The 72089-nt window shown below is 43.3% G+C and overlaps 1 long non-coding RNA gene across 3 annotated transcripts; it reads right to left on the bottom strand.

Moving 5' to 3' along the window:
- Positions 1-42572: 42572 nt before the first annotated feature.
- LOC135058491 (uncharacterized) lies at positions 42573-71834 on the bottom strand. Of its 3 annotated transcripts, none has more exons than XR_010245020.1 (4): positions 71677-71834; positions 61758-61908; positions 57463-57613; positions 42573-42974 (listed from the first exon to the last, which is right to left on the bottom strand). It is a non-coding gene; the product is annotated as an uncharacterized LOC135058491 (long non-coding RNA). The 3 variants fall into 3 exon arrangements; XR_010244969.1 differs by lacking the exon at positions 71677-71834 and adding an exon at positions 71340-71530; XR_010245071.1 differs by lacking the exon at positions 71677-71834 and adding an exon at positions 71008-71028.
- Positions 71835-72089: the final 255 nt, after the last annotated feature.

Below are 72089 nucleotides of genomic sequence, written 5' to 3'. Positions count from 1 at the left end.
GTCCCAAAACCAAGGTGAAGAAAAAAATATTGCGTGGCTCTATGCCATCGATGACAGAGAACCACTGGGTCTTTGCCATCAATGGCAAATCCATAAGTCATCCGTAGTTAACCATTGATGGTTATTAAAAAATTATAGCAGATGACCATCTCTACAGTGAGCAAGTATATGTGTGATTTGCCCAGCCAAATTTACTATTCTAGAAAACTCAGCAATGATACAGGATGTTTTCCTGCACACTATTATACTGTATACTCTTGGCAGCATTCACAGAGTAAAGTAGTACTTGTGTGCCTGACATTTTGCATCCTGTATAATTGCTGAGTTTTGCATTTACTGTATGCTTGCTGCTATGTGCAGCAAACAGCAAAGGCTTTCAAGACCCACTTCATCAAAGCCCTCCACTTCTCATCCTAATCCACCCTAACCCACAGCAACATGCTCCTTGCTCGCTGTCTACTGCATCTGTGACACTCCTGTATGTCTGCTTGTCCCCTTTACAGTATAAGCTCTCACAAGAAGTGCCCTCTTCCCTCGTGCTATTCCTTCCCTTACTTATACCATCATCTACACTCTCCCTACTGCCTACAATGGCTCCTAACCCTTGGTTCTGCATCTCTGCTGCTTAGTTGAGCATTATGACTAGTGAGCGCTGATGCAGAAATGTTTACAAACAATGTTCTGTACAGTAAGTCACTTTAGTACTTACAATACAGAACATTCAAGGAAGATAAAAATAATAATAATAATAATAATAGTCCTGTGATCCTTACAGTTAAATATATATATATATATATATATATATATACAGTATATATATATATATATATATATATATATACTGTATATACAGTATACACACTGTAACCCTAGATTACGTATATGTATCTATATTGCTATGCACTCTATGATCCAGTTTTATTTGTGCCTCCACCCAAGCTTTTCCAGTTAATAATGGCCGGCTTGGCATAGCAAGCTTATATTAACACTTATTCTGTATGCTACATATACTTAGTATTATGTGCTAATAAAATATTATCACTCTAACACTTTGCTTTGCTGTGTTGAAATAAGTGAAATAGTGTTTAATTATAATAAAGCTAAGTATAATATGGAAAAGCTTATGACATAACATAAGTCACAATTGGTAGATCATACATTCCCCTCTAAATTCCCTTATTGCATATACACTAAACCTGCATGCATTACAAAAATTACCTTTCAGGTAGCTACCAGAATAGTTCACCTTAGATATGGAAAAAATAATCTCAGGTGAACACCTGGGTCATTAAATTAGATATCATGCATGACACACCTTCTATTATGCATACATTAGTTTAAATAATGACTTTAGTAAAATACATACAGTACATACATTAATGTATATAAATTTGTGTTTAACTGTATTCCTTGACCAATATTTTTCTATGCACTTTAAATGTTAAGTTGATGTCCACTTTAAAACACTTGTTTACATTTGGAACGCTGATTTATCCTGAATATGTCCTAGTAAACGTATGATGACGCAATATCCAGGTGCCTTTTGTCATTGCTTATAGTAAGGTTTTGCATATACTGTCTGGGAGGTTTCCACTGGGTAAAGTACTCTTCTTTCCCTATCCTCCCTGTTTGACTCACTTCTCTCTCCTCTTCTCTCTCTCACATGCCCTGAACAAGCCACATCCCTATACTTCTGCTCTTAACTCTGTTTCTCCACCAACCACTATTCACCCTCGCAGATCAACATCTTAACCCTGGCACACCAAATGCACCAGAAATCTTCAAAAATGCTCATGTACTGCCGAGCGACAGTGGAGGAAATCACGCTCTAATGCAAACTTCCTCCATTTCAAACTTGTGCTCTCATCCTTCAGTGCTGCCCTTTCCCTCGCTAAACAATCATACTTCAAAATTCTCATCTCTACCCAGTCTTCCAACCCCTGGTACCTCTTTGCCACTGTGAACCCCCTCCTCTGCTCATCACCACCTCCTCTCCCTTCCTCATTGTCTGCTCTTGACTTTGCCACTTATTTTACATCCAAGATTTACTCCATATGTCAGGACATGACATCCCACCAGGCCAGCAACCAGCCACCACCCATCCCTTGCCAACCCTCTCCTTCCTGCTCACCAACTCTGACATATTTCTCCCTTGTATCTGGTGAGGAATTCATGGCCCTCATCTATTCCTTCCCCCCCACCACCTCCCCACTTGACCCTATCCCCTCCCACCTCCTCCATGGCCTCTCTCCTTCTGCCTGTTCCCATCTTGCCCACCTTCTCAATCTCTCCCTCTCATCATTCACTGTTCCCTCTGCCTTCAAGCATGCTCTTGTCTCCCCTGCTCTTAAAAGACCTACCCTTTATCCAAGCACCCTCTCCAACTATCGACCCATCTCTCTCCTCCCTTTTTCCTCCAAACTCCTTAAGCATATTGTCTATAATCGTCTCACTGCCTTTCTTTTCTCTCACTCACTGCTTGACCCAATCCAGTCTGGTTTCCGTTCTCTCCACTCCACTGAAACTGCCCTCACAAAAGTCTTCAATGACCTCCATGCAGCCAAATCTAAGGGCCACTACTCTCTGCTTATTCTTCTTGACCTCTCTGATGCTTTTGACACTGTGGACCACCCTCTCCTTCTGCAAATCCTTCACTCTCTTGGTCTGTGTGATAATGCCCCCTCCTGGCTGTCCTCCTACCTTTCTCTCATCTAATGATGCTACTCCCCACTTCACTAACTGTTGGTGTCCCCCAAGGCTCTGTTCTTTGTCCTCTCCATTTCTCTCTCTATACGTCCTCTTTAGGTGAACTCATTAGTTCTTTTAACTTCCAATATCACCTCTATGCTGATGACACTCAAATCTACCTTTCCTCTCCTGATCTCTCCCCGGCTCTCCTCACTCGTACCTCCAACTGTCTCTCTGCTATCTCTTCCTGGATGTCCCAGCGCTTTCTTAAACTCAACATGTCTAAGACTGAGCTGATCATCTTCCCACCCTCCCGCACAACCTCACCTTCCACAATCTCATTATCCATTGATGGCACGACTATCTCCTCTAGCCCCCAAGTATGCTGTCTTGGCATAATCCTTGACTCCTCCCTCTCCTTCAAATCACACATTCAAACCTGTCATTTTCATCTCAAAAACATTTGCAGGATCAGACCCTTTCTCACCAAGGATGCCACCAAGACTATTATTTACCCTCTGATTATTTCCAAACTGGATTACTGTAATCTCCTCCTAACTGGCATCCCTGACAATTACCTCTCTCCACTCCAATCTATCCTCAATGCTGCTGCCCGGCTCATCTTCCTCACCAAACGCTCTACATCCACCTCCCTTCTCCTACAAGCCCTTCACTGGCTTCCCTTCCCTTTCAGAATCCAATTCAAACTTCTTACATTCACTTACAAAGCACTCACCCACTCCTCTCCCATTTACATCTATGACCTTATCACCCTTTACTCTCCCACCTGTCCTCTTCGCTTTGCTAATGCATGCCGACTCTCCTGTCTTCTGATTATTTACTCCCACTCCTATCTCCAAGATTTTTCACGTGCTGCTCCCTTTCTCTGGAATTCTTTACCTCTCCACCTCAGACTCTCCACCTCCCTACAGAACTTCAAATGGGCTCCTAAGACCCACTTCTTTACCAAACCCAGCCAAATCTCTTCCTAACCCTTTATCACATGCTCGGTCTACCCCATCTGTGTCACCCCTGTCTGTCTGCCCCTCCCCTTTAGAATGTAAGCTCTCACGAGAAGGGCCCTTTTCCCTCATGTGCTTATCCTTTTCTTACTTTAAAATCCTCAACTGCCCAAATCCTGCAGTTTTTAGGCCACCTTGAAACTTATATCTATGTCATCTACTGGTGTAGGTATGCTTAGTTACCATGTACTTGTCCTATATTGTCTTCAACTGTAAGTCACTGTTTTCCTGTTTTGATTATGTGTATATGTACTCTGTAATTGGGCGCTGTGGAACCCTTGTGGCACCATATGAATAAAGGATAATAATAATAATAATAATAATAATAATAATAGTAGTAGTAGTAGTAATAATAATAATAATAATAATAATAATAATAAATACTTTGCCAGACAATATTTGTTTGGGATCCGGATTGAAAGTCGACAGTAACTAGGTCGACAATGTCTAGGTTGACCACTATTGGTCGACAGTAACTAGGTCAACAGGGTGTCTAGGTCGACAGGGTGTTTAGGTCGACAGGGTCTAGGTCGACAGGTCAAAAGGTCGACATGAGTTTTTCACAATTTTTTTCTTTTTTTGAACCTTTTCATACTTAACGATCCACGTGGACTACGATTGGAATGGTAATCTGTGCCGAGCGAAGCGAAGGCACCATGCCGAAGCATGGCGAGCGAAGCGGTGCACTAATTGGGGTTCCCGGTCACTCTACGAAGAAGACGACACCAAAATAACATTAAAAACTCATGTCGACCTTTTGACCTGTCGACCTAAAACATGTCGACCTAAAGACACTGTCGACCAAAAGTGGTCGACCTAGACATTGTCGACCTAGTTACTGTTGACTTTCAATACCACACCCGTCCTACTGACAGGCAAAGTGAAGAAAGTTGAGGGAGAGGCAGAGGCATCGTGAGGCTGATCCAGACAGAGAGAGCGTAAAGAGTACTGCCAGTCGCGGATCGGTGAGAACTGAAACTTGCACTCACAGCCATAGACATTTGAACACTAGTACTCAGCTAGCCCATAAAGGACTTAATAGCTGCTAAGAGCTACTGCAGGAGAGACTGATATCTATAACAAAAGCAGGATTAATTGATATTAATTAAAACATCAAGACATTGTGCTATAGGGTGCAGACAAGACAGCCATTATAAGTGCTGTCAGACAAGTTAAACAAGACTTTGGTAACATTAATTGAGATAGTTTCAGTCTTGCTAAACAAAGTAACTTCTATACTCTGGGAACACTGCCAGACAGTTTAGTCAAATTGGGAACAGTAGGAAGAGACACAATATTAAAACAAATGGGTGTGGTATTGAAAGTCGACAGTAACTAGGTCGACTGGTTACTCTTGGCTTTCATGCAGCAGATAAGGATGCTCAAAGCTTGGTTTCTGCGGCTGCACCTTCCGTCTCCATTGTTTAGTTTTGCTATAATACCTGTGCACTATAGGCAGCGCTATCAGCTTCTCTGCTGCCCTCTCTATGTTTACAGCTGCTACAAGAGGTGGCAGGTGAAGCATATACAGCGCTCTCTCTTAGGCATGCATATAAGTGGCTGCAGTTTTAGTCCTCTCCCTGCTCACCTAATGTTTACAGCGGAGGTGAGGTGTCAACAGGAGATGCTTCAACAGTGCTGCCAAACTATGCGCCACAGCACTAGCTGTTGCTCGGCGCCGGCCCCAGCCCTGGAGCTCACTATTACAGCTCTTAAGTGGCGGAGAAAGCATCCAGGTACTGCGCTCTCACCGAGGGAACTCCTGCATGCTGATTAGCACAGAGGAGCCCCTTTTATATCACTAAACAGACAGGCTCGCGCTGATCAGTAGGCTCTAATTGGTCTCAAACGTACTCTGCTGTAGAAGCGGCTCGTAATCAGCGCGAGGTACCTGCTTTGCCGCCCTGCAGCATATTACTACAGCGGCTCGCAGCAGCGCGAGGGACCCACTTTGCCGCCAAGCAGACAATCTATCTATGTACCATTAAATTATTTACATTTTACACTTTTAGCGTATTTATTATATTTTAACCTCTATTTATCATAAGTGTGGCTCTAGTATTATGAATTTAACTAGAAATGTTACCTTATTTATATTAATATTTATTATACACAAATATTGTTATTATTTTATCAATACATGGCTACAACACACACATACAATGCATGTTAGACTTAGGGGAGAAATTCAATTAGCTGTGGTAATTTACTGCAGCTGATTGATTCAGCGGGTGCAATTCAATTAGCCCCAATAACCGGCACTTATTGGGGATTATACAACGGGTACATCATGCACCCAACATATAATCCCTGATAAACAGCCCCCTGAGCCCGGATACTTGTGCTGGGTCCCATATCGTATTGCACAAAAGGAGGCTTTAACTGAATAGCCTGTTAATGACCATCGGTCAAAATTGCGTTATCAGCCTGTTTTATTAACTATAGGGGCTAATTGAATACCAGCCATAGTGGTCTGAACCTTTTTTATATGGCCCATAGCAGGTGAATGGACCTGCAGTGGCTTTTCATATTCTCCTATTTATTTCCTTTTCACAAACTTGTGTGTTGTGGTCTTTTATGTCACCTCAGGTTAGCTGCCTTATACCTTTTTCTCTAACGTCCTAGTGGATGCTGGGGACTCCGTAAGGACCATGGGGAATAGACGGGCTCCGCAGGAGACTGGGCACTCTAAGAAAGAATTAGGACTACTGGTGTGCACTGGCTCCTCCCTCTATGCCCCTCCTCCAGACCTCAGTTAGAATCTGTGCCCGGACGGAGCTGGGTGCATTTTAGTGAGCTCTCCAGAGCTTGCTAATAAGAAAGTATTTTAGTTAGGTTTTTTATTTTCAGAGAGCTTCTGCTGGCAACAGACTCTCTGCTACGTGGGACTGAGGGGAGAGAAGCAAACCTACTAACTGCGGCTAGGTTGCGCATCTTAGGCTACTGGACACCATTAACTCCAGAGGGATCGAACACAGGAACTTAACCTTGGTCGTCCGTTCCCGGAGCCGCGCTGCCGTCCCCCTCGCAGAGCCAGAAGACAGAAGCCGGTGGGTGAAGCAAGAAGACGTCAAAATCGGCGGCAGAAGACTCCTGTCTTCATATGAGGTAGCGCACAGCACTGCAGCTGTGCGCCATTGCTCCCACACTAACCCACACACTCCGGTCACTGTAGGGTGCAGGGCGCAGGGGGGGGGGGGGGGCGTCCTGGGCAGCAATTGAGTTCCTCCTGGCAAAATAGGGCATATATACAGCTGGGCACTGTAATATGCATGAGCCCCCACCATTATTTTTACACAAGATCGCGGGACAGAAGCCAAGCCACTGAGGGGGCGGGGCTTCTTCCTCAGCACTCACCAGCGCCATTTTCTCTCCACAGCTCAGCTGAGAGGAAGCTCCCCAGGCTCTCCCCTGCAGAAGCACGATAGAAGGGGGTGAAAAGAGAGGGGGGCACATAAATTTGGCGTAAAAACAATATATACAGCAGCTACTGGGTTAACACTACGTTACTGTGTGATGCCTGGGTCATATAGCGCTGGGGTGTGTGCTGGCATACTCTCTCTCTGTCTCTCCAAAGGGCCTTGTGGGGGAACTGTCTTCAAATAGAGCATCCCCTGTGTGTGTGGTGTGTCGGTACGTGTGTGTCGACATGTCTGAGGTAAAAGGCTCCCCTAAGGAGGAGATGGAGCTAATATGTGTGTGAGAGGGTATCTCTGTCGACAACGCAGACACCGGTTTGGATATGTGTAAGTGCTAAGGTGAATTTATGGCACAAAAGATTAGAGAACAGACAGGAAATCTAGCCATGTCTGTCCCTCTGTCGCAGAGACCTTCAGAGTCTCTCAATGCTCACTATCCAAAATAATAAACACTGATATCGACACGGAGGTTGACTCCAGTGTCGACTACGATAATGCAAAGTTACAGCCAAAATGGCAGGAAAGTATTCAATATATGATTATTGTAATAAAAGATGATTTGCATATCACTGATGACTCATCTGTCCCTGACACAGGGGTACACATGTTTAAGGGGAAGAAAGCTGAGGTAAATTTCCCTCCTCTCATGATAAAAAAGAGCGGGAATCTCCAGACAAGAGACTGCAGTTTCCCACAAAGAATTCTCAGGCAGTATCCTTTCCCCACTAGGGCCACGATGGGAATCTTTCCCTAGGGTGTCACAAAAGGTAGCCCTGTTGTAACAGCTATTCTCAGGGATCCTGCAGATAGCGTGCACATTCTGGTACACTACGCAGACCGGCGATGGCGTCGGCATGGGTTTATAGCGCTGTGGCAGCGTGGACAGTTACCTTATCAACAGAGATTGAGACCCTAGTATGTAGATATATATATATATATGTGTATATATAGAGATATATATATATTAAAGATGCTGTCTTAAGATATATATATATATATATATATATATAAAACATGCCCAAAGAGACATGAGTATACTGGGTCCTAGAGACAAAGCTATGTCGATTTCTGCTTGACGTGTCCTGTAGAATATGCAATGGACAGATGATGCCGACTTAAAGAAGCATATGTAAGGCTGAGGATTGTGTGGAGAAGGGTTCTCGGACCTGGTCTCCACAGCTATAGCTGGTAATTTTGATATTTTGCCGTATATTTCTGCACAGCCTAGGAAAGCACGACATTATCGAATGCAGCCTTTCGAACAAAGAAACAAGAAAGTCTGAGGTGCGTCCTTTCTTGCCAGAGGCGGGGGCAGAGGAAGGAAGCTGAACAACACAGCTAGGTCCCAGGAACAGAAGTCCTCCCCGGCCTCTACAAAAATCCATCGCATGTCGCTGGGGCTCCACAGGCGGAGCTAGGCCTGGTGGGGGCACGCCTGCGTAAATTCAGCCACAAGTGGGTTCACTCCCTGTTAGATCCCTGGGCAATAGATATTGTTTCTCAGGGATGCAAGCTGGACTTTGAGGAGATGCCCCCTCACCGACGGCCCTGCCAGCTTCCCCCTTAGAGAGGGGATTAGTGTTACAGGCAATTCACAAATTATATCTCCAGGAGGTGGTGGTGCAGGTTACCCGCCTTCAACAGGGAAGTGGTTACTGTTTCACAATGTTTGTGGTACCGAAACCGGACGGTTCGGTCAGACCCATTTTGAATTTAAAATCCCTGAACATTTACCTGAAAAGGTTCAAGTTCAAGATGGAATTGCTCAGAGCGGTCATTGCAAGCCTGGAAGAGGGGGATTTTATGGTGTCTCTGGACATAAAGGATGCTTACCTGCATGTCCCCATTTATCCACCTCATCAGGAGTACCTCAGATTTGTGGTACAGGATTGTCATTACCAATTCCAGACGTTACCATTTGGTCTCTCCACGGCACCGAGAATATTTACCAAGGTAATGGCGGAAATGATGGAGCTCCTGCGAAAGCAGGGAGTCACAATTATCCCATACTTGGACGATCTCCTCATAAAGGTGAGGTCCAGAGAGCAGTTGCTGATCACCGTAGCACGCTCTCGGGAAGTGTTACAACAGCACGGCTGGATTCTGAATATTCCAAAGTCGCAGCTGATTCCTACGACGCGTCTTCCCTTTCGGGACATGATTCTGGACACAGACCAGAAGAAGGTTTTTCTCCCGACAGAGAAGGCTCAGGAACTCATGACACTGGTCAGAGACCTCTCACACCAAAACGGGTGTCGGTGCATCACTGCACGCGAGTCCTGAGAAAAGATGGTGGCATCTTACGAGGCCATTCTCTTCGGCAGGTTCCATGCGAGAACCTTTCAATGGGATCTGTTGGACAAGTGGTCCGGATCACATCTACAGATGCATCGGCTGATCACCCTATCCCCCAGGGCCAGGGTGTCTCTTCTGTGGTGGCTGCAGAGTGCTCACCTTCTCGAGGGCCGAAGATTCGGCATTCAGGACTGGATCCTGGTGACCACGGATGCAAGCCTCCGAGGGTGGGGGGCAGTCACACAGGGAAGAAATTTCCAGGGTCTGTGGTCAAGTCAGGAGACTTGCCTTCTCATCAATATCCTAGAACTAAGGGCCATATACAACGCCCTAAGTCAAGCGGAGACCCTGCTTCGCGACAAATCGGTGCTGATTCAATCAGACAACATCACCGCAGTGGCTCATGTAAACCGCCAAGGTGGCACAGGGAGCAGGGTGGCGATGGCGGTAGCCACCAGAATTCTTCGCTGGGCGAAAAATCACGTGAGAGCACGGTCAGCAGTGTTCATTCCGGGAGTGGACAACTGGGAAGCAGACTTCCTCAGCAGGCACGACCTCCACCCGGGAGAGTGGGGACTTCATCAAGAAGTCTTCACACAGATTACAAATTGATGGTAACTGCCACAGGCGGACATGATGGCATCCCGCCTAAACAAAAAGCTACAAATATTGCGCCAGGTCAAGAGACCCTCAGGCGATAGCTGTGGACGCTCTAGTGATACCGTGGGTGTTCCAGTCGGTTTATGTGTTTCCTCCTCTTCCTCTCATACCCAGGGTGCTGAGAATCGTAAGAAAAAGAGGAGTGGGAACAATACTCATTGTTCCAGATTGGCCAAGAAGGACTTGGTATCCGGAACTGCAAGAAATGCTCACAGAGGACCCATGGCCTCTGCCTCTCAGACAGGATCTGTTGCAACAGGGGACCTGTCTGTTCCAAGACTTACCGCGGCTGCGTTTGACGGCATGGCGGTTGAACGCCGGATCCTAGCGGAGAAAGGCATTCCGGATGAAGTTATTCCTACGCTGATACAGGCTAGAAAAGACGTGACAGCAAAACATTATCACCGTATATGGCGAAAATATGTTGCTTGGTGTGAGGCCAGGAAGGTCCCTACAGAGGAATTCCAGCTGGGCCATTTCCTTCACTTCCTACAGTTGGGAGTGACTATGGGCTTAAAATTAGTGTCCATCAAGGTCCAGATTTCGGCCCTATCCATTTTCTTTCAAAGGGAACTGGCTTCTCTTCCTGAAATTCAGACCTTTGTAAAGGGAGTGCTGCATATTCAGCCCCTCTTTTGTGCCACCAGTGGCACCTTGGGATCTTAACATGGTGTTGAGTTTCCTGAAATCTCACTGGTTTAAACCACTTAAGGCCGTGAAGTTAAAATATCTCACGTGGAAAGTGGTCTTGCTATTGGCCTCAGCTTCGGCTAGGCGTGTGTCAGAATTGGCGGCTTTGTCATGTAAAAGCCCCTATCTGGTTTTCCATATAAACAGGGCAGAATTACTGACTCGTCCGCAATTTCTGCCAAAGGTGGTGTCATCTTTTCATTTGAACCAACCTATTGTGGTGCCTGCGGCTACTCGTGACTTGGAGGATTCCAAGTTACTAGATGTAGTCAGGGCTTTAAAGATTTATGTAGCCAGAATGGCTGGAGTCAGGGAAACTGACTCGCTGTTTATTCTGTATGCATCCAACAAGCTGGGTGCTCCTGCTTCAAAGCAAACTATTGCTCGCTGGATCTGTAACACGATTCAGCAGGCTCATTCTGCGGCTGGATTGCCGCATCCAAAATCAGTAAAAGCCCATTCCGCAAGGAAGGTGGGTTCTTCTTGGGCGGCTGCCCGAGGGGTCTCGGCATTACAGCTTTGCCGAGCAGCTACTTGGTCGGGTTCAAAAACTTTTGCAAAATTCTACAAGTTTGATACCCTAGCTGGGGAGGACCTTGTGTTTGCTCATTCGGTGCTGCAGAGTCATCCGCACTCTCCCGCCCGTTTGGGAGCTTTGGTATAATCCCCATGGTCCTTACGGAGTCCCCAGCATCCACTAGGACGTTAGAGAAAATAAGATTTTACTCACCGGTAAATCTATTTCTCGTAGTCCGTAGTGGATGCTGGGCGCCCCGTCCCAAGTGCGGACTTCTTCTGCAATACTTGTATATGGTTATTGCTTAATAAAGGGTTATGTTATGTTGGCATCAGGTTGGCTGATGCTCTGTTGTTGTTCATACTGTTAACTGGGTATGTTATCACAAGTTATACGGTGTGATTGGTGCGGCTGGTATGAGTCTTACCCTGGATTCCAAAATCCTTTCCTTGTAATGTCAGCTCTTCCGGGCACAGTTTCCTTAACTGAGGTCTGGAGGAGGGGCATAGAGGGAGGAGCCAGTGCACACCAGTAGTCCTAATTCTTTCTTAGAGTGCCCAGTCTCCTGCGGAGCCCGTCTATTCCCCATGGTCCTTACGGAGTCCCCAGCATCCACTACGGACTACGAGAAATAGATTTACTGGTGAGTAAAATCTTATTTTCAGACAGAAACATCTGAAACTCTTGGCTTTTTCCAGGCATTTCAATGCTGGGTCACTTAGCCAGACCCCCCCCCCCCTTCCCCCACCCACCCCCTCCCCCCTTTCACACAGGGAAGCAAATGACTTGGTGAAGCAGTTCGACATGGGTATTTCTTCTGGGTGAAAGGGTCAACCTGGCTCGAAATTCCTGGGTCAAAGTCCTGGGAATTTCAAACCGGGTTGACCCTTACACACATAAAAAGGACCTGTGTTTATTGGCAAATTACCGGGTAGAACTTCTTAACCCGGTAATTTGACTTTCTGTGTGAAAGGGGTATTACTTGCTATCATTTGGCTTGTGAAGGTATATGCAGTTACCTATGTGAGAGAGAACTGTATTGGGTACAGTTGTGACCTTTTACAACTTTGCTGCATTGCATACGCCACATAGCAAGCGAATTGTGGCATGCTCCCACTGCCATTAGCTTTGCATTGCAGACCCGTGGTTGTGAATAGTTGCAGCCTAGTGGGACATAGCGGGAGGGAATGCTACAAAGATGTGAAAGGACACATCTGTATTTCTTTCTTTCTGATGTCTTTACAATGGCAGTATATTTAGGGGCCTATTTATTAAAGAATATTAAAGAATAGTTAGAACAATAAAAAATGAAAGAATATTTGAAGGATATTCTCTGAAAACACTCAGGGGTACCTTCAAATATTAAGCATCCCCTGGATGTAATAAGTGGGACTGCAGCATGTATGCATAGTTTCTATGGAAGCTGCTTAACTGTATGATTTACCGAGCTTGGCCTCAGAGGCTATTGTCAATTGAGGATGCGCTGTCCCATAGTAGCCTCCCGATCACTTACCAATGGCTGCGCATGTGCTTCAGGCCTGCCGCATCTGAACATAAGTATAGTAATAGTCAGAGCCGGCAATAGGCATAGGCAAACTAGGCAATTGCCTAGGGCATTTGATATGCATAGGGGCATCATCAGCTTCTGCTGATTAAAATGATATGCGGCATGCCTATATTCTGTGTGTAGCATTTCATATGCAGATACAGCCACAGTCTCACACAGTATATAGGCATGCTGCATATCATTTTAATCAGCAGAAGCTGCTTGTGCATCCTAGCCACATAGCCATGCAAATAAGATGCATTTTCATTAAAACAAAATGTGCCCGACGTTAGCATTGAGGCAAGATTTATGAGGACACATCTGTATCCAAGCAGAGGCAGAGGTCACAGTGTTAGTGGCAGTGTGAGTGCTGTGTGCATGTGAGTGGGTTGGTTGTGCAGTAGTGTTCGGAATATGTGTAAGGAGCTTTATGTGTGTCATGTAAAAATGCATTAATAATGTGCAACATATGTGTAAGGGGCACTACGTGTGTCATCATGTGTATAAGGGCATTAATAATGTGCGGCATATGTGTAACAGGGTACTACTGTATGTGTCATTATGTGTATAGGGGCACTAACAATGTGCAGCAAATGTGTAGGGGGCACTATGTGTGTCATTATGTGTATAAGGGCATTAATAATGTGCGGCATATGTGTAAGGGACATTGGGGGTAATTCTGAGTTGATTGCAGCTTCAAGTTTGTTAGCAATTGGGCAAAACCATGTGCACTGCAGGGGAGGCAGATATAACATGTGCAGAGAGAGTTAGATTTGGGTGTGGTGTGTTCAATCTGCATTCTAAATCGCAGTGTAAAAATAAAGCAGAAAATATTTACCCTGCACAGAAACAAAATAACCCACCCAAATCTAACTCTCTGCAAATGTTATATCTGCCCCCCCTGCAGTGCACATGGTTTTGCCCAACTGCAAAAAAATTTCCTGCTGCGATCAACTTGGAATTACCCCCATTATGTGTAAAAGGGCATTAATAAAGGTTGTCATAATGTGTAAGGCACATTATGTTTATAAGGACATTAATAATGTGTCTCATATGTTTTAGGGCAGTGATTTTCAACCTTTTTTTACTTGCGGCACACCGAAGAATATTTTAAAATTGCCAAGGCACACCATCAGTTCCCCACAGAAAAAAACAAAAAACACACATTGGCCCTCATAGTAAAAAAAAAAATCCACGCATACATTGGCCTACACAGAAAAAACAATTACATTGCTCCCCACATAAATCATATTGCTCCCTACATAAATCCTATTGCTCCCCACAGGAGAGAAAAAAATAACAACAAATATTAGCCCTCCTCCAGGTCCCTCAGTGGTGGGGATTGTTCATAGTGGAGTGCTGCGAATACTGAGCAGTGGGTGGTCGGGCAGGTGTGGATGTGGGTGCGCAAGGAAAGCTGTGTGTGCAGTCAGGAACTGGAAAGATGTGTGTGCAGGTGGGCTGGCTGGGTGGTGAGAAGCGACGGCCGTGACCTATGATATCACACCACCGCGTCTTCAAGGCATACGTCACGGCCGGAGCACGACTGATCCTCTAAGAAGAGCCTGGGCCAACAGTTCACTCTGAAGGTGCAGGAAGCTGCTCTGGCTCCGCGGCACACCCTGCAACTGGTCGCGGCACACTATTGTGCCACGGCACACTGGTTGAAAAAGACTGTTTTAGGGGCATTACTGTGTGGCATTATGTGTTTAAGGTGCTCTACTATGTGGTGTTGTGTATAGAAAGGGCACTACTGTGTCATCTAATGTGAATAAAAAGCAATAAGGTGTGGTGTAATGTGAATAAGGAACAATTCAGTGTAATGTAATGTGAATAAGGGGCTCTACTGTGAGGAGTAACGTTTATAAGGTAAAGTGATACTACTGTGGGATTTAATATGAATTATGGAAACTATCGCATGATCAAATGTGAATAAAGTGCAGTACTGTGTGACGTAATTGAAATTGGGGTTACTATGGTGTGGCCATTCCCCTTGCCAGCAAAAACACACCCCTTTTCGGGCTGTGCGCCAAATGTGCGAACTGTTCCTATTTAAAATATAGGTGGAACAAACACCAAAATAAGGACTGCTATGGATGAGGGGTGATGGTGCTGGGAAAAAAGTGCAAGGTCAGAGGCGGAACTAGCGGTGGTGCTAGGGGACACCAGCCAAAATCTTGCCTAGGGCATCATATTGGTTAGGGCCGGCTCTGGTAATAGTGGTGCTCTGTCCCGACACCCAAATCATGATAATTGCAAGCGGAAATTGACATTACTGCATTGTGATTATGGGTGATATTTTTACATGTAGGTGTGATAAATATGCCCCTTAGACACAGTGTAACATCTGTCAGATGGCGACAGGTTGGAGAAAGTTCACATCTACTACCAGCATTGGCAATGGATGATGTACTTACAGTATGTTTCATTTTGAACTATGGGGGTAATTCCAAGTTGATCGCAGCAGGAAATTTTTTAGCAGTTGGACAAAACCATGTGCAGTGCAGGGGGGGCAGATATAACATGTGCAGAAAGAGTTATATTTGGGTGGGTTATTTTATTTCTGTGTAGGGTAAATACTGGCTGCTTTATTTTTACACTGCAAATTAGATTGCAGATTGAACTCACCACACCCAAATCTAACTCTCTCTGCACATGTTATATCTGCCTCCCCTGCAGTGCACATGGTTTTGCCCAACTGCTAAAAAATTTCCTGCTGCGATCAACTTGGAATTACCCCCTATATAATTACGTAGGTTATGCAAACATCCCAACTTATCATGTGTTGGATTAGGACACCAGCAGGCCTCAAAAAGGAGCGTGACGTTGGCAGAATAGGGATGTGGCCCTGATTGGGTGAGTGTAACCTCACAACACATTCCCCGTTTTCCTAATTTTGGGAGGGTGCCCAGTGCTCCCTGAACAGATGAGCAGCCTCTTATATCCCTGTACTGTTTAGATGCCATGTCCATGCACACAGCATTTATTCAGGGATCACCCGCGACTTTTGGTTATGTATTGTACATTTATGGAACTTTACCTTGACAGTTGTAGTGATGTGGTGTATAGTAATCTGGACCAAAATGATCCCCCAATTAAATTAAAGACTGGCTATTAAATCCACGTTAATTGCAGCCTATGGGCTGCCTTTGGGGCTTATTGGATAGTTCTGGGGGATCAATTAGCCCATGGTAAATTTCTGCATCTAATTTCATTCCCCCCCAAGAAGATGGGGCACACTGCAGCTGCTTAATTAACAACCTTATAGTGGACCGAGATTACTCACAAACATTTCCCAGCAGCTAGTTAAATTTCAGAAGCTGCTTTGAGGAGCAAGATTTTTAATAAGCTATGAAACAGGATGCTGGATTGGAGAACCTTACAGCTCATAGAGTGTGAGATGATTATTAAAAAATAAAAAAATAAAACATGACAGTGGTTCCCAAACTTTTTTTAATCTGGCGCCATAGAGTATCAGAATTTTTTCATGCCACCCCTAGGCCAAAAGTTTCTTTGAGAATTTTAGGAAACAATAAGTAAATGATGTTTATGTGTCATCCTTAGTTTCTTTAGTGTGTTGCGGGACAATATTTGCTTCTGTTTGTCCTCATATTTTATAATTGGCAGCCACAAGCACTGGTTTTCTCTATTACTTTGACCAAAAATAGTTTGAATTGGTCCTGGACCACCAAATTAAAGTCACTCCTGCAATTGTCCTGAGGCACTCCAGGGTGCCTAGGCACACAGTTTGGGAACCACTGCCCTATGTTGTCAATTACCATGTTTTCTTGCATACCTCTATGGTGTGTGACTGCCCTATGATGTCAATTACCATGTTTTCTTGCATACCTCTATGGTGTGTGACTGCCCTATGATGTCAATTACCATGTTTTCTTGCATACCTCTATGGTGTGTGACTGCCCTATGATGTCAATTACCATGTTTTCTTGCATACCTCTATGGTGTGTGACTGCCCTATGATGTCAATTACCATGTTTTCTTGCATACCTCTATGGTGTGTGACTGCCCTATGATGTCAATTACCATGTTTGCTTGCATACCTCTATGGTGTGTGACTGCCCTATGATGTCAATTACCATGTTTGCTTGCATGCCTCTATGGTGTGTGAGAGAAACTTGTGATGTTGGTGGCCGAGATCTGCTGCTCCGAAATGGCTCATTCCTTTCATCACTGAGTATTGAATCATTCTAATTTAAAATACAAAGGACAGTCCTGTCAAGGATTGGAGTTATGGGAACCTTCTGTATACTGTACTCTATTTATTATTCATATATTGTCCTGCTGATACCAACAATATTTAAATTAGCTCAGTTTGTATTAATATTCTCTATATTATGCTGCCTTCAATTGCTTATGTATCTATTGCGCATCCTTACAATAAAGTAAAAGACGGCTTAGTAAATAAAAGCCACTGCACAGACAGGGTGGATAATGTGCATATTCACGAACGTACACATGTGGAAGTCTTTAGCTTTTCTTGTAGCTCTTAAGGGAATGGACCATATGCTTAAATGCTGTGTCCATCTGTCACATTTGCAGCACAGAAGACATTCCTCTGATTATGTGTTTTGCACACTGGAAATTTCTACTACCTGCTGAACTCTGCATTACAGACAGGGATTATAGCAGTGCAATTTATGTGTGCATGTGTTAACTGATTTGCATATCATCAAATTAAGGTCTATTTTCCACTTCAGTGGTTCATATTGTCTATAGTAATCAGCTAAATACTATTATATGTCAGTATCACCAATGCTAACTAGTTTATGGCTTCACTATACCCATGATTAGTGTGAAAAAATATTCTGAATACTATTTATAATATATATATATATATATATATATATATATATATTTATGATTAGCATTCAAGGGAGCTGAACATCACCAAGGTTTCTTTTCTTTTTTTTTTTCTTTTCTTTTTGACCCCATAGGAAATCTTTTTGGGATTATTTGATAAATAGATGCCTTGCCATATCATTCAACACAATGGGCCTAATTCAGACCTGGTTGCACGCAGGCTAGTTTTTGCACTGCTGCAACCAGGTAATCGCCGCCTACAGGGGAGGGGGGAAAACGCTGTGCAGAGGTGTGATTGGCTGTGCAGAGAGCTGCACAAACAAACATTTGTGCAGTTTCTGCACAGCCTAGGACTTACTCAGCCGATGCGAGGATCCGTGATGTTGATGATGTCAGGAACCCTCCCTGGAATCGTCCGGGCTGGTCTGCATTTTTCCGGACACTCCCATAAAACGGTGAGTTGCCACCAACGAATGCATTCTGTCTGTCAATCTTCTTATGATCGCTGGTGTGATCACTTTCTTCATAGGATCCATCACTGCCCGGTGCCAGCGGCCGATGCGCCTGTGCATTGCGGGTCACACGGATGCGCAGTTCAGACCCGATCGCACGGCTGCGAAAAATGCAGCATGCGATCGGGTCTGAATGACCCCCAATCACAAGCAATCCCAACACCAAAATTTTGAAGCAGGGCCATAGCTAGGTGGCAGCAGGAGCAAATGCTCCACCCAAGGCACTGGGGTTAATTCAGATCTGACCGCAGCAGCAAATTTGTTAGCTAATGGACAAAACCATGGGGGTAATTCAGAGTTGATTGCAGCAGCAAATTTGTTAGCAGTTGGGCAAAACCATGGGGGTCATTCCGACCCGTTCGCATGCAGCGTTTCTTCTCATTCGCGGCATACGCATTGCGCACGTGTGTCAAATTGTCACCGGGCAACAATGCCGCCAGCGACAAATGTGATCGCAGCGATGGTCGCAAGAAGATGGACAGGCGGGAGGCATTCCGGGGCGGATACTCACCGTTTCCAGATGTTTTTGGGGAGTGGTAAGAAAAATGCAGGCGTGTCTAGGCGAACGGAGGGCGGATGTCTGACATCAGGACCAGGACCTTCATCGCTGGAGCCGTTGAACAGGGTAAGTAATGCTTACCCTGGTCTTGTTTTGCAGGAAACTTTTTTAGCATAGCAGGGCTGCACAAGCGTTCGCAGCCCTGCTATGCTAAAATACACTCCCCCATAGGCGGAGATTAGTTGATCGCACCAGCAGCAAAAAGTTGCTTGGTGCGATCAACTCGGAATGAGGACCTATGTGCACTGCAGGTGTGGCAGATATAACATTTGCAGAGCGTTAGATTTGGGTGGGTTATTTTGTTTCTGTGCATGGTAAATACTGGCTGCTTTATTTTTACACTGCAATTTAGATTTCAAATTGAACACACCCCACCCAAATCTTACTCTCTCTGCACATGTTATATCTTAACTACTGGGCCCAAGCTCCAGAAAGTTACACATTTCGGAGATTGGTGCATATGTGATATGCAGCTAAACCCTGAAAACTACATTTTTGGTGGTTTAACCATAAAATGAGCCTTGATGCATCCTGTCCTCTGTCTCCAACCTGCATGTATACATGTCTCTATGTACCTGTATATGTACTGATCTCTCCCGTTGTCCTCCAATCCCATTTTTCCCCCTTTTTCACTCCCAGCTGCCACCACAACCCACTGTCCACTTCTGCCTCATCTTCCATTTTTCCCTTCTTTGCACCATTCTTTCCTCCTTTTTTGATTGATGTGGTAAACAAAACCAATGCTGGTGGCTGCCAATAAGAAGCAATGGAGACAAACAGAAGCACAACCATATCCACCACCACCATGTAACCGAACCTAAGAAGGGCTGGTTAGCATCATTTTACTATTATAATAATTTTTTGATGAGTATGGTAGAAGAGTCAGGAGGAGAAGTAGACTGCTGGTGTCCAGACGGTTTGCAGAGTGGTTGGGAGGTATTTTTCTGCTGCAGGGAGCAGAGCAATGTGCCTTCACTGTGTGCTGCAATGAAATGGTGTTTTTTCCTAGGTTCAGAGGGCAGTGCCACACACTGGTGTGATGTAGCCATGCCCCCTGTGAAGGCCCTTATTTTTATCTTTTGCTCCCATCACTTTAAAAAATGGTTATGCCACTGTTTTGAAGGTTCTATAAACCCCCATATACTACATCACAGTGGAACTGAAAGAATAAAAAGAGCTCCATTGCAGCTATGCAGACCCATATACAAGCTCAGAAGGGCATAGCAGTGCCTACAGTGTGGACACCACTGTGGATATGGTTTGAGGGACCACCATTAGTGCCAGGTCCCATGTTGGTTTTTAAGCTCCTGAATAATGTTTAAGTTTTATCTGCCAAAGCTGAAGAGAAAGTCTTGATCATAAGTTTTCAAGATAGTGTCATCTCTGCTACGATGAGGCTATCATAAATGCATGTGCACCATTTCCATCAAATAATAATAACCACAAGGATGAAGGAAAAGGGGATAGGTGCGCTTTTCACCAGCAGCAAATCAATCAGTATTCTGTCTAGGAGGGTACTCCCAGCCTCCACCACATAGAAAGTAAGCACAAAAGAATGACAGAAATAGACAATAAGCGCTTAGAGGGTGTAATGAGATAACATAAACTGTATACATTCACCACTTCTTTCTCTTCCACGTGTACAGATGTGGATGTATTCCTCATATGCATGTAAGGAAATTATAAAGCGAAAGCATCCATATAGTGAAGCAGAGTTAAATTATTTAAAAAAAGAATTCACAATTCCAACTTTAACACATTTAGATACAAAAGTGCAAGTGCATAAAATGACATGCTGTTAACAAACAGTCCTAAAAGCGCATGAGTCACTTTGGTTGGGCATTCTAACCAAAGTGACTCATGCGCTTTTAGGACTGTTTGTTAACAGTCCTGCACCTAGCCGGTAATCACTCATTTTGCAGCCCCCTAAGGAACCCTCACTCATTTGTCGTTTTATACACTTGCACTTTTGTATCTAAATGTGTTAAAGTTGGAATTGTGAATTCTTTTTTTAAATAATTAAACTGTGCTTCACTATATGGATGCTTTCTCTTTATAATTTCCTTACATGCATTTGAGGAATACATCCACATCTGTAAACGTGGAAGAGAAAGAAGTGGTGAATGTATACAGTTTATTTTATCTCATTACACCCTCTAAGCGCTTACTGTCCATTTCCATCAAATGTCTTTCATTAGCAGCTCCTGTACAAGTCTTATTGTGGTATGGCCAACAGGTCCTGTTATGTCAGTGGCTATCAAGGGCCTGCCAACAAACATGTTGCTGGTGGCTTCAGGTACTGTATCCTTATTGCTGACCTGATAACCAGGCCAGCACCTATAGGACAGCAGGGCCAGCCACCCATGCTGGGCTTGTCTCTAGTGATTCACTGAGCTCTGACTGGAGGTACTCATCACATGCTCCTCTAACCTATAGTGTTCAGCCTCATATCAGTGAGGGGGAGATTTATCAAATATTGGAGGCAGATAAAGTTGAGAGAGATAAAGTACCAACCAACCATCTTAGAACTTTATTTTTTTGTTAGCACAGTCTGTAAAAAGACAGAAGATGATTGGTTGGCACTTTATCTCTCGCCACTTTATCTCTCTGCAAGAACTGAAAAATCTACCACTATATATAAGTGAGAGCAAATAGAATGTAGTCAGGGATTAGGTTTAATTGGAATAATCCCAAATAATCAAAGACTATTTGAAAAGCATGTGAAATGCCGGAATTACACTATTTCTTCATCGTATCTCCCAAGCAAGGTTTCTTAATCCATTCATCCCAGGCTGCATGTTTGACCTTTGTACCATTGTTTTCTTTGGCGCAAGAAACCACCAAACCAATTACTTAAGGGTGGCAATATCCAACAGCTAAACAATTTCATGGTTGCTAGATTGCAGCATATTCCCCTCCTTTTTCACTAACCGCAAGAGATATCTCTGTCTCCAGAGTTACACTGTTCTTAAATAGTGGCTGTATTGATTATTTCAGTGTCACTTAGGGATTTACGTACACATAGTAGGACATACAGTATGTACATAAATATTAGTTTTCTATTTAATGTCATATCACATATATTTTGTCATAAACTACATCTGTCTGTGCTGATTCTGCACAGCATAGATCCACATTGATTAGTAATTAAACTTTTATGGCCTCTGCTTCACACTCATAACTTTGCAGATTGCCTTGAAGACAATGTTGAGTCTGCTAGGGTGACCTTCATCTGTTCTCCAAGTCACTTGGTTTATCCTGAACGCTTGGTCCTAGAATCAGTCATAAACACCTTTCTCATGTATACCCACTGTCCTTTGTTGTTTCAAATATTTCACTCTATATAAGTGATTTAACTGCTTCACAATAAAATTTATTTCTGTAAAGGTGTATATACTTAATGTTTTAAGCTGAAACATGATTCTGTTAGAAATGAAAAAGGAATAATGGCTTTTCTATCCACAACCTACGGTAGGGTCAATATGTCCAAAAGGTAAACTGAGACTTACTGCTGCATTTACCTGCAAATTGAATAAAAACACTTAAGAATATAAAGATGGGCTCCCTTAAGATGGGTAGAATGTTGAAAAACTGTTCCTGATGGTCTAGCATTCAGCTGACGGCGATTTATGGATAATCCTGTGGTGGTTCCAGTGGTGAGTATCGATAGCTACTAATCCGTGTTCCTCAAGGTTCCCCAGCAGTCCAGGTTTTAGGGATATCCCTGCTTGTGCATGGGTGGTACTGTATAATCAACTGAGTGAGGTACTTATGAAGTCACTTGTGCCTAAGCATGGATAGCCTTAAAATATGGATTGTTGGAGTGCTTTGAGGACCACATTTACATTTGGGAATCACTGCATTAACCTGACCCTCCCCTAAGTGCCTAACCAAAACCTACAATTTACACAGATTAACCCCAGTCCTCCCCATAGTTCCTAAACCTAACCCTCCCCTCCCGTAGCCTAACCCTAACCCTCTGCTGCAGAAACCTAACCCTCTGGTGTATGCAGAATATTGATATTTCACATGTCAAAATTCTGGAGATATCATTATGTTCAATATCGACATTTCAACAATGTCAGCATTTTAACAATATCAAACTTAAATAACTGTCGACATTGTGTTGTCAATGGGGGTCATTCCGAGTTGTTCGCTCGCTAGCTGCTTTTAGCAGCATTGCACACGCTAGGCCGCCGTCTTCTGGGAGTGTATCTTAGCTTAGCAGAAGTGCGAACGAAAGAGTAGCAGAATTGCGATTAAATAATTCTCAGCAGTTTCTGAGTAGCTCGAGACTCACTCCTACACTGCGATCAGCTCAGCCCGTTTCGTTCCTGGTTTGACGTCACAAACACGCCCTGCATTCGGCCAGCCACTCCCCCATTTATCCAGACACTCCCGCGTTTTATCGTGGCACGCCTGCGTTTTTCCGCACACTCCCAGAAAACGATCAGTTTCCGCCCGGAAACACCCACTTCCTGTCAATCACACTCCGATCACTTCAACGATGAAAATTATTAGTTCGGACGTGAGTAAATCTACTAAATTTTGTGCTAAAATACTTAGCGCATGTGCGCTGCGTACCATGCGCATGCGCATTTTAGCCTTAATCGCTCCGTTGCGAAAATCGGCAATGAGCGACCAACTCGGAATGACCCCCAATATTGTAAATATTAACATAATGACAGCATCCTGCTCAAAAGTGCTTTATACAAGACTATTTCAGTTACAGAGTAGAGTTGCTTTTTATATATACATGTAATAAGTGTAGTCCCATAACACTTACAATTAATTTATACCTCGAATAAGTCTTAACAGAGCAGTGTTTTTAGGGAAAAATAGAAAAGGTGTATTTTGACACATAATTCTAACATAGGGGTATATTTACTAAGGTCTCGATTTTGACCGAGTTTTTTTTTTTTTTCAAAGAGTCATCTCGGGAATTTACTAAACCCAAATTTCAGCAGTGATGAGGGCATTCGTATTTGTTTTAATGGCAGAGTTCACAAATACGAATGAATACACCATTGGTCAAACACGCCCGTTATACAACTCGGTAATTTACTAAGAATTCGTATTCACAATTACTGCCGGCAATAGCCAAATACTGCCGGTACATCATAGAATTCGTTAAAAAAAAAAGCAGTTTTAAAATAGACCTGCTTTTTTTATCTGTATTCTTATAGGCATGCATGGATCAGTGAGATCCGTGCATGCTTATCTGTTGGTAGGGGTGTGAAAGTGTGAAAAATTAAAGAAAAAAATTGTGTGGGGTCCCCCCTCCTAAGCATAACCAGCTTCGGGCTCTTTGATCTGGTCCTGGTTGTAAAAATGCAGGGGGAAAATAGCGTAGGGTCCCCCCATATCAAAACAACCAGCACCGGGCTCTGCGCCCGGTCCTGGTTCAAAAAATATGGGGGACAAAAGACGTAGGGGTCAACAACCAGCACCGGGCTCCACTAGCCAGAGAGTTAATGCCACAGCCGGGGGACACTTTTATACAGGTTTCTGCGGCCGTGGCATTAACCCCCAACTAGTAACCCCTGGCCGGTGTACCCTGGAGGAGTGGGGACCCCTTAAATCAAGGGGTTCCCCCCTCGAGCCACCGAAGGACCAGAGGTGAAGCCCGAGGCTGTCCCCCCCATCCGTGGGAGGCTGATAGCCTTTGTGTAAAAAATAGAATATTGTTTCTTGTAGGAGAACTACAAATTCCAGCAAGCCTCCCCCGCAAGCTGGTACTTGGAGAACCACAAGTACCAGCATGTGGGGAAATAAGGGGTCCGCTGTTACCTGTAGTTCTACTACAAAAAAATACCCCCCAAAAAACAGTAGACACACACGTGAAAGTAAAATTTGAATTACACACACTTACACACTCACATACTTGCTCATCACTCCCGTAAAACACTGCCCGACAATACGAATCACATCGACATCGGAAAAAACGAAAATAGAAAACTTGGCAGCTTCGTAAATTATGGATTAAAACATTTGCAGTAATATACACCCGATAAAATTTGAGATCAAACTCCCTAAAAATCGGCACAAACATGAATATTAGTAAATATACCCCATAATCGGAGGTTGGACTTTGATGTGAGGTGACACACACGTACTGACACACAGCACACACACAGGGAATGCTCTGATAGAGGACAGGACCCCACTAGCCCTTTGGGGAGACAGAGGGAGAGTTTGCCAGCACACACCAAAACGCTATATTATACAGGGACAACCTTATATAAATGTTTTCCCTTATAGCATCTTAATATATAATAATATCGCCAAATAAGTGCCCCCCCTCTCTGTTTTAACCCTGTTTCTGTAGTGCAGTGCAGGGGAGAGCCTGGGAGCCTTCCTAGCAGCGGAGCTGTGTAGGAAAATGGCGCTGTGTGCTGAGGAGAATAGGCCCCGCCCCCTTTTCGGCGGGCTTCTTCTCCCGTTTTTCTGACAACCTGGCAGGGGTTAAATACATCCATATAGCCCCAGGGGCTATATGTGATGTATTTTTAGCCAGCATAGGTACTTTCATTGCTGCCCAGGGCGCCCCCCCAAGCGCCCTGCACCCTCAGTGACCGTTGGTGTGAAGTGTGCTGAGAGCAATGGCGCACAGCTGCAGTGCTGTGCGCTACCTCATGAAGACTGAGAAGTCTTCAGCCGCCGATTTCTGGACCTCTTCTCTCTTCAGCATCTGCAAGGGGGTCGGCGGCGCGGCTCCGGTGACCCATCCAGGCTGTACCTGTGATCGTCCCTCTGGAGCTAGTGTCCAGTAGCCTAAGAAGCCAATCCATCCTGCACGCAGGTGAGTTCACTTCTTCTCCCCTAAGTCCCTCGTTGCAGTGAGCCTGTTGCCAGCAGGACTCACTGAAAATAAAAAACCTAACAAAACTTTTACTCTAAGCAGCTCTTTAGGAGAGCCACCTAGATTGCACCCTTCTCGGCCGGGCACAAAAACCTAACTGAGGCTTGGAGGAGGGTCATAGGGGGAGGAGCCAGTGCACACCACCTGATCCTAAAGCTTTTACTTTTGTGCCCTGTCTCCTGCGGAGCCGCTATTCCCCATGGTCCTGACGGAGTCCCCAGCATCCACTTAGGACGTCAGAGAAATAATAGTATGCCAAGCTCAGCGATGCACCGTGCCTGAAGCATGGTGAGCACAGCAAGCCATGCAAGGGGATGTGGTATAATTAGATGTTGTTCATGTCGACCTATATCAACACAGACACAAAAACCCCAGACATGTATTTTGCCATGTCGGCATTTCAAATGTCTGTATTCCGACTATGTCGGCATTTTGAACATGTCTACATAATGAATGTCGGTATGTTGACCATGTCGGTATTTTGGCTGTAGGCCAATGGCTGTCGGGATTATGACCGTCGGTATTGTATCCTTCGTTAGATCATACAGAACCCGTAATTATAACAGGTGTACCATGTATTTGTAACCCATATAGTACAGATAAGATATATAATAGGTATAAATTGTCACCTTTTCCAATATTATGGATATATCTAGTTTAGTACGATCGAATGCTCAATAATATACATCTGCTATGCTGCTATTTTATGGGATGTTTGCAATGCTGCCTATAAATTCTTATTCCTGCAGGATAGATGTTCTAGTGGGTTCTATAGTGGATCTCTAATACTGAAAGAAAGTTGTACTGCAATTGGTGTGTTCCACAAATGATCACTTCACATACCCACTTATAATGTTGTCACATGGTCTGCCTTATACCATCTCATGTAATCACACAGTTCAAGCAATGTAGAATAATTAAATCAGTAGTGAATCTTTGATGTATTTCCACATCATCTAATAGTTTATTCACAAATATATAATGTGTGCACCATGTGAACTGTGCATTTGAAAATAAATAGGGTAGATTAAATCAGGGCTATGTCCCTTAAATGATTATGCAGGACTATAGCATCAAATCCTGATATAAGGCGTTAATATCAGTGAAGAGATTATTTAATAGCCACAGTGACATTTCATGTTTTGTGAATTTCTATTTCCAACGGACGATAGTACTATATGTTGCATTACATTGAAATAACAGGAGCACCTAACCGAATGTTCAATACAATAGCCTGTGTGCCTTAATTGTATTCTCAGTGTTCCTTCGTTCGGCAACATGCATGAAAATCACCCACATTTATTAGCAAATTGCTAGCTCATAATTTCAGTATTATAAATGCAATTAAATCATGTAGCACATTAGGAGCACATTGCTATAGAGCCAATGCTCATTTCACTTGTATAGGCTTTCTCAGGGCACTATAGTTTATATTTTAATTCACCTATCAGTTGGGTTTGAGTTCACCCAAGCAGTAGCTAGCTTCTTTTCTCCACTCTTTTTGGTGATCTGATATCATAAGAAACTTAAGCTAGTCAGTAGCACCATTTGAACCTTTATTAATCCCACTTCATATGTAAGTATACGTATATATATGTGACCGCTATCACCCTGCTTTGCCCGTGTCCTAAGTGCTGCATCCTTGATGAAATTATATATATATATATATATATATCCAAAAAATGGTCGCACTCACATCTTCAAAGGAGACAACGACTGGGGTGATCACTCCAGAATGCAAAGGCATTCAAATTATAGAACAGACAGTAGAGGCACTCTCCAGAATTCATAAAGATGCAAAAAGGTGAATTTATTTATACGTTACACAATACACTCGAATGGTATTCCTTGATATGTCCTCAAGCGCTTTCGGCCCACAGAGGGCCTTCCTCAGGAGGCAGTATGTAATAATTCCATCAGAACATAAGACCAAACACAGGGTCTACCCGGATATCCAGCAGTGCTGGATATCCGGGTAGACCCTGTGTTTGGTCTTATGTTCTGATGGAATTATTACATACTGCCTCCTGAGGAAGGCCCTCTGTGGGCCGAAAGCGCTTGAGGACATATCAAGGAATACCATTCGAGTGTATTGTGTAACGTATAAATAAATTCACCTTTTTGCATCTTTATGAATTCTGGAGAGTGCCTCTACTGTCTGTTCTATATATATATATATATATATATATATATATATATATATATATAGAGGAGGGGTGAGGGTACTAGCGACCAACGATGTCTACTAAATATAAATATGAATATGAAGAATTAAAAAGGATACGTATATATAGAAAAGATAATATATTTATTTATACAATAAAAAGTATCTAGAAAAATAGTGTATAAAATAAGGGGGGTATATAAAAAAGGGCAGGCTAAACAATTATGGTATAGGATATTGCTAAGATATCACATATAAGTAAAGCTGGAAACATACACAATATTATAAAAGCGTAAGAATTTTTTACGCTTTTATAATATCGTGTATGTTTCCAGCTTTACTTATATGTGATTTTTTAGCAATATCCTATACCCTAATTGCTTAGCCTGCCCTTTTTTATATATCCCCCTTATTTTATACACAATTTTTCTAGATACTTTTTATTGTATAAATAAATATATTATCTTTTCTATATATACGTATCCTTTTTAATTCTTCATATTCATATTTATATTTAGTAGACATCGTTGGTCGCTAGTACCCCCACCCCTCCTCTATATCTCTAAATTGCCAGGCAGCTTATCCCTGCCATTTCTTTGGGGGTCAGCTGACACCTTACATTTTTAAAGGAGTGTCTACATTTTGGTTATTTGTAACCACTGTATTTTACTCTACTCATATACACTTGTGGCGCCATACTCCTACTTCTCTCTCTCTCTCTCTATATATATATATATATATATATATATATATATATATATATAGATATATATATATATACAGTGCATTCGGAAAGTGTTAACAGCGCTTCACTTTTTCCACATTACGTTATGTTACAGCCTTATTCCAAAATGGAATAAATTAATTGTTTCCCTCAAAAATCTACACACAATACCCCATAATGATAACGTGAAGATAGTTTTTTTGAGATTTTTGCAAATGTATTAAAAATAAAAAACTAAGAAATCACATGTACATAAGTGGTCACAGCCTCTGCTCAATACTTTGTTAATGCACCTTTGGTAGCCTCAAGTCTTTTTGAATATGATGCCACAAGCTTGGCACACCTATCTTTGGGTAGTTTTACCCATTTCTCTTTGCAGCTCCTCTCAAACTCCACCAGGTTGAATGGGAAGAATTGGTGCACAGCCATTTTCAGATTTCTCCAGATATGGTCAATCGGATTAAAGTCTGGGCTCTGGCTGGGCCACTCAAGGATGTTCACAGAGTTGTCCTAAAGCCACTCCTTTGATATCTTGGCTGTGTGCTTAGGGTCGTTGTTCTGCTGAAAGATGAACTGTCATCCCAGTCTGAGGTCAAGAGCGCTCTGGAGCAGGTTTTCATCCAGGATGTCTCTGTACATTGCAGCATTCATCTTTCCCTCTATCCTGACTAGTCTCCCAGTACCAGCTGCTGAAAAACATCCCCACTGCATGATGCAGCCACTACCATGCTTCACTGTAGGGATGGTATTGGCCTGTTGATGAGCGGTGCCTGGTTTCCTCCAAATATGACGCCTGGCATTGACGCCAAAGAGTTCAACCTTTGTCTCATTGGACCAGATAATTTTGTTTCTCATGGTCTGAGAGTCATTCAGGTGCATTTTGGCAAACTCCAGGTGGGCTGCCATGTGCTTTTTACTAAGGAGTGGCTTCCATCTAGCTACTCTACCATACAGGCCTGATTAGTGGGTTACTGCAGAGATGGTTCTCCTTCTGGAAGGAACTCCTTTCTCCACAGAGGAATGCTGTAGCTCTCACAGAGTGACCATCGGGTTCTTGGTAACCTCCCTGACTAGGGCACTTCTCCCCTGATCACTCAGTTTAGACGGCTGGCCAGCCCTGGGAAGATTCCTGGTGGTTCTGAACTTCTTCCATTTACAGATGATGGAGGTCACTGTGCTAATTGGGACCTTCAAAGCAGCAGATATTTTTCTGTACCCTTCCCCAGATTTTTGCCTCGAGACAATCCTTTCTTGGAGGTCTACAGACAATTCCTTTGACATCATGCTTGGTTTGTGCTCAGACATGCACTGTCAAGTGTGGGACCTTATATAGACAGGTGTGTGCCTTTCCAAATCATGTCCAATCAACTGAATTTACCAAAGGTGGACTCCAATAAAGCTGTAGGAACATCTCAAGGATGATTAGTGGAAACAGGATGCACCTGAGCTCAATTTTGAACTTCATAGCAAAGGCTATGAATACTTAAGTACATGTGATTTCTTAGTTTTTTATTTTAATAAATTTGCAAAAGTCTCAAAAAAAGCTTTTTTCATGTTGTCATTATGGGGTATTGTGTGTAGAATTTTGAGGAAGAAACTGAATAAGACTGTATCATAACAAAATGTAGAAAAAGTAAAGTGCTGTGAATACTTTCTGGATGCACTGTGTGTGTGTGTGTGTGTGTGTGTGTGTGTGTGTGTGTGTGTGTGTGTGTGTGTGTGTGTGTGTTTGAGAACTACAGTAAGATAATCTTGTGGGTTACCCTCCAAAATATATTTTTTTTTTATACTGTGTGTATGTGTAAAGCGTAGGTGGTAATAGAGCTCAAAGGAACACTGAGGTAAGAAGTATAGAGGACCAAGGACAGATCCTTGGAGATTACTAAAAAAATAAGGTGGCATGGCAGATGAAGCAGATGAAGTGACTAATAAGTAACAATTGGACAAAAAAGTATTACATAATGTCACAGAGGTAGATGGAGTAGAGCATTTGCAAGGGGAGCATGTAAAGAAAGCATTGAAAGCTGCCATAAAGCCAAGGGAGATAAGAATAGTGTAGTGACCCTTAGATTTAGGAGTGACAAGGCCATTGGTGACTTTGCTGAGGGTAGCTTCAGTCGAGTAAAAAGAAAAAAAAACAGATTGTAATGAGTCTAGGTGGGAATGAAAGGAAAGGAAGGAGCTGAGGTGGCTGTAGACAAGAAAACTGGAGGTACAGGGAAGGAGAACTTGGAGGCAGTTAAATTTGGAGGGTAAAGGAAGGGTTTCTTAAGAATGAATGAGAAAAAGGGCATGTTTTAAGGATATGGGAAAGGCACAGGAGGAGATGATAGGTTAAAGTGACTGATGGATGAGCAAGTGGTTCGAGATTGTAAAAGGAGGCATTGAGAGGTAAATGGCGCCTAGAGGACAGGTGAAGGGAGCATGAGAAGAAAGGGGGGTATGGACTTCAAACTCTGGTACAGGGAGGAAGGCATACAAGATCACTAGGCCTATTTGGAAAGGTGGAGTAGTGGGAAGAGGAGACCAATGGAAGAGATATTGGGGGTTAGGGGAGGGTGGAGACTGAGGAGAGCAATGAATCAGATTGACCCATGCAGCCCATTCAATGATTTGGATAGTCAGCTGGATAGGCTAGCCATCATAAAACACTGCAATGTCAGGACCAGTTGAGAATAAGCTTGTGGTCATCCATTACTGAAAACTGGGGTCCCAACTTTGGCACAAAAAAAAAAATTAAGAAAAACTTAAATTCAAACCAGGGAAGTCCTATGATGTCATATGAACCACCAGCTACATTGGAGATCTCCCAGTGAGGTCTATGGCTAATCTGCCCAAAACCCAACATCTGTCTGTTTACAATAAACTGACAGTAGCTTAATAAATTGTTGGAACTCCCCACAGACTTCCTATTGGCTGATCCATAGGATGATATATCCATGCAGTGCACCAAAACAGCTGTATACTTACTGTATTAATAATTTTTCAGCTTCTTAATGTTTACTCTTTAATTGTGAAAGATGTACAAAAGGATTTGTGTGATAAAATAATTCAGTGTTTTAGCTGTTTGAACAGATTTTTGTATAGACAAGTTTTATGTTGTTTTACTTTGCATGCAGTTTGCACTCTTTTATAAAATAAAGCTACAATGCTGATTTCTATGAAGCAATCAGCAACACCAGATGCTATGTTTTGAAACAAACAAAGCCTGCACAATAAGGTCTATGAGACCAGTGTTTGTCAAGCTTATCTTTGCAAAGTTCACGCTCTACCATGTTTGCAAAAGCTCAAGGCCCATCTTCTGCTGTTTGTATATTGTTTTGTTTCAATATTGTGCAACACTTTTCTTTACAGCTAGATATTGCATGCATTTTATTACTTCTCTTTTGCTTTTCTACTGTATGTCTGATAAACTCAGTATCCAATATAAGACACTAGAGAAAAATATGGGAAATATGATAAAATAATGTACATTTTTGTCTTCCACTCTTATGAAAAACATATACACACTGGATAGATAGATAGATAGATAGATAGATAGATAGATAGATAGATAGATAGATAGATAGATAGATAGATAGATAGATAGATATACAGTATATATATATATATATATATATATATATATATATCCAGTGTGTATGTATATATATATATATATATATATATATATATTGGTATCAACAGCCCGGCACTCACTTGTATTAGAGGATGAAAGATGCCCCGGTGCCCTCAGGATCAAATGCACACAAATGGAAGAAAAGGACTGCGGCACTCAGGGACGTTTTGAAAAATCGCTGTATTAAATCCAATACATCATTGCATCGACGTTTCGGGGATTTTAACCCCTTCCTCAAGATGTGGTAGAGACAACTCTACCACATCTTGAGGAAGGGGTTAAAATCCCCGAAACGTCGATGCAATGATGTCTTGGATTTAATACAACGATTTTTCAAAACGTCCCTGAGTGCCGCAGTCCTTTTCTTCCATTTGTATATATATATATATATATATATATATATATATATATATATATATATAGAGAGAGAGAGAGAGAGAGAGAGAGAGAGAGAGAGAATTCCAGAACCAACCGCACACATATGGTTGAAACAACTAGTGCCTGGTACATATATAATAGTAATAGTTCAATCCAAAGAACCAGCACCTCCAAATAATGCCAAAAAACTTCTTTATATAAAAAGATAAAGTGCACAAAGCAGATGTGAACAAATGACCAGAGGCATGATTAAAGATAATCCAGAACTTTCAAAAAAAGATGCCAAATAGGGTGGCCAATTCATACCAAGCCATGGTACATGCCTCCAGTAAGTAGTTGAACGGTCAACTACTTTTTTTTTCTCATTTTTGATGGCATTATTTACATTTTATGGGGGAGTACAATACTGTATATTTGTTTAAACAAAAATAATGTTTGTATTTACCTATAGGTATTTCTTATACCGTCTTGGTTAAGGTAGGCCAACATTTTTGGCAATACCCACTTTTTGTTTTAATTACAAGTTTATCAGGTATAACTTTACTTGGAGCATCACTTCTCTAGGTAGAGTTTTATAATTGATTGATTATTTATTTATTTGCGTGCACCAGGTACTGTCATCATTATCTACCAGCCTGCATTCCTTCAAGCATGGCCTGAAAATGCACATATTCTTTGAAGCCTACTACCTTTCCTGACAGTGCTAACGCACACCCTCTGTAAATGTAATCCATCCTCATCCCTTGCTAATTCAGTGCACAATTCCACTTTTTTAAGAGCATAAACTACAAGATCTCTCAGGTCTCACTCTGCACTTTTCTTTTTGACACTGAACCTTTCTGTCTACCTTTACCAGGCGTTGGATCAGTGAATGTTACTGTTAATAGCTGTCATTCTCCTAGTTTCCTTTGTATCTCCCTGTTTGATTTTTACCTGTCTACTGTCTGTATTAATTTTTTAATATTGTATTTCTTGTATTTCTTGTACCATAACTTGTTTATGCATATTTGTAAAAACTTTGGTGATCAAAGTCCATGGTTTGGGTGCCCTAACCAGGACTTTATATGGGTTTAGCTGTGTACAGGTCCTTTTGAACTCATCAAGTGCAATAGTTAATAAGTGCAAGGAACAATTTCATTGCTCTGTCGAGTGCCTGTTAATTAGCGTGGCGCCCAAAGCAATTAAATTCACCCCTTAGAGAGATAAACTGCATACTACAGTGCAATACATTTTATTAGAGACTGCTTGTGTTTTTGGTACAGATTAACCAAATGTGCACAGCATCATTACGTGAAAATCCACCTCTCTCCATTGAGCTATCTTCAAACAACTTTCAGGAAGGTAACAAAGATTTAAAGATTGAATATTGTTGTATTGTTAAGTCATAGGGGTGGAAGACACACACACACACACACACACACACACACACACACACACACAAACACATCAGAACGTTACTAACCCTGGTTCTCTGACAAAAAAATAACAATAATGTGTGTGTGTTCTTGTAATAGTGAATATAATTTGTAAACTCACTGTAACTGAAAGTGCGCAGAACCAGTGTTTAATATATCACTGCACTGTAAGAAAAGAATTGCTCATTTTGTTTCCAATCTTATTTTATTGTATACTTATCATTTATAAACGGTTATTTATATATATATATATATATGGGGCAATCTGAGTGCCGGCAACATTGGTGTGTGTATCTATGACTCTAGCACCGTTGGCAAGGTGGTGAGTTGTGCAGGGCACCGGACGTTCATATATATAATTTATTCTCATCTCAGGAAATCTTTGTTCCATGCTTTTAAAAACTATTTGCACTTTTGCACATCTGTCCTTGCACTTTGACTCTATATGGTGGGAGCCTGACACAATAGATTCGCAGTAATCTTAATATGGCCACACCACAGGGGACTGACGAAGATGCTTCTACGTTTTTGTTACAATGTGACACTTATGACACCCTGAGTTTCTCGGACTTAGAGGCTGAAAGCATTCTGTGCAAAGAATCCGCTTTTGGAGACAGCCCTGTCACCACTAATGATGATGCCTTCCGGGAATTACTGAAGTTAAAGAAAAGGGAGGTCGATTTCCTGTACCACAGTCGCACGCTGTCCGACTATTATCGGGCGAAACAAATTCCAAGGGGGTTTCGCATACACAATGCACCAACCATCGGGAGACATAACATAAGTTTCTGCAAAAGATGGATTGCGGTGCTGAACAAGTGTTCCATGGATCTCCTCCTCTTGGTCATTGAGGAGGCCACCCGTGAACACAATGTCACCAAGGAAAAAATCAGTTCTTATGAGTCTGAATACAGTGGCCTGCTCACTACAGACCAGGCCAAACTACGGAAACTTGGAGAACAAGTGGAACAATACCGCCTTGACCTCCTAAAATTTAAAAGAGTGAAATTACGGAAGGTACAACAAGACTACGCACAACATCGCGTATATACATGGCTAGGAGGCACAAGTGGCAACACGACAGGCAACAAAGGGCCAAGATTCCGCCAAAGATATCCCGCTTCACGCCAGGGCCATATGTCTGCCAGTGATTCTGATGACCAATGATATACACAGAAGAAAGGAATGACACAGGCAACCCCTTTAGGGGTAAAGTCTCGGGCAATTCCAACGGCCCGAGACGCCGATACACCAGACGTGGGTGACAAGCAGACAGGCAAAAGAAGGGGAAGACCACCAAGAGCGAGAAGGACCTAATTTTTAATCTGTCATCAAGTCCGCTGTCTACTGCGGAGGTAAGCGTCCTTGAAAAGGGTCTTTCTTTTGTGCCGACGAATAGGCCAAATAAATTCCAATGGAAAATTGACACTTTTAGACTGTACCGAACTCTTAAAATCAAAGAACATTTTGTCAAACAGCCCAATATTCCCTCTGATAGCAACATGCCCATGAGAATTAGAAAACTGGGTCCCACTTCTCGGTTTGATCCACAGTCTAGTAATGCATCTTTGAAAACTTTTAGTAGGCTATTAGAACTGGCGGGGACAGAGGAATTGCCATGTGTCCATAATAATTTGTCTAAGGATGAAAATTCTGCCCTAAAGTCTCTCAGCAAAAGACAAGACATTATAATTAGGGGGGCTGATAAAGGGGGCTCTGTGGTTGTACAAAACACTAATGATTATATTGGGGAATGTTATCGTTTGTTAAATGATGTGGAAACATATTGTCTGCTTGAGAAGGACCCTACGTTGGTATATATGAAGGAATTGAGGCTTTTGTTAAAAAAATGCAGGTGAATCGTGAAAAGAGGGTAAGGAAAAATGTGCGTTATTAAAACCAAAAGTGCAGCCTAAATATGCGTGGTACAGTGTACATCCAAAAAGACACTTAAAACAATTTATAGAAAATAGAAAAGTACGCATACACAAGGCGCTCAGAGGTTAAAATAGTAGACCACAATAGGAGCTTAAAAATATATGTATAATCACCCCACTATTTCCAGAGAGGGCAGACTTGTGATCTAGACTCAAATTTTCTTATTTCACCTTTCTTAATAGGAATCTAGAAAGACACAGTGTGACTACCTCCACATGCCATAGGACCATAAGGTCAGAAACGCGTTAAGTGTTCCTCTTCCATACACTTGATCTACAAGGACCCGACGGCTGAGCGTGGTATCTACTCTCTGTGTGGACCCTCCTATCCGGACTGAGGGATCACTCACCTGTCTAGCTTTCCATCTTAGACCGGGATCTGAGGGTGGCTGCTACTATCTGCTGAGCTGGATACCTTGGTTTTAAATGCTGTTTTAACTATGTTTGTTTGTAAGTGCACTGATGTATTAAATTCTTTACATGTTAAAAGGATTATTGCACTATCTCTTCTTTATGTGCCTTAACCTCAAAACACATACTATGTGGAGGTAGTCACATCTATTTTTTAGATTTATACATCGACCCAGATCCTTGCCCAGACATCCTCAGTTGGCTGATGAGCGGTTTGCCGTGTGGGATCATGAAACATGCTGTTTATTAACATACGTTTGTAAGTGCATTGATTTATTCAGAGAATCCCCTTGTAAAAGGATTACTGCACTATCTTTTGTATTCTTTGTCTCCTACCTCAAACACATGGCATGTGTAGGTAGTCACACTGTGTCTTTCTAGATTCCTATTAAGAAAGGTGAAATAAGAAAATTTGAGTCTAGATCACAAGTCTGCCCTCTCTGGAAATAGTGGGTTGATTATACATATATTTTTAAGCTCCTATTGTGGTCTACTATTTTAACCTCTGAGCGCCTTGTGTATGCGTACTTTTCTATTTTCAAAAAAATGCAGGTGAACAAGGCTTGTTGTCGAATGTGGTGATCCAGAAACTCAGTGTTGAGCATCCGGTGGTACCGGTTTTTTACACCTTGCCTAAGGTCCACAAGGACGCACAGAGACCACCCGGGAGGCCTATCATCTCAGCTCGGGGGTCTCTGCGCGAACCCTTAGCGATCTTTTTAGATGTGTTTCTGCAGCCGTGTGTTCAGCAAACATTTACACATTTAAAAGATTCTAATATATTACTTGAGAAATTTGCCAGTATTGAGAAGGTACCTGAGGGGATTTTGTTAGCCACTATAGATGTCACAAGTCTCTATACATGCATCCCGCATAGTGGAGGGTTGCAGGCGGTGAGGAGATTGATAACTGGAAATGCTGCTTATACAGGTCCTGATATTGACTTATTCTTACAGTTGTTGAATTTTACCCTGACCCACAACTATTTCCTGTTTGAGCACAAGTTCTTCAGACAGCTCACGGGTTGTGCGATGGGATCTGCGGTGGCACCGGCGTTTGCCAACACATTTATGTGGGAGGTAGAGAGATGCATGTTTTTTGAAAATCCTTTGGTGGCCAAGGAAATTTTCCTGTATTATCGTTACATAGACGATTTGTTAATATTCTGGACAGGTGGTGAGCTAATGCTCCAGGAGGTCATCACAATACAGAACAACTCTACCAGCCCCATTAAAATGACCCTCAAATGCAGTATGAAACAGATTGAGTTTTTGGACATCTTCATTAAGATTTGTGAGGGAGAGATTATTACCAACTTGTTCACAAAACCTGCAGACAGGAACACCGTGCTTAGTTACAGTAGTTTTCATCCCACTCCGACCATCCAGGGGTTACCCTACTCCCAGTTTTTACGAGTATGCAGAATTACAAGTACGGCCAGAGATCTAGAGACACAACTTGACATCATGGAAAACAAGTTTTTAGAGAGAGGCTACCCTAGGTCCCTGTTGAGGCAAGCTCGCGCTAAGGCTATTGCCCAGGGGAGGGATAAGTTGTTGTCTAAAAAGATCCCTCAAAACAAGAAAGAGAGACTACCCTGGGTTAATACGTATGACAAAATGAGCAGACACACCAGCAAGAGAGCTAAGACTCTGTGGCCGATGATCACATCAGACCCCAACCTAAAGGGATTAAGGAACACCAGGATCATGCCCAGCTATAGAAGGGGCAAACATATTAAAGACCTGGTGGTAAAGACTGATCTAAGTAAGTTTAAAAAAGAAGTGCCACAACATTTTTTAAGCAGGGGTAATGGATGCTATAAATGCATTGGATGCACTACGTGCAGTTATATGTCTGCTAGCAACATAATTGCACATCCCCACTCTGGTAAGAAATTTACAATAAATTGGCCTTTATCTTGCCATTCTAAATTTGTTATCTATGTCATCATGTGTCCGTGTGGTCTCTACTATGTAAGGAAAACGGAATGTCAGTTCAAAACCAGAATGGCCCAACACAGGCAGGCCATCAGGGCCGCCTTGAATTCAGGGTCAAGTGATCAGCCTGTTGCCCGTCATTTTGCAGGGTTCAAACATGGGATGGCAACTTTGAAGTATCGAATCATTGACCATGTGCCAGAATCTATTAGAGGGGGCAATAGGGCTCTCAAGCTACTCCAACTTGAATCCCGTTGGATCTTCAGATTAGATATTGCACATGATTGAGTAGTTTGGTTACACTTTTTAACTCTGTTTTTATTGACATTTTGTCACTGATGCACTTTATATCTTGTCACTGATGCATTATATATTATGTAGTGATTACATGCACTTTATTGCCACAGGCACTTTAGAGCTGCCGTTTTGGTATTTGCATATTCAGTATCCTAGTTTCTATACTGCCAGCGGCTGCTCCTTAATGATTGGGTTTTGTTTCACAGGGTCGCTATGGTAACGCGGCCGGGACCAGCGTCTTCACCTCGCAACGTCACTTCCGGCGGAAGTGATCACTCCAGGGAGGCGGATGATGGGCCTGGAGCACCGCGGCCACGGCGATCTGGCATGGGGTGGACCTTGGGGGGTGAGTGTACCTATTTAAGGGTGTTTTGTATTGTGCACTGTTTATCCTGATGAAGGGGCTTTGCACCCCGAAATGTTGATATGCTGTGGTTTCACTAAAGTCACGTTGAATTACAAGTCTCTGAGTGCCGCCTCGTTTATTTGCAGCTTATATATATATATATATATATACATACATACATACAAAATATATATATATATATATATATATATATATATATATATATATATATATATATATATCTGTTAATAAATGATAAGTATACAATAAAATAAGATTGGAAACAAAATGAGCAATTCTTTTCTTACAGTGATAACATATTTAAGTAGACAGGGACAGATCAGTGCTTTTATAAAAAGTGCTATACACGTACAATAATATCAGGTAATTTATAAAAAATAACTGTTAATAAATATTATTAACTCTGGGTAATTAGCTCCTCAATTAGACATAATCAACAGATTTAGTGGGGAAACTGGCCTGATTCAACTACGAAGATATAAAATAACTTCTATGTGCTCTGTGGCACTTGCCTCTGATGAAATTGTTTATATCTTGATTTGAATAAAGGTCTATGTAACATTTTACTGGGATTTATGCTCTTTGTATTCTGTTTTGACACAATCAGAATTATCAACCTGTAGAACAGCACAACTTACAAAAGATCAAAGGGATCCTACACACTGAGCATTGGTAATTCTGTACTTAAATCTGGGAAATATTTATATTACAGTATATTGGACATCTGAAAAAGTTTTCCTGCAGCCTCACAAGCACCCAAGGAGTGGTAGTTAAATAAAGAAATCTGCCCTTAATATCTGTGTTTTGGAAATGGACCTTCTTTATCAAATATTATTATTAAATATTAGCATATTAGGTGATTCATCGTGCCCTACGGGCACTGTTTTACAACGTCGTAAGGGACTATGCCCCCTTAACCCTTGCATGCCCTTGTGGCATGCAATATTTTTTATTATATGGAGTATTACCTCCAATCATAATTGTGTGAGTGGTTAAATATTGCATGGACAAAGGGCGTGCAATGGTTATGGGGTCGTAGCCCCTTGCAACGGCATGAACAGCACACGCAGGGCCTGATGAATCACCTAGTAGGTGCTGTGGTTGGGGGAGTGGCGGGTGCGGGGGAGACACGGATGGGGGAGGGGATCCGGGGTGCCATGGTGGGGGAGGGACAGTTGTGGGGATGCCACGGGTGGGGGAGGGGCTGGTGCAGTGGTGCCATGGGTTGGGGAGGGGTGGGTGCATTGGTGCCACGGGGGAGGGGGTCCAGAGCCACCGCAGGTGGGGAGGAGCTGTTGCGGGGGTGCCGCGGGTGGGGGAGGGGCAGGTGCGGTTGTGCTGCGGGTGGATGTGGGGTGGGTGTGGGATGATGCGGGTTGGGGAGGTGGTCCGGAGCCACCGCAGGTGGTGGAGGGGGGGGGGGGGGGGTGCCACGGATGGGATTTCAGAGGTACTGCAAGTAGGGGAGGGGCGGGTAATGCTTCTCCTCCTTGAAGCAGCTCTCCTGGAGACTCACACCTCAGCCAAGCAGCCAGTCACTATTGTTAGCGCCGGTGTCCCAATGCACTACATTACAGGGAAGAAGATGGACTAAATAAACTACAGCTCCCAGCAGCCCTTAGCACCAGAATGCTCCTGCACTAAGGGCTGCTGGGAGCTGTAGTTTATTTAATGTGTCTACTTCTCTGTAATGCAGCACGTTGGGACACAGGCACTAACAATAGTGACTGGCTGGCAGAACTGATTGACTGTTTGAATCAATGTAAAAGGTGAGAGTGCTGTGCAGTGTCAGTGACACTGCACACCCATTGCACTGCACAGCACTGTCACCTTTTACATTGATTTAGCATCCAGACATTACCCTCTGCGATATCACCCACTCTATCCATTACATTAGCCATCTTGGGGCTTCCAAGCTGGCAGCCTAGGTGCTGTGTTGCGGAGTCAGGGCCTCTGGGGATCTGGGCGCGACTGTGGCGGGGAGGCACTTCTGTGACATCTGGGGCTCAGAGAGTATGCGGCGCAGGGAGGGCTATGAAAGCCTTCCGCTGCGCTGCTTTCATACACATCTATGCCGGTGGCCACAGCAGCTTTTATTCCACCTGCTCCGCGGCTAAGGAGAGGGGATTGTTGATGCCGGAGGCGGCAGGCGGACTGACAGCAGGACATAGGACGCTGCAGGAAAAAATATTTTTTTCCCTATCTACAGCACAGAGATTTGCTGCAGATGCAGTTGCATACCCTCCAACTGTACCTTTTTGGCAGGTACTGTACCTTTTTTTCATGGTCTGTACCGATATCTGGCTCTCCAAACTTCCATTGAAAGTATAGGTAAAGGGGTGTGGCCACGTCCCTTTAGCCGTGGCCATGCCCCCTTTTCGAATTTGTAGCGATTATTATGTGTAAATTGTTGGAGGGTATGTTGCTATTTTGGGGTGTGGAGCTGTAGCTGCAGAACCATCAGCCCCATTGTTAATCCTGCTCTGGGAACACACAGCAGCCAAAGGGCATAGCCTCCCATTGGATATAACCTGTGTGGGAGGGTGTTTCTTGCCCAATCAGCTGTGGACTGGGTGTTAACCCAATGAGAGCTCTTAGCTATGCCCAGCGTGATCCAAACAGTCACAGAGTGACAGATCTGGGCTATTATATAGGAGATTTCTTTTAATATTTAAATATTATATTGATTGATTTTTTACAACCTCTCCATGCTGAAGTTTTATGGCATTTGAAATTTTATTTTCATAACATTTTTGGAATTATGCAACTATATGACGCACATATATTTAATGTTTGCATTTAATTTGCAAGCAATTCTGACATTGATTTCAGAGTAACTGTTTACCCCAAAGCACTGCTGAAACTATTGTTTCTGCTGTTTCTTGTAAAACCACAGAGCAGCAGCTGGAAAGCAATTAGCTCCTGAAGCCATCTATTTACAATTGTCTACTAAAGATTTTTTGCGGCATATATATTTTAGTACAAGAAGGCTTTGTGCATTGTTGTATATATAATATTTATATACAATATGTGGCTACTGAAATCATCACTTGCGATTAGTTCTGACACTCAGGAGGTATTCCAGAAATATATTCACACACAGAGATTATTTGATTCAAATAGCTGTCTCATGTACCTCATATACAGTAAGTATGTGCATCCTATAATTATAGAAAAAAACAATAGTGCAATAATTAATAAAAAAAAAACTATACATTTTATTACATACAGGACAATGTATAATGAATGTCCTTATGCACTAAAACATTTCACGGCTTAGCTGAGATGAACTGCATCACAGGGGAAAAGTCCCTGGCCAGAAGAGTATATGTTTTTCCTAGGTACAGCATTCAGCGATATGTCCCAGCAAAAAAGCCCCAGTAGAAAAACACCTATTGTTTAAACTACAGATAATTTTTGTAGAGCACTTATTATTTACATCTTTTAGTACGCACATATGCAATCGCTGATTTTAAATGCTTTTTGACTTATATAACATATTTAATGCACTATATATAGCACCCCTAGTCTTTTTGCTTACTGTCCAAGGAGGATGATAAAATTTTGCTTTACAGCTATAATTTTTATATACAGTAATTTAGTATATTTTGCCTTAGTCACCTATCTTATTTACACTAAGCGTTTTATATATATATATATACATATATATATATATATATCAAAAGGCGGCACTCGGACGGCTTGTAAGAAAGACTCAGACTCCCAGAGTTTTCAGGTCAACATTTCAGAGTTTATGCTTGAACCCTTTCATCTGCATACAGTCCATCTAAATGATGGGTGTTAAATACAGCAAACAATAAGATGGTTCCACCTTCCAAATTGTCAGATCAGAAGTGGTTACAATGGGTGAAATTAGGTGCAATATAATGTTGATCAAATACATGTATAAAAGTCAAATATACAACATTCAATGTGTGCATAACAATATAACATATTGTGACAATGTACAAATATAAAAATAGCATGTGTTAAAAAACAGAAAACAAGTAAAAGAGTGTCAGCGTCTTATTTACTCATTATCAGTATATCTGAAGTAATAAACTATTTTCAGCGATGCACTGGAAATAAATGTAGCTGGAGATCTGCAAACAGTGTAATTTTGAAGGATACCTGAGAAATACATAATTAAACAATTAATTGCAAACCAGTTATATAACTGTAAAGACATGCTCCCCCTTTCTCTCTCGCTCTCTCTCTCTCTCTCTCTCTCCCCCTCTGACACTTTCTCTCTCTTACGTATCTCTCTCTCTCTTTCTCTACCTGGCACTGGGGGGTTATTTAGAGATGGACACAGATCATTGCATATGCAGCAAGATCTGCATCCATCTCCTCACATGCTGGGGGCCGCCCAGCACAGGGCAAGGACATCCAGCATCTGTGGTCCCACCTCACGATGCGTCCGCAATTTAATTGCGGATGCATCAACTTAAGGTCTACCCCTGCCTGTGCAGCCTGGCTGCGCCAGCAGGGGGTCTGCCGCCATTTTTTTTATTGGTGCAGCTGCGTATGACGTCATGCAGCCACCCTAAAAATGCTCACGACATGCCCCCATTTTGGCTGACACACCCGGGAAACACTGAAATGCTGCCCTCCAAACGCCCGCCGCTGTCAATCACCTTGCAGTCGCATCCCTCCAGGATGTAGCCGCAATGAGAAGGGTCTCTCACCCTGACTGTGGCCGTAACACGTGCACAGACCAAATGGACATGGCCGCTGCATACAGGTATGCAGCTGCGTCCATCTCTGAATAGCCCCCACTGTCTCTCTCTTCCTGACTTTCAGACTCTCTCTCTACCTGACACACTCACTCACTGACACTCGCTCCCTCTCTCTTACTGACACTATCTCTCTATCTCTGACACTCAGACTCCCTCTCTCTCCCTGACATTGTATCACCCTCCCTTTCTCTCCCTGACACGGTCTTTCTCTTTCCCTCTCTCTGACAGTGTCTCTCTCCCTCTCTTTGACACTGTCTCTCTCTTTCTGGCACTGAGTCTCTCCCTCTCTCTCTCCCTGACACTGTATTTCTCCCCCTGACTCTCTGACACTGTCTCTCTCTCCCTGACACTGTTTCTCTAACCCTAACATGGTCTCTCTCTCTCCTCGACACAGTCTCTCTCTCTCCACCTGACATGGTCTCTCTCTCCATGACATGGTCTCTCTCTCTCCCTAGCACTATGTCTCTTGCCATCACTGTCCCTGACATTGTCTCTCTCCATCTTTCTCTCTCTCCCTCCCTCTCTCTGACACTCTCTCCCTCCCTTCCTCCCTCCATCTCTCTCTCCCTGACACTCTGGCTCCATCTCTCCCTCTGACACAGTCTCTCTCTCTCTCCCTGAAACTGTCTCTCTCTTTCTGGCAGTGTCTGTCTCTCTAACTCTGACACTGTCTCTTTCTGACACTATCCCCCTCTCTCTATGACACTGTCTCTCCCTCCCTCTCTCTCTGCATGGCTCTCTGTCTCCAGGTCTCCCCTTGACACATTCTCTCTCTCTCCCTCTCTCGCTGACAGTCTTTCTTTTTTTCTGGCAGTGTCTCTTTCTGCACCAACACACACACTCTCTCCCTGAATCCCTCCCTCTCACTCTCTAGTTCTCTCTCCCTCTTTTTCTCCCTGATTTTTTCACTCTCTTGCTCCCCTCTCTTTCTCTTTCCCTCCCTCACACTTTCTCACTCCCCTCCCTCTTTTGTTTCCCCCCGCTCTCTCCCTGACACCTTCTCTCTCCCAGACACTTTCTCTCACTCTCTCTTGCTCCCCTCCCTTTCTCTCTTGCTCCTCCCTCTATTTCTCTCTCTGGAACCATCTCTCCCTCTAAAACCCCCCCTCTCTCTCTACTCTCATCGCATACTCCTTTTCTCCCTGATACACTCTCTCTTGCTCTTTTCTCTCTTTCTCTTATTACATCTTTTTCCATAACCTCTCCTCTCTCTCTCTCTCACTCTCTCTCTCTCCATGGCACCCTCTCTCTCCCTCTTTCTTGCTCCTGTTCCTCTCACTCTCTCTCTCTCTCTCCTGCTCTTCTAAGGTGTATTGTAGAGACAATGACAGGGGGGTCCTTTCAGGATTTGTCTGTGGGGCCCACAAAGTTCTAGTTATGCCCCTGGCAGTCACACAGATGCTATGGTGGTATTAGATGTGCGCCCAGTATCTGCCATTAATGCAGTGGGTTTTAGACAGTTAGCTGAGGTCCTTTGTCCCCGCTACCAAATCCCATCCAGATTCCACTTCACTAGAAAAGCAGCTTTCTATTATTAGTGGAATACATCTAGGAAATGCCATTAAAGTAGAGAAACAAGTAAGGTGCTTACCTGGAGCCACAGCTTCAAGGGATAAATAGCACATGCTAAGATTTGTGAAGGCAGCAAGAAAAGATGGGGAGGTGGATGTCATTGTCCACCTAGGGAATAATGACCTGGATAATGCTGAACTCATGGCCATAAAAGATGAATTTAGGAACTGCTCTGAAGCAGGTAAACCACTGTAACTTTTTCAGAAGTATTGCCAGTACACAGAAGGAAAAACAGAATTCATTGCATCAGCTTATACAAAAGTGACTGCCTGCACCCATCTTCAAGGGGAACTAGAATACTCACTGAGCAGTTTGGATGCTTCATCAAGAACTATTTAAACTAACACAGGGGGGCAGTGAACCAAATAGGAATAAAACACAAAGGTATTGTTTCTGCAGGCAAAGGGATTAGGAAGCGCATACCACAGCAACAGAAGATAATTCAGATCAAAACCAAATAAACATAGGCAGAGATAAGAACATAGCTAAGAACAGGAAAAGCACAAACAAAACGCTAATAGCTATGTGTGCAAATGCTAGGAGCTTAGGAAACAAAATCCCAGAACTAACTGCAATAATGACAAGGGATGATCTAGATATTGTGGCAATTACAGAGTCATAGTGCAATAAAAATCATGACTGGGACATAGCTATACCAGGATATACTTTATTTAGAAAGGACAGAATAGTAAAAATCAGAGGAGGGGTACAAAAAAGCATAAATACTACCTTAATACAAAGTATTGAAGAAAAAATGGATGACCTTTGGGTGACCATAGAAACAGGGGAGAAGTCGATTATTCGTATTGGCATGATATACAGGCCACTAGGTCAGGAAGAGGAACTGGACAAGAACCTATTTCAGGACATTACTAAAATGGCATTAAAAGGAGAGGCAATAATCATAGGAGACTTTAATCTTCCTGATGTAAACTGGGAGGTGTCTGTTGCTAGTGCCACTAGAAGTAGGGACATTTTAAATTCCCTTCAGGGAGCATCCCACCACTAATTGTTGAGGGAGCCCACTGAGAAAGACACAATATTAGACTTAATACTTACAAATAGAGACAGAATATCGGACGTAAAAGTGGGTGAAAACCTGGGATCCAGTGATCATCAAGCAGTATGGTTAAGCATAAAGACAGAGAATGACTCATCCCATACAAAAACAAAGGTGTTGGATTTTAGGAAGGCTGATTTTGTAGGGATGGGAAAAGGTGTAAGCGATTCTTTGACAGAGTGGAGGAACTTGGAAGCAATGCAGGAGAGGTGGGAAACATAAAAAAGTGCAATCTTAAAGGCAACAGACCTTTGTATCAAATGTATTAGGCAAAACACAAGGAAAAGGAAGTCAGTGTGCAAATATTGGCCCTCATTCCGAGTTGATCGGTCGCAAGGCGAATTTAGCAGAGTTACACACGCTAAGCCGCCGCCTACTGGGAGTGAATCTTAGCTTCTTAAAATTGCGACCGATGTATTCGCAATATTGCGATTACTAACTACTTAGCAGTTTCAGAGTAGCTCCAGACTTACTCTGCCTGTGCGATCAGTTCAGTGCTTGTCGTTCCTGGTTGACGTCACAAACACACCCAGCGTTCGCCCAGGCACTCCCACCGTTTCTCCGGCCACTCCTGCGTTTTTTCCGGAAACGGTAGCGTTTTCAGCCACACGCCCCTGAAACGCCGTGTTTCCGCCCAGTAACACCCATTTCCTGTCAATCACATTACGATCGCCGGAGCGAAGAAAAAGCCGTGAGTAAAAATACTTTCTTCATAGTAAAGTTACTTGGCGCAGTCGCACTGCGAACTTTGCGCATGCGTACTAAGCGGATTTTCACTGCGATGCGATGAAAAAGAACGAGCGAACAACTCGGAATGAGGGCCATTGTGAAAGCAAAAAAGATGGCTTTTAGGAAATATAAGCAGACACAAAATAATAAAGACAAAGAGATATATCATGTTAGACAGAAGGAGACTAAGAATGTAATCAGATGTGCAAAGGCACAAGCTGATGAGAAAATGGCCCAGTCAGTGGGTAAAGGAGGCAAAACTTTTTTTAGGTATATAAGCGAAAGGAGAAAAACAAAAGGTGGAATAATAAAACTGAAGATAAAGACTGAGAGACTTATTGAGGGAGACAATGTAATAGCAGATCATCTTAATAATTATTTTTGCTCAGTATTCACTACTGAAAGAGAGGGGAAGGGACCACAGTTAAGTTGCAGGGATAGTTAGGAAAATGAAACATGTACATTTACAGAGGAGAAGGTCCTAACAGAACTCTCAAAGATGAAAATGGACAAATCTATGGGGCCAGAGGGGATACATCCAAGGATACTAAAATAACTTTAAGAGGTGCTGGTAGCACCATTGACAGAATTATTCAACCAGTCATTAGTTACAGGAGTAATTCCAGAGGACTTGAAAAGAGCAAACGTAGTCCCACTGCACAAAAGTGGAAGCAAGGAAGAGGCAAACAACTACAGACTAGTGAGTCTTAGATCAGTAGTAGATAATTAGATGGAAACACTCTTAAAAGAAAGAGTTGTAGTTTATCTGAAATCCAACAATTTACAGGGATGAGATCATGTCAAACAAATCTTATCTTTTTTGACTATGTGAGTAAAGTGATGGATAAAGGTGGATCCATATATATAGCTTATCTAGACTATAGTAAGGCTTTTTACACTGTTCCATATTGCAGACTGCTGAATAAACTTAAAGTTTGGGATTGGATACTAGGATTATTGAATGGATAAGATCTTGGTTGCAGGATAGAAAACAGAGAGTTGTGTTAAATGGAGTGCATTCACAGGAGGAAAATGTTACCAGTGGAGTACCCCAGGGATCTGTACTTGGACCAGTGCTTTTTAATATCTTTATTGGTGACATTGCAAATGGCATTAAAGGGAAAGTATGCCTTTTTGCAGATGACACAAAGGTATGCAACAGGGTAGACACACCAGGTGGGGTAAAACAAATGATTGAGTATCTAGGTAGACTAGAGGAATGGTCAAGAGTGTGGAAATTACTAGTGATGAGCGGGTTCGGTTCCTCGAAACCGAACCCCCCGAACTTCACCCATTTTACACGGGTCCGAGGCATACTCGGATTCTCCCGTATAGCTCGGTTAACCCGAGCGCGCCCGAACGTCATCATCCCGCTGTCGGATTCTCGCGAGATTCGGATTCTATATAAGCAGCCGCGCGTCGCCGCCATTTTCACTCGTGCATTGGAAATGTTAGGGAGAGGACGTGGCTGGCGTCCTCTCCGTTTATTAATGTTGCTGCAAATATTTGTGCTTATTGCTTAATTGTGGGGACTGGGGAGCAGCTGTATTATATAGGAGGAGTACAGTGCAGAGTTTTGCTGATCAGTGACCACCAGTATTATACGTTGTCTGCCTGAAAAACGCTCCATATCTGTGCTCAGTGTGCTGCATATATCTGTGCTCACACTGCTTTATTGTGGGGACTGGGGACCAGCAGTATTATATAGGAGGAGTACAGTGCAGAGTTTTGCTGACCAGTGACCACCAGTATTATACGTTGTCTGCCTGAAAAACGCTCCATATCTGTGCTCAGTGTGCTGCATATATCTGTGCTCACACTGCTTTATTGTGGGGACTGGGGACCAGCAGTATTATATAGGAGGAGTACAGTGCAGAGTTTTGCTGACCAGTGACCACCAGTATTATACGTTGTCTGCCTGAAAAACGCTCCATATCTGTGCTCAGTGTGCTGCATATATCTGTGCTCACACAGCTTTATTGTGGGGACTGGGGACCAGCAGTATTATATAGGAGGAGTACAGTGCAGAGTTTTGCTGACAGTGACCACCAGTATATATAGCAGTACGGTACGGAAGGCCACTGCTCTACCTACCTCTGTGTCGTCAAGTATACTATCCATCTAGATTCTATACCTGTGGTGCATTTTAGTTTTGCAGTTTGCTGACAGTGACCACCAGTATATATAGCAGTACAGCACGGAAGACCACTGCTCTACCTACCTCTGTGTCGTCAAGTATACTATCCATCTAGATTCTATACCTGTGGTGCATTTTAGTTTTGCAGTTTGCTGACAGTGACAACCAGTATATATAGCAGTACGGTACGGAAGGCCACTGCTCTACCTACCTCTGTGTCGTCAAGTATACTATCCATCTAGATTCTATACCTGTGGTGCATTTTAGTTTTGCAGTTTGCTGACAGTGACCACCAGTATATATAGCAGTACGGTACGGAAGGCCACTGCTCTACCTACCTCTGTGTCGTCAAGTATACTATCCATCTAGATTCTATACCTGTGGCGCATTTTAGTTTTGCAGTTTGCTGACAGTGACCACCAGTATATATAGCAGTACGGTACGGAAGGCCACTGCTCTACCTACCTCTGTGTCGTCAAGTATACTATCCATCTAGATTCTATACCTGTGGTGCATTTTAGTTTTGCAGTTTGCTGACAGTGACCACCAGTATATATAGCAGTACGGTACGGAAGGCCACTGCTCTACCTACCTCTGTGTCGTCAAGTATACTATCCATCTAGATTATATACCTGTGGTGCATTTTAGTTTTGCAGTTTGCTGACAGTGACCACCAGTGTATAAAGCAGTACGGTACGGAAGGCCACTGCTCTACCTACCTCTGTGTCGTCAAGTATACTATCCATCTAGATTCTATACCTGTGGTGCATTTTAGTTTTGCAGTTTGCTGACAGTGACCACCAGTATATATAGCAGTACGGTACGGAAGGCCACTGCTCTACCTACCTCTGTGTCGTCAAGTATACTATCCATCTAGATTCTATACCTGTGGTGCATTTTAGTTTTGCAGTTTGCTGACAGTGACCACCAGTATATATAGCAGTACGGTACGGAAGGCCACTGCTCTACCTACCTCTGTGTCGTTAAGTATACTATCCATCCATACCTGTGGTGCATTTCAGTTGTGCGCAGTATATATAGTAGTAGGCCATTGCTATTGATACTGGCATATAATTCCACACATTAAAAAATGGAGAACAAAAATGTGGAGGTTAAAATAGGGAAAGATCAAGATCCACTTCCACCTCGTGCTGAAGCTGCTGCCACTAGTCATGGCCGAGATGATGAAATGCCATCAATGTCGTCTGCCAAGGCCGATGCCCAATGTCATAGTAGAGCGTGTAAAATCCAAAAAACAAAAGTTCAGTAAAATGACCCAAAAATCAAAATTGAAAGCGTCTGATGAGAAGCGTAAACTTGCCAATATGCCATTTATGACACGGTGTGGCAAGGAACGGCTGAGGCCCTGGCCTATGTTCATGGCTAGTGGTTCAGATTCACATGAGGATGGAAGCACTCATCCTCTTGCTAGAAAAATGAAAAGACTTAAGCTGGCAAAAGCACAGCAAAGAACTGTGCGTTCTTCTAAATCACAAATCCCCAAGGAGAGTCCAATTGTGACGGTTGCGATGCCTGACCTTCCCAACACTGGACGGAAAGAGCTTGCGCCTTCCACCATTTGCACGCCCCCTGCAAGTGCTGGAAGGAGCACCCGCAGTCCAGTTCCTGATAGTCAAATTGAAGATGTCACTGTTGAAGTACACCAGGATGAGGATATGGGTGTTGCTGGCGCTGGGGAGGAAATTGACAAGGAGGATTCTGATGGTGAGGTGGTTTGTTTAAGTCAGGCACCCGGGGAGACACCTGTTGTCCGTGGGACGAATATGGCCATTGACATGCCTGATCAAAATACAAAGAAATCACATCTTTGGTGTGGAATTATTTCAACACAAATGCGGACAACAGGTGTCAAGCCGTGTGTTGCCTTTGTCAAGCTGTAATAAGTAGGGGTAAGGACGTTAACCACCTAGGAACATCCTCCCTTATACGTCACCTGGACCGCATTCATCAGAAGTCATTGACAAGTTCAAAAACTTTGGGTGACAGCGGAAGCAGTCCACTGACAACTAAATCCCTTCCTCTTGTAACCAAGCTCCTGCAAACCACACCACCAACTCCCTCAGTGTCAATTTCCACCTTACACAGGAAAGCCAATAGTCCTGCAGGCCATGTCACTGGCAAGTCTGACGAGTCCTCTCCTGCCTGGGATTCCTCTGATGCATCCTAACGCCTACTGCTGCTGGTGCTGCTGCTGTTGTTGCTGCTGGGAGTCGATCGTCATCCCAGAGGGGAAGTCGGAAGACCACTTGTACTACTTCCAGTAAGCAATTGACTGTCCAACAGTCCTTTGCGAGGAAGATGAAATATCACAGCAGTCATCCTGCTGCAAAGTGGATAACTCAGGTCTTGTCAGCCTGGGTGGTGAGAAACGTGTGTCCGGTATCCACCGTTAATTCACAGGCAACTAGAGACTTGATTGAGGTACTGTGTCCCCGGTACCAAATACCATCTAGGTTCCATTTCTCTAGGCAGGCGATACCGAAAATGTACACAGACGTCAGAAAAACAGTCACCAGTGTCCTAAAAAATGCAGTTGTACCCAATGTCCACTTAACCACGGACATGTGGACAAGTGGAGCAGGGCAGACTCAGGACTATATGACTGTGACAGCCCACTGGGTAGATGTATTGCCTCCCGCACCAAGAACAGCAGCGGCGGCACAAGTAGCAGCATCTCGCAAACGCCAACTCGTTCCTAGGCAGGCTACTCTTTGTATCACCGCTTTCCATAAGAGGCACACAGCTGACAACCTCTTACGGAAACTGAGGAACATCATCGCAGAATGGCTTACCCCAATTGGACTCTCCTGGGGATTTGTGACATCGGACAACGCCACCAATATTGTGCGTGCATTACATCTGGGCAAATTCCAGCACGTCCCATGTTTTGCACATACATTGAATTTGGTGGTGCAGAATTATTTAAAAAACGACAGGGGCGTGCAAGAGATGCTGTCGGTGGCCCGAAGAATTACGGGCCACTTTCGGCATTCAGCCACCGCGTGCCGAAGACTGGAGCACCAGCAAACAGTCCTGAACCTGCCCTGCCATCATCTGAAGCAAGAGGTGGTAACGAGGTGGAATTCAACCCTCTATATGCTTCAGAGGATGGAGGAGCAGCAAAAGGCCATTCAAGCCTAAAAATCTGCCCACGATATAGGCAAAGGAGGGGGAATGCACCTGACTCAAGCGCAGTGGAGAATGATTTCAACGTTGTGCAAGGTTCTGCAACCCTTTGAACTTGCCACACGTGAAGTCAGTTCAGACACTGCCAGCCTGAGTCAGGTCATTCCCCTCATCAGGCTTTTGCAGAAGAAGCTGGAGACATTGAAGGAGGAGCTAAAACAGAGCGATTCCGCTAGGCATGTGGGACTTGTGGATGGAGCCCTTAATTCGCTTAACCAGGATTAACGGGTGGTCAATCTGTTGAAATCAGAGCACTACATTTTGGCCACCGTGCTCGATCCTAGATTTAAAACCTACGTTGTATCTCTCTTTCCAGCAGACACAAGTCTGCAGAGGTTCAAAGACCTGCTGGTGAGAAAATTGTCAAGTCAAGCAGAACGTGACCCGTCAACAGCTCCTCCTTCACATTCTCCCGCAACTGGGAGTGCAAGGAAAAGGCTAAGAATTCCAAGCCCACCCGCTGGCGGTGATGCAGAGCAGTCTGGAGCGAGTGCTGACATCTGGTCCGGACTGAAGGACCTGCCAACGATTACTGACATGTCGTCTACTGTCACTGCATATGATTCTGTCACCATTGAAAGAATGGTGGAGGATTATATGAGTGACCGCATCCAATTAGGCACGTCAGACAGTCCTTACGTATACTGGTAGGAAAAAGAGGCAATTTGGAGGCTCTTGCACAAACTGGCTTTATTCTACCTAAGTTGCCCTCCCTCCAGTGTGTACTCCGAAAGAGTGTTTAGTGCAGCCGCTCACCTTGTCAGCAATCGGCGTACGAGGTTAGTTCCAGAAAATGTGGAGAAGATGATGTTCATCAAAATGAATTATAATCAATTCCTCCGTGGAGACATTCACCAGCAGCAATTGCCTCCAGAAAGTACACAGGGATCTGAGATGGTGGATTCCAGTGGGGACGAATTAATAATCTGTGAGGAGGGGGATGTACACAGTGAAAGGGGTGAGGAATCGGAGGATGATGATGAGGTGGACATCTTGCCTCTGTAGAGCCAGTTTGTGCAAGGAGAGATTGATTGCTTCTTTTTTGGTGGGGGCCCAAACCAACCAGTCATTTCAGTCACAGTCGTGTGGCAGACCCTGTCGCTGAAATGATGGGTTTGTTAAAGTGTGCATGTCCTGTTTATACAACATAAGGGTGGGTGGGAGGGCCCAAGGACAATTCCATCTTGCACCTCTTTTTTCTTTCATTTTTCTTTGCATCATGTGCTGTTTGGGGACTATTTTTTAAGTGCCATCCTGTCTGACACTGCAGTGCCACTCCTAGATGGGCCAGGTGTTTGTGTCGCCCACTTGTGTCGCTTAGCTTAGTCACACAGCGACCTTGGTGCGCCTCTTTTTTTCTTTGCATCATGTGCTGTTTGGGGACTATTTTTTTGAAGTGCCATCCTGTCTGACACTGCAGTGCCACTCCTAGATGGGCCAGGTGTTTGTATCGGCCACTTGTGTCGCTTAGCTTAGTCAAACAGCGACCTTGGTGCGCCTCTTTATTTCTTTGCATCATGTGCTGTTTGGGGACTATATTTTTGAAGTGCCATCCTGCCTGACACTGCAGTGCCACTCGTAGATGGGCCAGGTGTTTGTGTCGGCCACTTGTGTCGCTTAGCTTAGCCATCCAGCGACCTCGTTGCAAATTTTAGGACTAAAAATAATATTGTGAGGTGTGAGGTGTTCAGAATAGACTGAAAATGAGTGTAAATTATGGTTATTGAGGTTAATAATACTATGGGATCAAAATGACCCCCAAATTCTATGATTTAAGCTTTTTTTTAGGGTTTTTTGTAAAAAAACACCCGAATCCAAAACACACCCGAATCCGACAAAAAAAATTCAGGGAGGTTTTGACAGCTACCTCTCCACCATAGCCAAGACCAGAGAGCTGTCTAAGGACACCAGGGACAAAACTGTAGAGCTGCACAAGGCTGGGATGTGCTACTCGACAATAGGCAAGCAGCTTGGTGAGAAGAGATCAACTGTTGGCGCAATTATAAAAAATTGGAAGAAATACAAGATCACTGACAATCTCCCTCGACCTGGGGCTCCATGCAAGATCTCACCTCATGTGGTATCAATGATCTTGAGAACGGTGAGGAATCAGCCCAGAACTTCATGGGGGGACATGGTCAATGACCTCAAGAGAGCTGGGACCACAGTCACAAAGGTTACCATTAGTAACGCACTACGTCGTCATGGATTGAAATCCTGCAGCACCTGAAAGGTCCCCCTGCTTAAGCCAGCACATGTCCAGGCCCGTCTAAAGTTTGCCAGTGACCATCTTACTAAAACTGTATAAGTATGATACTGTATGATGACATGATTCCATGAAAAAATTCATTGGTTAGAGATGTGCGGCGGGCACTTTTCGTGTTTTGTGTTTTGATTTTGGATATGGATTGGTTTTGCCAAAACAACCCTTTCGGGTTTTGGTTTTGGTTTTGGATCTGGAGGATTTTTGAAAAAAAACAACATAAAAACAGCAAGAATCACAGAATTTGGGGGTAATTTTGATCCTATGGTATTATTAACCTCAATAACATTAATTTCCACTCATTTCCAGTCTATTCTGAGCACCTCACATCTCACAATATTGTTTTTAGGCCAAAAGGTTTCACAGAGGTAGCTAAGCGACACAAGGGTACGGCACATAAACCTGGCCCATCTAGGAGTGGCACTGCAGTGTCAGACAGGATGGCAGATTTCAAAACTAGGCCCCAAACAGAATGCAAAGAAAAAAAGAGATGCAAAGAGGTTGCTGGATGGCTAAGCTAAGCATGAGAAGCTGAGCCACCAGTCATGAACATAGGCCAAGGCCTTAGCCTTTCCTTGCCACTTTGTGTAGTGAATGGCATATTGCCAATTTTATGTTTCTCATCAGGTAATTTCTTTGTTTTTCTGATTATTAATTTTTGCTTCTTGGATTTTACACGCCCTCTATGACATTGGGCATCGGCCTTAGCAGACAATGTTGATGAAATTGCATCGTCAATGTCATGACTGGTGGCAGCAGCAGCTATAGCACTAGTACTAGGAACTCGAAGTGGTTCCTGATCTTCCACTATTTTTTCCTCCAAATTGTTGTTCTACATTTCACAGGACAGCACCCCTTTATTATTACAGCACACAAAACAGTGCCCCTTTATTTTCACAACGCCCCTGTATTCTTACAGCATACAGGACCAGTGTAATGTTATTTTAACAGCAGCAGTACCCCTGAATATATACAACATACAGGGTGAGTATAATGTTATTAAGACATCAGCACCCCTATATTTCACAGCATAAAGGAGCAGTGTGCTTTTAATGTTTAACTGCACCCAAACTTTTATAGCAGACAGGGCCAGTGTAATGTTATTAAGACATCAGCACCCCTATATTTCACAGCATACAGGAACAGTGTGCTTTTCATTTTTGACTGCACTCAAACTTTTATAGCAGACAGGGCCAGTGTAATGTTATTAAGACATCAGCACCCCTATATTTCACAGTGCCTCTGCCTCCTGTACAACACAGTGAGAGCCAGGACAGCAACACACATGTACAGCTGCAGCACCCGGCAGTAACACCAGTGACAGCCAGGACAGCCAGGACTGCACCCCTAGCACAGCACAGATGACTGCACAGTGACTGCACCAGCACCCCATTAGATCACACACTAACTCCACGCCACCGCCCACAGAGAGACAGAGGTATGTCTCCCGCACTCTCCAAGTGCGGAGTGAAAATGGCAGCGACGCGCTGCTGTTTATATTGGATCCAAAGCATGCGAGAATCTGACAGCGGGATGATGACGTTTTACCTCGTTCTGGTTTCTGAGTCTGACGGGAAGTCCCGAGCCGGGCTCAGATCCGGGTTCAGGATGTGAAGTTTGCGGGGGGGGGGGGGATGTGTTCGGTTCACAGTTAACCGAGCCTGCTCGTCCCTAGTATTGGGCTCTATTGTTTTTTTAAATATAAATATGTACAGTATGTCTTAATCTGTATATTTCATTCATGATTCATATACTGCAGGCGTCATACCTGTAGGTGCTGTCTTTGAACATTATTCTCATCCCATGCAATAGAATTCACAATCTGAGAGGGTTCTATATCAATCTGAACTGTTGGATCAGAATATATAACTATAGACAACATTCTGTCAGTTAAATCTGCCATCTTACAATGACATAGAAATGTGGTTTCTATTATAACAGCAAAAGCCTCCCTTTCCCTGCACCATGGTATTCACACTGTATGATACATGAATGAATTTACAAACCATATTTAGTAACTGGATGCTGCAAACTTACTTATACTGTACTTGCCTCCCTCTCTTTTCCTTTATTCAGCAACCATATCCAAAGATATTGAATTAACATTCAGCCTCCTACATCTAATGATCTGTTGATACAATGGGCCTGGTCCCGAGTTGCACTTACAATAGTTACATGCGCAGCTGCGACTTCGCTCACAGGGGACTTGGGATATTATGCTAATAAATCAGCCGTGTCTGATTGACCTGCTGTCTGTTATATGGATCATGGGTCCATCTTGCTGGTTGAATGACCCCTTTTTGTGAGCAGATTTATCTTACATTGGCTCTAGTTGTATTGCCCTATTGAATTATCCATGTTATGGCTTTTGGATCACCGTTATTGAGACGAGTGGGCTTTGACCTATGAATTAGTTCTCACATTTGTATGGATGCATCAGTCTGTCTCGTCTTGATAAGGATTCTACACTGGAATCGAAATGTTGACCGTTTGGAGCCATTATATTGAACATTAAAAAGACATTGAACAATTTTGGATTCTCATTTTATTGGAGAGTGCCCTCCCCTGAAACAGGGATCTGTTCTATATATATATATATATATATATATATATATATATACACAAAACTGGTGAGGTCGGCACTCACTTAAATTAACAGCTGCCTTGGTGCCATCCTAAAGTCCAATAGAAATTGATGCCGTTCTTATAGCGAGGGGTATGCGTCCATCCACTCCTACTATAAAAAAGAACAGGCGGCACTCCAAGGTCTTGGTGAAAGAAAATGGTGTGTTGAAAAATCAATAATATAAGTGGCACATGACGCCAACGTTTCAGCGCCGCGCAGGGCGCTTTTGTCAAGGCTGTGTGCAAAGATTGCAAACAAAACAAACCAAAACAGTGTGAGTTCTTACCTTATATGTGGACAAGACCGTGCCACGGAGCTGCAGGGACTGGCGTTCAGCAGGGCTTCCGGTGTGTGTTCACCTCGCGTTACCAGGAAATGACGTCACTGGTTGCTGGGCGACCGCGGGCGTCCCTGCCGCCGCTGTTAACCCGCTCCTCCTGACGGAAAAGGATACATAGTAACAATGAGTCGTGTTTACATAGTGCACGTGTGTCTGTACACGACCAAGTGTGTGATGTTAAAAAGGTGATCATGATGGAGATCTGTAATTCCCCTATGGAAAACGAAACCTCAGTGATGATTGTGCACATTGTGTAAAAGAAAAGTGCAGATTAAAAAATTTAAAAAAAATTTCAGCAATTTGATGCCTAGCGCTGCACCTATATGCATGATTGCATGTAAGCAATAGCAACCACAATCGTGTTTTAAAGAATGTATATGGCTACATAACATGTTAGAAGATGTGCAAAGGGTTGCACAGATATAGCAGGTGCACCTATTTTGTATGTGTAGAGGCAGGCACTCGATGTGGGTGTGATTACATATTATGCCATAATTCTATTTGCTGACATGCCTCCAGAGTGCTACCGTGCTATTTACATATATATCATGCAAAGAACCAACCCGAAGCATCGTGCAGTATACCAGTGGGGCTGAGTTAGGGGATAGAAAGTTAACAACTCATGCATAATATGTGACTGTTATGCTATTGTTCACTGTATATACAGTAGAATTGATATTCATTGCCAGAATACACTCCAAGTTATATGTTCATTAAGTCCATGTGGTGTCAATGTGGACAGGCGATGTATCCATTCAATCTCCCGTTGGGCCAAGGCTTTTGCTCGGTCTCCTCCTCTTGCGTTTGCTGGTATGTGGTCTACTATCATATGTCTGAGATGGTGTAGTTGATGCTGAGCTTGTTTGAAATGACGAGCCACCGGTTGGTCGTTAGATTTTCCCTCCAGGGCTGCCTTAATGGCAGATCTATGTAAGGCCATTCTCTCCCTAAAGGTGCGGACAGTTTGGCCCACATAGAGTAAGCCACATGGACATGAGATGACATAAATTACAAATTGTGACATGCAGGTGACATGATGTCGAATTTTAAACGACTACTTGTTTTTCGGATGGATAAACATCGGGCCTGTGTCCATGTGCTTACATGTGGTACAAGTCAAGCATCTTTGACATCCACTTTTGAACGCTATCTGTTTCCTTTGTGTGACGTCGGTTTTCACCAATATGTCCTTAAGGTTGCGTCCTCTTTTGAAACATGGCATGATAGTGGTATTTTTGAAGATAGGTAATGACGAATCTGTACTAACTATGGGCCACAGTGCCCGCGTGGCTCTCGTGGTAATAGAGCTGGCCGTGGTATACTCAGTAATGAACTGTACTTTTTTGGTGGATTGTTGCCTCATGGAACCAAATAACTGGTTTCTCGGGATGAGTAAGACCTCTTGTTTGATGCGTGTCAACTGACATCTGTCATACCCCCTTTGTATAAACTTTGAAACTACTTGATCAAGGGCACTGTCTAGTAGTTCTTTGTTGCTCGTAATGCGAGCTACCCGTAGCATCTGAGATCTTGGTAGGCCCTTTTTCAACGCTGGTGGATGAAAACTATTGTTTCTCAATAGTGTGTTCCGGTCTGTTAGTTTATGGTATACGGAGGTTGAAATGATGTCTTCACGTATATCAATTTGAACATCCAAAAAATGTATGGACTCAGTGCTGCTTTCGATGGTTAATTTGATTGGAGAGTCACTCGTGTTGATATTATTGAAAAGGTCTTCCAATTCTCCGGCACTACCCATCCAAAAAAGTAGGAGATCATCTATGTAACGTTTGTACAATAGGGTCTTAGATTGTATGTTCTCTGAGCTGAGATGTTTCCGTTCAAATGCGTACATGTATACGTTAGCGTAGCTAGGGGATACGTTTGATCCCATTGAGCATCCTGTGAGTTGCAAAAAATATTTGCCATTATGTAAAAAATAATTGTGTGTCAAAATATATTCCAGGAGTTTCATGAACAAGGGTATATGTAAGGCCTTGAATTCCTCAGTTTCCAGGAATTGTCGCATGGCAGCAAGTCCCTGTGTGTGCGGAATAACAGTGTACAAACTTTGTACATCCATTGTGCACATGATGGTATTTTTGGGTACCTTAGAGATCTCCTGTAGTGTAAGTAATAAGTGAGTGGTGTCCTTCAAGTACGTAACTTGCTTGGTAACCAACGGTTGAATTAATGTGTCCAAAAAGATGGAGATTGGCTGGATCAACGATCCTCTGGCTGAAGTAATTGGGCGCCCGGGTGGATGCGTCGGGTTCTTGTATATTTTAGGGACCGTGTACAATACTGGAACTATGGGGTGGGGTTGCATTAGAGATGTTGCAGTTTTTGAATCCAGATGGCCATCTACTACTGCCTGTTTTAGGATATTGTCAATTTCCAATTTGAATTGAACAGTGGGATTATTTCGTAATTTTTTATACGTAACTGGATCTGTTAATTGTCGGTCTATCTCCGCGATATAACTGTTTCTGTCTTGTATGACAATTGCTCCCCCTTTGTCTGCCGGCCGTATAATGATGTCCTTGTATGAACTTAGATCTTTAATGGCTTGTTGTTCTTGCATGGTGATATTCTTATACAAGGTCGGGGCTGCTTGGACGTATTTTTTAATTGAAGTGTCCAGCAATCTGGAGAAAGTTTTTATGGCTGCATTGTTGGATTGGGGGTCAAAAGTCGATCTAGACGGAAGCCTGACACGTTGTTCAGTGTCATTAGCTGTGGTTTGGTATTGAAAGAATTCTTTAAGTCGCAATGTCTTGCTAAATCGATGCTGTTCAACTGTCCATTGGAAATCATCATGTGGATTTGTAGGTATAAATGAGAGTCCCTTTTTAAGGACTTGGTTTTCTATGTCTGTTAATGCCCTGGATGATAAGTTGAACACTAGATCTTCTTCCTGTTCCTTACTCCGCGAGGAGGTTTTCCAGATTCTGTGATTTTGTCCCCCCCCGTCTAGTTGGCCTTGGCCTCCTGGTTCGTGTCGCGTCTTGGTAGCCACCCCTAAAGGGGCCTGTTTGGGAGATTTGGATCCATCCGAATCCTGGCAGCGAAAGTCACTGTCAGAGTTGGATGAATATGTACGTCTCGTTGACCTGGCTCTTCTGTCCCTCCAAGTTTGTCGTTGTTTTCTACCACCTCCTGAAGACGCGTCGGAAATGCCATATAACCATCGATAGACTCGGTTATCTTCATAATCCATGTTGACCGTCTGGAGTTTAGATCTCTTAAATGTTATGAGATCACGTTTGTACTTGTCTACTTGAGTTTTTAGCTTTTCCCAAGTGCTGGCATACTGGGCGTCATCTAACACGGTTTGGTGGTCCGCTGTGTATTGGGCAATGTTGTTTCTGTATTTCTTTAATTCCTTCCCAGCTTCCTCAATTACAAGCAGCATGAGATCCATGCTGCATTTATTGAGTACTGATATCCATCGATGACAAAATTCAGGGCTGTTCCTTCCAATGGTTGGAACGTTCTTCACTCTGAAGTTCTGAACCCCCTGGGAATGCGTTTAGCCCGAAAATAATCAGATAATGAAGTTCCATGTAGTAGAAAATCAACTTCTTTTTTCTTAAGCCGTAGTAATGTATGATATATTTCATCCGTGGCGGTGTTTTCTGCGTTGATACCGGTGTCCTCTGTAAAAAGAATGGCTGCTGCCTCTGAGTCTGTAAAAACTAACATGTCGTCTATAGCCATAGACATATTGTGTGTAGACATGTTTTTAGAAGTGCTGGCAGTATTCATGCTGGAGTGTTCAAGATGTAACTGAACACACTGCGGTATTTTGTATTGCTGAAAAACGTCTCCAATAAATAATCACTCAGACCAAACGAATGAGTGTTTGAGATATTATCTGATAATAGTCAATATAGATAGACTGTATTAGGTGCCGTACCGCTAGGGACTGTAGGCACAGCCCAAGTAAGACAAAACTGGTGAGGTCGGCACTCACTTAAATTAACAGCTGCCTTGGTGCCATCCTAAAGTCCAATAGAAATTGATGCCGTTCTTATAGCGAGGGGTATGCGTCCATCCACTCCTACTATAAAAAAGAACAGGCAGCACTCCAAGGTCTTGGTGAAAGAAAATGGTGTATTGAAAAATCAATAATATAAGTGGCACATGACGCCAACGTTTCAGCACCGCGCAGGGCGCTTTTGTCAAGGCTGTGTGCAAAGACTGCAAACAAAACAAACCAAAACAGTGTGAGTTCTTACCTTATATGTGGACAAGACCGTGCCACGGAGCTGCAGGGACTGGCGTTCAGCAGGGCTTCCGGTGTGTGTTCACCTCGCGTTACCAGGAAATGACGTCACTGGTTGCTGGGCGACCGCGGGCGTCCCTGCCGCCGCTGTTAACCCGCTCCTCCTGGCGGAAAAGGATACATTGTAACAATGAGTCGTGTTTACATAGTGCGCGTGTGTCTGTACACGACCAAGTGTGTGATGTTAAAAAGGTGATCATGATGGAGATCTGTAATTCCCCTATGGAAAACGAAACCTCAGTGATGATTGTGCACATTGTGTAAAAGAAAAGTGCAGATTAAAAAATGTAAAAAAAAATTCAGCAATTTGATGCCTAGCGCTGCACCTATATGCATGATTGCATGTAAGCAATAGCAACCACAATCGTGTTATAAAGAATGTATATGGCTACATAACATGTTAGAAGATGTGCAAAGGGTTGCACAGATATAGCAGGTGCACCTATTTTGTATGTGTAGAGGCAGGCACTCGATGTGGGTGTGATTACATATTATGCCATAATTCTATTTGCTGACATGCCTCCAGAGTGCTACCGTGCTATTTACATATATATCATGCAAAGAACCAACCCGAAGCATCGTGCAGTATACCAGTGGGGCTGAGTTAGGGGATAGAAAGTTAACAACTCATGCATAATATGTGACTGTTATGCTATTGTTCACTGTATATACAGTAGAATTGATATTCATTGCCAGAATACACTCCAATTTGCTTGGAGTGTCAATGTGGACAGGCGATGTATCCATTCAATCTCCCGTTGGGCCAAGGCTTTTGCTCGGTCTCCTCCTCTTGCGTTTGCTGGTATGTGGTCTACTATCATATGTCTGAGATGGTGTAGTTGATGCTGAGCTTGTTTGAAATGACGAGCCACAGGTTGGTCGTTAGATTTTCCCTCCAGGGCTGCCTTAATGGCAGATCTATGTAAGGCCATTCTCTCCCTAAAGGTACGGACAGTTTGGCCCACATAGAGTAAGCCACATGGACATGAGATGACATAAATTACAAATTGTGACATGCAGGTGACATGATGTCGAATTTTAAACGACTTGTTGTTTTTCGGATGGATAAACATCGGGCCTGTGTCCATGTGCTTACATGTGGTACAAGTCAAGCATCTTTGACATCCACTTTTGAACGCTATCTGTTTCCTTTGTGTGACGTCGGTTTTCACCAATATGTCCTTAAGGTTGCGTCCTCTTTTGAGGCAAAAAAGTATTTGGACAGCCACCGATTGTGCAAGTTGACCCCTTAAAAAGATGAGAGAGGTCTGTAATTTCCATCATAGGAATACTTCAACTGTGAGAGACAGAATCTGTACAAAAACACAAACCAGGAAATCACATTGTATGATTTTTAAACAATTTACTTGTATATTCTTGTGGAGAATAAATATTTGGACACCTACCAAGCAGCAAGATTTCTGGCTCTCACAGACCTGTTACTTCTTCTTTAAGAAGCTCTTCTATACCCCACTCATTACCTGTATTAATGGCACCTGTTTGAACTGGTTATCTGTATAAAAGACACCTGTCCACACCCTCAAACAGTCAGACTGCTACCTCTCCACCATAGCCAAGACCAGAGAGCTGTCTAAGGACACCAGGGACAAAACTGTAGAGCTGCACAAGGCTGGGATGTGCTACTCGACAATAGGCAAGCAGCTTGGTGAGAAGAGATCAACTGTTGGAGCAATTATAAAAAATTGGAAGAAATACAAGATCACTGACAATCTCCCTCGACCTGGGGCTCCATGCAAGATCTCACCTCGTGTGGTATCAATGATCTTGAGAACGGTGAGGAATCAGCCCAGAACTTCACGGGGGGACATGGTCAATGACCTCAAGAGAGCTGGGACCACAGTCACAAAGGTTACCATTAGTAACGCACTACATCGTCAAGGATTGAAATCCTGCAGCACCTGAAAGGTCCCCCTGCTTAAGCCAGCACATGTCCAGGCCCGTCTAAAGTTTGCCAGTGACCATCTGGATGATCCAGAGGAGGATTGGGAGAATGTAATATGGTTAGATGAGAGCAAAATCAAACAACTTTGGTATAAACTCCACTCGCCGTGTTTGGAGGGAGAAGAATGATGAATGGCATCCCAAGAACACCATACCCACTGTGAAGCATGGGGTGGAAACCTCTTGCTTTGGGGCTGCTTTTCTGCAAAGGGGACAGGATGACTGATCCGTATTAAGGAGAGGATGAATGGGGCCATGTATCGTGAGATTTTGGGCAAAAACCTCCTTCCCTCAGTAAGAGCATTGAAGATGGAACGTGGCTGGATCGTCCAGCATGACAATGTCCTCAAACACACCGCCCGGGCAACTAAGGAGTGGCTCTGTAAGAAGCATTTCAAGGTCCTGGAGTGGCCTAGTCAGTCTCCAGACATCAAACCCAATAGAAAATCTGTGGAGGGAGTTGAAAGTCCATGTTGCCCGGCGACAGCCCCAAAACATGACAGATCTAAAGAAGATCTGCATGGAAGAGTGGGCTAAAATACCTGCTACAGTGTGTGCAAACCTGGTCAAGAACTACAGGAAACATTTGACCTCTGTAATTGCCAACCGAGGTTATATTACAAAGTATCGAGTTAAACTTATTGATTGTCCAAATTTTTATTTTCTGCAAGAATATACAAATAAATTGTTTAAAAATCATACAATGTGATTTCCTGGTTATTTTTTCAGATTCTGTCTCTCACAGTTGAAGTGTACCTATGATGGAAATTACAGACCTCTCTCATCTTTTTAAGTGGGTCAACTTGCACAATCGGTGGCTGTCCAAATACTTTTTTGCCCCACTGTATATACCTGTACAGTATGTATATATATATATAAATATATAATATATATACATATAATATATATATATATTATATATATATATATATATATATATATATATACACATCCATATAGATATCTGGATGCACAGGAGGATCACCTGATTGAACCTAGGGGGTTGAACGCATTGGGGCATTTCTCCCTGGACCTGATTGGTCTAAGGTATCTGAGTCATCACACGCCTTTTTAAAAGTGCCCAGGTGAATGGGCCACATTACTAAAAGCTTTGTGATTAATTTTTTAGACTAAAGTGTCCGAACGTATACTCACTACAACCAACGTTGATGACAAAGTCTATAGCAATAACATATACACCTGATGAAGTTTCGGCTTGAGACAAAACACGTTGGGTTATCTTTACATATTGTGACCTCCAATCTGCATGAATAGGAGGAGGAAATAATGGACATTTCTTTGTGATATTTTATAAATGTTTTAATAAATATGTAAAATAAGACAAAAATTGTCAACTTGGATTTTAATTGTCATATTTCGCCAAAAGGCGATTTGCTGGTGATTTAACAATATTTGTTATAACAATACAGGGACACCGATTCATTATTGTTGTATATATTGTTTGTTTTGTCTTTTCTGACAGAAGACTTAGTGAAATTGGCTGCATATTATATCACTATTCTACTAAAATAGCGCAAAAGGGGAGTATTGGCTATATATTAGAGATGTGCGGCTGGCACTTTTCATGTTTTATGTTTTGGTTTTGGATCTAATTCCACTTTCGTGTTTTGGTTTTGGATCTGGATGATTTTTGAAAAAACATAAAAACAGCTAAAATCACAGAATCTGGGGGTAATTTTGCTCCTACTGTATTATTAACCTCAATATCAATCATTTCCACTCTTTTCCAGTCTACTCTGAACACCTCAAACCTCACAATATTGTTTTTAGGTCAAAAGGTTGCACCAAGGCTGCTGGATGACTAAGCTAAGCGACACAAGTGGACAACACAAACACCTGGCCCATCTAGGAGTGGCACTGCAGTGTCAGACAGGAGGGCAGATTTAAAAAATAGGCCCCAAACAGCACATGATGCCAAGACTAAAAAGAGGCGCAAGAGGTTGCTGGATGACTAAGCTAAGTGACACAGGTGTGCGGCACAAACACCTGGCCCATCAAGGAGTGGCACTGCAGTGGTAGACAGGATGGCAGATTTAAAAAATATACCCCAAACAGCACATCATGCAAAGAAAAAAAAGAGGTGCAATGAGGAAGCTGGATGAAAAGCTAAGTGACACAAGTGTGCGGCACAAACAACTTGCCCATCTAGGAGTGGCACTGCAGTTACAGAGAGGATGGCACTTAAGAAAACTAGTCCCCAAACAGCACGTGATGCAAAGAAGAAAAAGAAGTGCAAGATAGAATTGTCCTTGGGCCCTCCCACCCACCCTTATGTTGTATAAACAGGACATGCACACTTTAACAAACCAATCATTTCAGCGACCGGGTCTGCCACACGACTGTGGCTGAAATGACTAGTTTGTGTGGGCCCCCACTAAAAAAGAAGCAATCTCTCCTTGCACAAACTGGCTCTACAGAGGCAAGATGTCCATCTCATCATCATCCTCCGATTCCTCACCCTTTTCACTATGTACATCCTTCTCCTCACAGAGTATTAATTCGTCCCCACTGGAATCCACCATCACAGGTCCCTGGGTACGTTCTTGAGTAAATTGCTGGTAAAGGTCTTCCTGGGGGAATTTGTAATTCATTTTGATGAACATCATCCTCTCCACATTTTGTGGAAGAAACCTCCTACGCCGATCGTTGACAAGGTTACCGGCTGCACTATACACTCTTTCGGAGTACACACTGGAGGGGGGGCAACTTAGGTAAAATAAAGCCAGTATATGCAAGGGCATCCAAATTGCCTCTTTTTTCTGCCAGTATACAGTATATATGGACTGTCTGACATGCCTACTTGGATGCTGTCACTCATATAATCCTCCACCATTCTTTCAATGGTGACAGAATCATATGCAGTGGCAGTAGACATGTCATTGGAAGGTCCTTCAGTCCGGACCAGATGTCAGCTTTTCGCTCCTGACTGCCCTGCATCACCACCAGTGGGGGGGGCTAGGAAATCTTATACTTTTCCTTTCAGCCCCAGTGGCAGGAGAAATTGAAGGATGAGCTGTTGGCGGGTCACGTTCAGCTTGAGTTGACAATTTACTCACAAGCAGGTCTTTGTACCTCTGCACACTTGTGTCTGCTGGAAAGAGAGATACAATGTAGGCTTTAAACCTAGGATTAAGCACAGTGGCCAAAATGTAGTGCTCTGATTTCAACAGATTGACCACCCTTGAATTCTGGCAAAGCAAATGAAGGGCTCCATCCACAAGTCCCACATACTTTGCAGAATCACTCCATCTTAGCTCCTCCTTCAATTTCTTCAGCGGTTTCTGCAAAAGTCTGATGAGGTGAATGACCTGACTCAAGCTGGCAGTGTCTGAACTGACTTCACGTGTGGCAAATTCAAAGGGTTGGAGAACCTTGCACAAGACGGAAATCATTCTCCACTGCACCTGAGTCAGGTTCATTACCCCTCCTTTGCCTACATCGTAGGTGGATGTATAGGCTTGAATGGCCTTTTGCTGCTCCTCCATCCTCTGAAGCATATAGAGTGTGGAATTCCACCTCGTTACCACCTCTTGCTTCAGTTGATGGCAGGGCAGGTTCAGGAGTGTTTGCTGGTGCTCCAGTCTTCGGCACGCGGTGGCTGAATGCCGAAAGTGGTTCACAATTTTTCAGGTCACCGACAGTATCACCTGCACACCCCTGTCATTTTAAAAAAAATTCTGCACCACCAAATTAATTGTATGTGCAAAACATGGGACGTGCTGGGCTTTGCCCAGATGTAATGCACACACAATATTGGTGGTGTAGTCCGATATCACAAATCCCCAGGAGAGTCCAATTGGGGTAAGCCATTCTGCAATGATGTTCCTCAGTTTCCGTAAGAGGTTTGCAGCTGTGTGCCTCTTGCAGAAAGCGGTGATACATAGCGTAGCCTGCCTAGGAACGAGTTAACGTTTGCGAGATGCTGCTACTGGTGCCGCTGCTATTGTTGCTGCATGAGGCCATACATCTACCCAGTGGGCTGTTACAGTCATATAGTTCTTAGTCTGCCCTGTTCCACTTATCCACATTTTCCGTGGTTAAGTGGACACTAGATACAACCGCATTTTGTAGGACACTGGTGACTCTTTTCCTGACGTCTGTGTACATTCTCAGTATCGCCTGCCTAGAGAAGTGGAACCTAGATGGGATTTGATACTGGGGACACAGTACCTCAAACAATTCTCTAAGTCCCACTGAACTAATGGCGGATACCGGACGCACGTTTAACACCAACATAGCTGTCAAGGCCTCAGTTATCCGCTTTGCAATAGAATGACTGCTGTCATATTTCATCTTCCTCACAAAGGACTGTTGGACAGTCAGTTGCTTACTGGAAGTAGTACAAGTGGTCTTCCGACTTCCCCTATGGGATGACGATTGACTCCCAGCAGCAACAGGAGCGGCAGCAACAGCAGGCGTACCACTCAAGGATCCTCCGGAGGAATCCCGGTTAGGAGATGAATTCTCAGGATTGACAGTGACATGGCCTGCAGGACTACTGACGTTCCTGACTGAGGAGGAAGTTGACGTTGAGGGAGTTGGTGGTGTGGCTTGCAGGAGCTTGGGTGCAGGAGGAAGAAGGGATTTAGGTGTCAGTGGACTGCTTATGCTCTTACCCAAAGTTTCACAACTTGACACTGACTCCTGTATATGTCACAGTAGGTGACGTATAAGGGAGGATGTTCCTAGGTGGTTAACACCCTTACCCTTACTTATTACAGATTAACAGAGGCAACAGATGGCTTGACACCTGTTGTCCAGATTGTGGAGAAATAATTCTGCACCGGAGAGGTGGCTTTTTTGGAAGTTTGCCCAGGCATCACAATGGGCTTCTTCATCTCACGGACAACAGGTGTCTCCCCCGTAGCCTGACTTAATCAAACCACATCACCATCAGAATCCTCATCGTCAACTTGCTCCTCAGCGCCAGCAACACCCATATCCTCATCCTGGTGTACTTTAACAGTGACATCGTCAATTTCAGTATGAGGAACTGGACTGTGGGTGCTCCTTCCAGCACTTGCAGGGGGCATGCAAATGGTGGAAGGAGCCACCTCTTCCCATCCAGTTTTGGGAAGGTCAGGCATCGCAACCGCTGACACACTTGGACTCTCCTTGGGGATTTGTGATACCATCTCAGAACACACAGTTCTTTTCTGTGCTCTTTCCAGCTTAACTCTTTTAATTTTTCTAGCGGGATGATGAGGGCTTACATCATCATTTGAAGCTGAACCACTAATCATGAACATAGGCCAGGGCCTCAGCCGTTACTTGCCACTCCGTGTTGTAAATGGCATATTGGCAAGTTTATGTTTCTCCTCAGACCATTTACATTTCTATTTTTTGGTCTTTTTACTGAACTTTGGCTTTTTGGATTTTACATGCCCTCTACTATCACAATGGGCATCGGCCTTGGCAGATGACATTGATGGCATTTCATCATCTATGTCATGGCTAGTGGCAGCATCTTAAGCACTAGGAGGAAGTGGTTCTTGATCTTTCCCTATTTTATCCTCCAAATGTTTGTTCTCTATTATTTTTCTGGAGTTATATAACACAATATGCGGCACAAGAGAGCATACCCTACACCACACAGGGCAAACCCTGTAAAAATTATTTGGATTAATTACTAATAACCCCTTTATTTGGTGTAAATAATATACAGCACAGGACAGCACCACTGAATTTTTATGGCAGCACCACTGGACTGGATTTATACGGAATTATATGGAATTATATGGCAGGATAACTGGAATTATATGGCAGTATTCTGAGAATAATATGGCTTTGTCACAGGAATTATACGCCAGTATCACGGGAATTATATGGCAGTATCACAGGAATTATACGCCAGTAATCAGAGAATTATACGACATTGTCACAGGAATTATACGACAGTATTCCGAGAATAATATGGCAGTATCACAGGAATTATATGGCAATGTCACAGGAATTATACGCCAGTATTCCGAGAATTATATGACAATATCACAGGAATTATACGGCAATGTCACAGGAATTATATACCAGTACCACGGGAATTATATGGCAGCATCACAGGAATTATACACCAGTATGCCGAGAATTATACGGCATTGTCACAGGAATTATACGACAGTATTCCGAAAATAATATGGCAGTATCACCGGAATTATATGGCAATGTCACAGGAATTATACGCCAGTATTCCGAGAATTATATGACAATATCACAGGAATTATACGGCAATACCACAGGAATTATATGGCAGCATCACAGGAATTATACACCAGTATGCCGAGAAATATAAAGCAATATCACAGGAATTATACGGCAATATAATAGGAATTATATGCCAGTATCACAGGAATTATACGTCAGTATCACTGGAATTATATGGCAGTATCACAGGAATTATACCCTGGTATTCTGAGAATTATATGGCAATATCACAGGAATTATATGGAAATGTCACAGGAATTATACGCCATTATCACGTGAATTATATGGCAGTATCACAGGAATTATACACTAGTATACCGAGAATTATACGACAATATCACAGGAATTATACGGCAATATCATAGGAATTATACGCCAGTATTCCGAGTATTATACGGCAATGTCACAGGAATTATACGCCAGTATCACGGGAATTATATGGCAGTATCACAGGAATTATACGGCAATATCATAGGAATTATACGCCAGTATTCCTAGAATTATACTGCACTGTCACAGGATTTATACGCCAGTATTCAGAGAAATATACGGCAATGTCACAGGAATTATAAGGCAGTATCACGGGAATTATACGGCAATATCACAGGAATTATACGCCAGTACCACGGGAATTATACGGCAGTAACACTGGATATATGGCAGCAGAGGACACCACCACTGTGACTGGTCACTGGACTGATGCTGCACAAGACACTTCCCCTGGTCTAATGCAGGACAACACAGCACCACTGAAAGGGACTTATACAGCTACACTGGATATTTGGCAGCAAAGGACACCACCACTGTGACTGGTCACTGGACTGATGCTGCACAAGACACTACCCCTGGTCTGATACAAGACAACACAGCAAAAATGCAAGGGACTTATACAGCAGCCAGCAGTACTGGGGACATATAGCAGCAGAGGACACCAACACTGTGACTGGCTGGACTGATGCAGCATAATACACTGACTACACTGGACTGGACTGAGCAGCACAACACAGCACAATACTCACCACCCCACTTTCCCGCCCCCACACAGACACTGAGGATGGAGACGTCCTCTCACTACAATGTCCGAGACTGGAGTGAAAGTGGGCGCAACCCGTGGCTCCTTATATGGAATCCAAATCCCACGAGAATTCGACAGCGGGATGATGACGTTTTGCCTCATTCGGGTTTCCGAGTCTTGCGGGAAAACCTGAGCCTGACTCGGAACCGGGCTCAGAGCGTGAAGTTCGGTACAGTTTTGTTCTCTGAGAACCGAACCCGCTCATCTCTACTATATATATATATATATATATATATACTGTATATATATATAAAGCCAACATAAAGGGGCACTCACCAGCAAGTTTGGCACTTAAAAAAATATTGTGTTTATTTCATACTTAGCAGCATGATACTTCAAAAGAATGATTCAATCGATGTTTCAATCCCTCCGGATCATCATCAGGATATGCATCAAAAATAGCTTTTACAGCATTTTACAGCTGTTCATGTTCACCAGTATCAATCAGTCAATGCCTAACAGGCCCCTTAAAATACCTTCAGACAACCCAGAAAGAGCGGCAATGTCACTGAACCAATGGCAATCCCCGGGATAACCCATTACCATATATAGGGCAATATAGAAGGATAATATATATTATATAAAGGACGGAAATCGTGGCCATGTCCCTTACCAGTGGAACTTACTACGGGAGAGCTGTACACATGCACTAAAACACGATTAACATCGGCGTGCGTTCCACCTGACACTGGTGGAACGCACAGTGCTTCCTATAACCCGCGCGAGTCCAAACCCATGTCAATTCCGGTTGTGGCTCCTCAACAGCACAGTGGGTGAGAGCCATGGGCGACGCGTGTTCCCATAGTAACTACTGGAGCGCTTACCGGATCCTCTGACTAACACACGCATCATACCGTGCAGGCAGAGAGTCCTGTGTAACCACGGCAACCAGATAACCACCTAAGCCGGAGAGCTCGCTAGAGAATAGAGTAAAACAAACAAAGCTCATGCCTCATGGGACCCACAGTCAACAAATTATATATATGAATATATATCCCAAACAAGCAGGGAGGTGCTTATACCAAA

This window comes from Pseudophryne corroboree, chromosome 1, assembly GCF_028390025.1.
Source record: "Pseudophryne corroboree isolate aPseCor3 chromosome 1, aPseCor3.hap2, whole genome shotgun sequence".
Taxonomy (NCBI): Eukaryota; Metazoa; Chordata; class Amphibia; order Anura; family Myobatrachidae; genus Pseudophryne; species Pseudophryne corroboree.
Note: the sequence above shows the minus strand (reverse complement) of the source record. Positions and strands in the feature narration are given on the sequence as shown.